General features: G+C 38.7%; 2 protein-coding genes, 1 non-coding gene and 2 pseudogenes across 5 annotated transcripts; 2 read left to right on the top strand and 3 right to left on the bottom strand.

The window, feature by feature from the left end:
• The first annotated feature begins 344 nt into the window (after window positions 1-344).
• LOC136840643 (uncharacterized) lies at window positions 345-4,884 on the top strand. Its single transcript, XM_067107343.1, has 3 exons — window positions 345-496; window positions 2,786-2,934; window positions 3,999-4,884. Exons 1-3 carry the CDS (start codon window positions 407-409, stop codon window positions 4,375-4,377), a joined length of 618 nt encoding a protein of 205 aa, XP_066963444.1. The 5' UTR covers window positions 345-406; the 3' UTR covers window positions 4,378-4,884.
• An 8,387-nt stretch (window positions 4,885-13,271) lies between these two features.
• Window positions 13,272-41,575, top strand: LOC136840641 (solute carrier family 22 member 3-like). 3 transcript variants are annotated; one of them, XM_067107340.1, is made up of 13 exons: window positions 13,338-13,515; window positions 13,668-13,784; window positions 17,080-17,317; window positions 17,850-17,985; window positions 18,694-18,895; window positions 20,323-20,426; window positions 27,253-27,407; window positions 27,717-27,885; window positions 31,298-31,451; window positions 34,275-34,462; window positions 34,805-34,974; window positions 37,689-37,873; window positions 40,708-41,575. In XM_067107340.1, exons 2-13 carry the CDS (start codon window positions 13,740-13,742, stop codon window positions 40,879-40,881), a joined length of 1,920 nt encoding a protein of 639 aa, XP_066963441.1. In that variant the 5' UTR covers window positions 13,338-13,515; window positions 13,668-13,739; the 3' UTR covers window positions 40,882-41,575. The 3 variants fall into 3 exon arrangements, with proteins under 3 accessions (XP_066963443.1, XP_066963441.1, XP_066963442.1); XM_067107342.1 differs by lacking the exon at window positions 13,668-13,784 and having other exon boundaries at window positions 13,272-13,509; XM_067107341.1 differs by lacking the exon at window positions 13,338-13,515 and having other exon boundaries at window positions 13,621-13,784.
• A 6,171-nt stretch (window positions 41,576-47,746) lies between these two features.
• Window positions 47,747-71,007, bottom strand: LOC136841095 (mRNA cap guanine-N7 methyltransferase-like; annotated as a pseudogene).
• Window positions 55,520-55,638, bottom strand: LOC136841318 (5S ribosomal RNA; annotated as a pseudogene).
• Window positions 57,145-57,249, bottom strand: LOC136841332 (U6 spliceosomal RNA). The gene has a single exon (XR_010853886.1). It is a non-coding gene; the product is annotated as a U6 spliceosomal RNA (small nuclear RNA).
• Window positions 71,008-72,089: the final 1,082 nt, after the last annotated feature.

Here is a 72,089-nt window from a genome sequence, read left to right as displayed (position 1 = left end):
CTATCACAGTAGTCTAGTTCAGCAAGGTTGAACTTAAACCTGTTTCATGCTCGAATACCCTACAGTTTGAACATAATCACCTTCTTCCTCCATTCCATCCCCACCGAGATTCTATCACAGTAGTCTAGTTCAGCAAGGTTGAACTTAAACCCGTTCCATGCTCGAATATCCTACAGTTTGAACATAATCACCTTCTTCCTCCATTCCATCCCCACCGAGATTCTATCACAGTAGTCTAGTTCAACAAGGTTGAACTTAAACCTGTTCCATGCTCGAATACCCTACAATTTGAACATAATCACCTTCTCCTTCTTCTTCTTCTCGCAGGATTTTAACGGACGTCATCAACGCCCTGCAAGGCTTCACCATCTTCCTGGTCTTCGTGTGCAAGAAGAGCACGCGACAAATGGTGGGTCCAAGGACTGATGTTTTCCGCATTGGTCCTTCTCTTTCTTCACGTAGTCAAATGTCAAATCTGTCGAATTCCTTAGCTCAGGTATTACAGTCACAGTTCTTTCAGTGTAATTTGTGTTTGTAATCAAAGTGTAGCCATTTTCCGTAGCGGGAAGTGGCTACAGAGAAAGAGCAAGACAAAGGTTATTATTATTATTATTATTCAGAAGATGAAGAGCCGTATTCATATTGAACAAGTCCACCCCAGGGGCAACTGATTTTAAATTCAAGCTTGCAAAGGATATTAATGGTGTTCATTTTCAAGAAGCAGCAGAAGGTAATGGGAGATACAGAAAGAAGAGACCAGTTATTAGAATAGATAAAAAAATAAGTTAAATTGATAAATGAAGAGATAGAATTGTAAGTGAATCAATAAAATACAAGGATAATTGCTTTAGGGTAGCAATGCACTGCATCTTCGCTTGAACCTTCGAGGTCCTTTTTGTACATCTTGAAGGGAGACATAAATACTTTGTAAGTATGTGGAGAAAGGTATCACATTATCAGCTGCTTCGAACACCCACATAAAAAGGCTCATCAGCAGTGCGTCTAATTCCTTTACTACCCGTTGTGCCATGGTGTTCTGTTACACATGCGGTGTTGTGTTCCCTTGATGATGAAACCCTCCCCATTTTTAGTTTTCTGTAAAAGAAAACTATTGTGCCGGGTTTGTCCGTCCTCATTTTATTCTGTCCGCATTTTTTCTGTCCACCTTCAGATCTTAAAAACTACTGAGGCTAGAAGGCTGCATATTGGCATGTTGATCATCCACCCTCCCATCATCAAACATACCAAATTGCAGCCCTCTAGCCTCAGTAGTTTTTATTTCATTTAAAGTTAAAGTTAGTCATAATCGAGCTTCTGGCAACGATATAGGATAGGCCACCACCGTAGCGTGGTTAAAGTTTCATGTGCATTATACCGAGACTTCCGAAAGATAGATCTATTTTCGGTGGCCTTGAGTATACTGTACACTGTAGCAGCTGTACAGAAACTTCGATGCATTTTTAACTTGTTTATATTTCACTCTATTTTCCAGCGCTTCATAGGCCTTTCTCTACTCCTTCCTCATAAAAATTCCGATTTTCACTTTTTCACACCCTTATCCCTAATCATCCTCCATTTTCCCCACATGACTGCACCATCTCCAAACAATTTCACCCCTTCTTTCGCCTACATTGAATTTTTATTTTGTCGTATCTGAGTAACTTCACATTCCTCATCCTTTCAGTTCTTCTTACACCATGTTTATTTTGCAAAAGAACCATCTTAAATTCCCCACACATCATTCCCATAAAGGAGAGTTGGCTCAGTAGTCTTAGCAAAAGTGGAGAATCATAAAGAGGCCCATTTTTGTTGTTTACTTTCTTATTTTCTCTGTTTAATAATAATAATAATAATAATAATAATAATAATAATAATAATAATTTGGAGTGCTTGAATCTGTTCAAATGCTGTCAGGATGTCATATAATAAACTAAACAATACAATTTAAGAATGACATAGTTCCAGTTAATGGTCGCCCTTTTTATGTATTAAGTAAATTTAATAATAATAATAATAATATAATAATAATAATAATAATAATAATAATAATAATAATAATAATAATAATAATAATAATAATAAAAATAATAATAATAATAATGGCTGTCCAAAGTTCATTTATTCCTTGACGTTTCGATAGTATTCTCTACTGTTTAGCAAAAGGTGAATGGAGCTATTTTGATAATTGGCAGAGAGAACTACCGAAACGTCAAGGAAGAAATGAACTTTGGACCGAAATAAGTGAACTTTGTTGGACGTCTGTTGTAGAATTTACCTGCTGTTACAAAGAAACTCATTCGAGAAACTGAGACACTGCAATATGCAATATAAAACTCAATGGCGTCCAGAGGGTCATTCTGTTTAATGAACTGAGTTTGAAAGAGAGTCTTCGCTCGAAATAATAATAATAATACGAGTTACTTAAGGTTCTTTGTAGCCTCCCTTCGACCCCCAGCTGCAACCCCTTTCATTCCTTTTGCTGTACCTCCGTTCATATTACCTTTCTTCCACCTTAAGTTCCACCCTCTCCTAACAAATGTTTCACAGTGCAACTGCGAAAGGTTTTCCACCCGTTGCACCTTTCGAGCCTCGTCTTCTCTCAATTTCCCCATCAGCGCTGAATGACCTAATGGTAGGTCCCAGCGCTTGGCCTTAGGCCTAATTTCTATATTCCATTCCATTCCTGTACTGGTTGGGGGGAGTTCCACGTGTATTTTTTTCCTTATTATTATTATTATTACTTCTGAAACGTCTCCACCAATTTTAATTTTCCCTCCGTTCGTAGGTCACGAGGAGAGTTTCAAAGATGAAGAGCAATTTCTCCACTTCCTCCACGAAGTCTAAGAGATCATCCACCTTCTTCACGTCCCTGAGCCAGTCGGGAACTCAGAACACCAACTCCAGTCTCATCTCTCACTCAGGCGAGTCCCACAGGTAAGAACCGGCTGAAGGGTGGCGCACTCTTAATCTGAATTCGGCCATTTGCCAAGCCTACTCGATAGGCAATTTTTTTTTAGTAAGTCAGCAGGTAGTCGCACTTTAGTCTGTCCGCACTTTTTCTCTCCGCCTTCAGGTCTTAAAAACCACTGAGGCTAGAGGGCTGCAAATTGGTATGTTGATCATCCACCCTCCAATCATCAAACGTACCAAATTGCAGCCCTCTAGCCTCAGTAATTTTTATTTTATTTAAGGTTAGAGTTAGCCATAATCGTGCTTCTGTTAACGATATAGGATAGGCCACCACCGGGCCGCTGTTAAAGTTTGATGGGTCGCGGCTCATACAGCATCATACCGAGACCACCGAAAGACAGATCTATTTTCGGTGGCCTTGATTATACGCTGTACAGATAACTCGATTGTGCCGAAGAAACTGCGGCGCATTTTGTACTTGTTTTTGTAAAACGCGGATTAAAGATCTGGTGTGCTGGATTAAAATAGACATTTGACAAGGATATCATTAATTACCTTTGATTTTTTTAATTAATTAGCATTTATTCCTGTCCTTAGGAAACACGTCTTTTATCATAAAATATCGGTATGTCATTTTCATGGCAAGATATCAATTTTGATCGTAATTTTAAGACTTTCGTGGTCTGTTACATTGGTCAGTTAAAATTTAAGCCTTGCGTTTCATAATATAATCTTAAAATACGTCTGTGAGCAGACGTGCACGAAAGGACGGGAAGACTAAGAAAATTATTTTAGCGTTTTGTTGGAGACGATATAACCCTAGGTCTATGTGAAAATGTGCAAATATTATTATCCTTTATCTCCGTTCTCTGGTATCGTTATTGGAACTCGTTAGTGACTCCTGGTTTATGTAAACTCACTCTTGATAATTATTCGGTCGATTAGATAAAGAAACAAATATATTTTGATATAATTATAGACGCAAGCAAGATGTTTAGTGATTGCGCGCTTGTTACCGTCAAGATTCATGTAAAATAAGGTGATTAATTTTGCTGCCAGACTAGAATAATCTTCTTTATAATCTGCAGTGTGACAGGAGCGTCAGCCGAGGCCCAGAGACATCCTAACAGCCCTATGACTGTCATACGAGAGACTGACAGTCCATCTCCTGACGGCGACTCGAGGATCCCACCGGAAGCAGACGAAGACTGCCCTTCTATTCCCGAAGAACACAGCGATCAGGAGCTCTACGGCATGACACCGCAAGGAGACTCAAGTGAATCACCAGCCACGGTCGCTTTGGGCAACATCGAAACCAAACATGAGTCTAGGTGTGAATCTGCTGATTCAGAAAAGGACGAACTCATTACAGCGAGGGAGGAACCAGACTTGGCATCGGAAAGTCAGAAAACAGTGCAGCCAGAGGAACACTCGCCCTTGTTAACCAGAAATAAGGACACCTTATAAGACTTGCTCACACAAATGATAAATCGGTGTTTTAGTGTTACGATAACCGGTTCCCTAACGGAAGGGAGTAGGATTGAGAAAGTTCGTGTCATCAGCGACCGAGTAACGAACTAGACACATTGCATAGAGCGACTTCGGAGGTGTTGATAAGAACATTTTAAATGATATTCGTTGTAGGGTATATATATATATATCCCTTAGTATTACTTTGTGCCTTTTGCCCTCTTGCATAATTTACAATGTAAATATATTCAACTATTCAGGGATGCTGAGACGGCTAGGGAGGTTCGTACTACGTACACGCTGAATTATAGATTAGTTTTTACCTGCATGGTAGCTTAGACTACTTATGATATATATATATATATATATATATATATATATATATATATATATATATATATATATATATATATAAACTCACGAGACAGACAGGAATTCGCAAGACAATTTATCTGTACTAGACTTAAACATACGAGAATAAGACGTAAGTAAATTTGATTTTAACCCACTGCTCTTCACTTCAACCCTACTTATAAATATTTATCATGCATTTGCATATAACAAGCTGTTGAAATTAGCTGATTGAGCTGAACAATTAAACTTGGCGTGGCAGATTTACTCATCAATGCTGAAGTGACCCTGAAAATGAGTGCATGTTCGTAGTTTCTTTGGCATCAATATAATGTTCTTTGCCATTGTTCCGAAGCACCTGATTTATTTCTGTCCGGCAAGTTTACTGGCGCATAAAAAAATAGGATTAAATGGAACTCACAGTTTCTAGGTATGCTCCTGAATTTCGTAGTGCAGACTAAAGCGACCACTAAGTTACGAGAGCGAGAGAGAGAGAGAGAAGTTTCAATTCTAATATGCCTGGCTGCGAGTATGACAAAACTTCGTGTCCTTGCTTGCAATAGGACCTATTATGCACCCATTCAGAGGAGCATATGAAGGTCGAAATACTACAGAAGGTTAACCCAATAAGCCTAACTTTACAATCTAAGAACTATATTAAAGCAAACAGTTTCCTCCCTGAAGAATTCTGCTAAACTGTAGATCACGTACTTAGCTTAGGCCTAGAACCACAATGAACTTCTTGATAATTAATCAAGCAATCAAAGGAAAAGAACATCATCATCATCTTGCCGAGCATTGATGAGTTCGACATCACACTGACTCGCAGTAGTCTCATTTTAATATCCAATCCGTCCGAAAGAGGATAAACTAATTTAACAATAATATTCTCTCAAGGGCATATATAAATATATACGATTAATACGGGAATAACCAACTTGCAGCGCTGCCAGACGCTCTGGGAAACCGGTTTTGTTACGGACACAAATGTCGCTTATTTCGACGTCTAGGCCTATTTTATGCCTGACTTTACGATATTGTCGAATTGAAACTCCCATGCCAGAGTTTTGTAGCATCTATCAGTATGAAAATAACTAATGTTCTCAGCCATGGAGATGTGGTACTGTAAGAGAATTGTCACTTCCGGCAACCGTCCCGGCCAAGGAGCCCCGCTAGGGCGTAGTCTGTCATTGTTGTCAGTCTGTAACTGGTCTCTCGAAGACGGGTTCTCTCGGAGACGAAGGCATAAAGGTAGGATGATTGTCCAAAATATTAACTCTGTACTAAAACAGTTTTGTAATGATACAGGAAAGCTCAGCGGGGCGCCGTGTTTAGTACCAGCCCCTCGGGGTTGAACATATTAACGGACAAAAGGCGGCAATTAACATATACACCCTTTTGTATGTTTTTAGTAAAAAAAAAATATATATAAACGATATCTCTGCACGGAGCTCTTCTGTAAAATTATTATTTGTAAGAAAGTTTCTGTTGCCGACATGTTTTTGGTTTGATATATTGGTTTAACAAGAACGGTTACCGAGAATGGTTGATAAGTATCTGATAGTTCAGATGCCCATATGGTCTCATAGTTAATACTAAACATTTATCATATATTTTGCATATGACGAGCGAGCTGTTCAAGTGAGCTGATCGTATTGACAGTTAAACTAACGAGCTCTTATTTTTTTTTATCTTTTATTAGAAAAATACATTAATGCAGTTTTACAGTTGTTTCACAGTATTTACATAATTTTACAATGATAACTTTTCTACTTACACGAATATAATATGTTTACATACATTTATTTTATTTTACTATTTCCCAAATTTAGGATTCTTTTTCTACGAGCTCTTATCAGTTTTGACGTTATAGTAGCTCATAGCATTTCAACATCACCGATGGATAAACTGCTGTATTTTTGTAACTAGCATTTCAACATTAACAGGCATTTATAGATCATTGGATACAATTTTCGTGTGGATGTGAAACAACGAAAAGATTTTCCTCGAGCGTGAGATTCTTTTATGTTGAAAAAAGCACAATGAATGACCCATACTGCGCACAAATGTTTACCCAGTGAGCTTGCGCGTGGGAAATCTGTACACACTGCCAAGGGAATGTATGCAATGTGAAATATTCCGATTGAAATTCTCGTTTCCAACTAGACAAAGTAAACCAGAACATGCTGTTCACGTGACTGGATGACCCCCATGAAATACGGACAACACATGGGTACAGATGTCAGTTACGCAGAGGTCCCCGTCGTCATCTTTGCACATGAAGTCATTTGGTACCCATGCGCTATGGTAGCAAGGCGGTATCTTTGGTCATTGTTTATTACTGATTTTTTTTTTTTTGGGACCATGCCAAGATTACCGAACCCACTCGCAGCAGGGTTCGGTATTTACAAGATTATTGGGTTCGTTATTCTTTACGTGGAAATGCTGTAATCGGGTTCGCTGTTCTGGACATGAACACTTCTGTACCGCACATTTGATCCCCCAGGGCTAGTACTAAACAAGGCGAAATACATTCGACCCCCCAGGGGCTAGTACTAAACAAGGCGAAATACATTTGACCCCCCAGGGGCTAGTACTAAACAAGGCAAAATACATTTGATCCCTAGGGTCTAGTACTAAAGGCGAAATACATTTGATCCCCAAGGGGCTAGTACTAAACAAGGCGAAATGCATATGACCCCCAGGGGCTAGTACTAAAGGCGAAATACATTTGACCACCCAGGGGCTAGTACTAAAGGCGAAATACATTTGACCCCCAGGGGCTAGTACTAAAGGCGAAATACATTTGACCCCCAGGGGCTAGTACTAAACACGGCGAAACAGTAGATGAATCACTGTTTGGCCGTGTTTAGTACTAGCCCTCATGTGGAATTGGAGTTTGGACCGGAAAGGGTTGGCCACTTTTCACATGGGGATCATTGGGTTCGCTGTTCTTGACCCGGAGGTGTTGGGTTCGCTAATCTTGACATGATCCTTTTCTTATGAATATAAAATAAGGGGGGGGTTGGTTATATGGTGCAGAGTATGTGAGATAACTTGAAAAGTTGGCCGAAATGATGTGAGAAATGAACCGTCTTTTGTTTGTATTCTTACGCTGAAAAGGTCCGCTGGGTGCCATGTTGGTACAGCTAACCCCTCGGGGATTAACGTAAAAACAAATAAAAGCTCATTATTTCGGTCAGTTGATCAAATTATCATCTCTACTGCATCATATACACCTTTTCTTATACTGTTCATTCAAAAAATGTCATTAATGAACACTATCTCCATACGGAGTTCTTCCTTAGAATTGTCGTATCAGAAAACTGTCGTGCCGGCTTTGTCTGTCCGTCCTCAGACCTTAAAAACTGCTAAGGCTAGAAGGCTGCAAATTGGTATGTTGATCATCCACCCTCCAGTCATCGAACATACCAAATTGCAGCCCTCTAGCCTGGGTAGTTTTGATTTTATTTAAGGTTAAAGTTAGCTATAACCGTGCTTCTGGAAACGATAAAGGATAGACGACCACCGGCCCGTAGTTAAAGTTTAATGGGCCGCGGCTCTACAGCATTATACCGAGACCACCAAACGATAGATCTATTTCCGTGTACAGAAAACACTTGTTTCAGTCTTGCAAATACAAGTGTTGTTTTCATGGCTCTTATTACGTGACCATCAGAGCGATATGCGTTATTTATGGTTGCTCAAATTCTCGAAATAGCAGTGGTGAAAAGATTAGCGTCTGCCTTTTTGCCAAGAGTGTTTGTAAGAAGTGAATGAACATACGTTGTAGGACTACATTGTCAGCCTCAAAATTGCAAGTGTAATTAAACAATGCAAGAAAACTTATGCAGCTTGTTAAGATTCGAAGTAGGCCTATGTGTTAGTTATGATTGCAAAGAGGAAAATGCTATAGTTAATATATGAGGGAAAGACAGGGAGCACAATTTTACACCGATTTTCTTTTGTGTGAAGTAGGCCTGCTATTTGTGGATGGTGATTAAGGAAGGCGAAGATGATATTCAACTTAGAGGAATATTTTCTAACGGGTTCTTCATGTAACTGAGAGAGGAGGAATTGTACCAGAAAGTTTTCCGTGTGAATGAGTAGTCTGCATTTCTGTTCGCGTGCAAGGTTCTTGGCTTTTGGAGTTTAAGTCATCTGTTCCATATGCTTTCATTCTCCTTTCTTTCCAATTTGAATACGGAAAGTGGCTCTTGACTTGTGTCAGGTACCTCAGATTCACTGGTGGCAGGCACGATGATTTGGCTAGTAGGCCTGTGTCAGTAAAATTCATTTAGCTGTTTGCCTTGAATACCGACTTGTAGACCTATGTCAGTAAAGTCACCTTAGCTGATTGCCTGGAATATCGATAGTAGGCCTATGTCAAAGTCGCTTTAGTTGATTGCCTGGAATATCGATAGTAGGCCTATGTCAATAAAGTCGCTTTAGCTGATTGCCTGGAAAATCGTTAGTAGGCCTATATCAGTGAAGTATCTTAATTTAGAAAGTGACCAATGGATTTGTTTTGAGCCAGCTGACCAGATCGTATATATGAAGCTTAAATTTTACACCTCACAGGTGTCTGCAAGTTCAGTTTTACTTTCCAGTCTTGAGGCTATTGGTATAATTGTATTCGGTAAGCATTCTGTTACCGGTGACAAAAAGGCATTAACTAATAACTACCAGTTCTGCAGGGGAACATTCAGGCGGGAATACGAGTTTCAAGGGATGCGTGAACTAAACCAAGGACCATTGCAGACAAAAGTTGATGTATGGAACTTGGGCATATTATGTTATAAAGATCTTGAACAAAACATGACAAGTACAGTGTCACGTCAAGTCACACGCTCTACCAGTTGTGTGTGTGAGAGGGAGAGAGTGAAAGGTGCCTTTTAGTTTTCTGTAAAAGAATACCATTGTGCCGGCTTTGTCTGTCCATCCGCACTTTCTGTTCACACTTTTGCTGTCCGCCCAAAGATCTTAAAAACCACTGAGGCTAGAGAGCTGCAAATTTGTATGTTGATCATCCACCCTCCAATCATCAAATATACCAAATTGCAGCCCTCTAGCCTCAGCAGTTTTTATTTTCTTTAAGCTTAAAGTTAGCCATGATCTGCCTCTGGCAACGATATAGGTTAGGCCACCACCGGGCCGTGGTTAAAGTTTCACGGGCCGCGGCTCACACAGCATTTTAACGAGACCACCGAAAGATAGATCTATTTTCAGTGGCCTTGATTATACGCTGTAGCGGCTGTACAGAAAACTCGATTGCCCCGAAGGAACTTTGGCGTATGTTATACTTGTTTTTTTTTCCCATTTGCGCAACAGTTTCCAAATTATCGTGTATCTGCGCAGAATTATTGTAAGTTTTTGCAATAGCACACACCGTGTTATTGAACAAACGGTCAAATTATCGTAACTGAACAATAATCATCGCGTGCTTGGTATCGATAAGTTGTTGAACCAGTAGTACCATGCACGTGATAATGGTAGCGAAGGTTGATAGCATGTTTATATTAGATTATATTAAATTCTATGTAACACGTACCTATCTCCATACTTTAAATTAACAGGTTTTGTTTTAGTCAGCTTTTGTTAGACCTTATTGTTACAAAAATATATAGGACTCTTAGGCCTATTCTCCATCGTCTTCTTCTACGTTCATGAGACTGCATCTTAGGCCTATTAAAGATGTTCTAACATTAATAATGTCAAATACAGATAATATAGTACAGTAATACATTATGCAAACTTAGTTTTCCGTCGTATACAGCGGCCACAGGTTCTTAGATATATTAAGAGATAAAAACATCAGAAAACTATTGTTTCATTACAAGCGTTATATTTGATTTCAGAGTAAGAAAATCTTTTTGGACACCTTTGCATTTAAACTTAAATATTACAAGAATAGAGAAAAATAAAACGTTTTACGTTCACTGTGCTTATTACATATTAAGATACCTCTCTCTCTCTCTCTCTCTGTAAGCTAACGAACTTTCTAAGGAATTATTATCGTATTATCGTAGCAACAACATAAAACACATCTGCCTGAGTTCAGGAGCACCAGCAAGAACTCGAGAGGTCTAATTTTACTTCGACTAATTTTTATTAATCATTCTGCGCCATTTCCTAGGCGGAGGGTAGGAAAAAAGTGAAAATTAAATCAGTGTCAGTGTACTAATCTATTGACAACTCGCCGACAATAGTTAAGCAAGTTTTCATTAGCTTTCGTTCATCGAATTTCCCTTCTTTTTTTTACCGAAAACACATTATCTCGCTAAATTTACTCTTTAATGTGAAACTACTGTGCAAATTATGTAAGTTAGATATGCAGAACAATAACGTAAAAGTTCTTTATCATGTATGTCCGAAGTAATTGGGATTTCCCAGATGGATTCGTTCACAGAGATCTAAAAGATAGGGGTGGGGGACTGCTCGTTGCGTTACTCCATCACGACGTCAATATTTACTCGTTTTCAGTTATGAACATGTCAGTTATTGCATTTATTTTATTTATTTTAGTTTCTACAAAATGTATGCATGTATTTCAAGATGTTGAAAGTTAACTGGCGTCAATGGAAGTTAAGCGTCGTAACGACTAAGGTAGGCTGAACCAAATCTAGTTAACTCCACGAGTGTTCTCTATGACGTGAGGACCCTTTTGGGTTCGATGGCTCTGACGTTGATAATCGAATGCCAACTGCTTACAAAGCTGCTGTCATAAAAAAGGGAAATCATTATCAAGGTTAATGAAGCCTGCCAACTCGAAGATTTTCTGGCTATGCCAAACTAAAAGATTTCCCAACAGATTAGCATTTTATTGCACGATGTAAAACTTTTATTGCCTGTGCAGTAGAATTCGTTCTAGTGATTTGTGGCAATGAATATTTTTTTAGTACACACAGGTTTTTTCGTGAATGTTTTGTCGATGAAAATCGATTTTCAAAAGTAGAGAGACTCACTCTCTCTCCACTTCTAAAAATACTTCGTTACAACAGGATTATCACTCAATCTCTCAAAGAAATTATAATGATTTAAGTATCTATAGATAGGTCTATGCTTACAGAAGCAGATTTTGCTCTCTATCTCTCTGTCTCCATAATATTGCATTCATTCCTGTATTGTTCCACATGCTTTTCCTTGAATGTTACCCAAATGTTAAAAAAATCTCATTAAGATCGTGTTTCCAGTTTCACACGAACATCTCTGAACTGTCGTTACAAAAACAACTTGAACGAATAATGTAGAGGTTGTTACCGCGTTCAAGTATCAGTGATTATTACAGAACTTCCATAGAATCTTTGTGGTTAAAAGTTTTAGCATATCTAGCGAGTAACAAACACGATGACTTTGAAGCCACGGGAACGAACTAGATTCTGCAAAATCCAACCTGTCTGAAAAGAGTTAGAACGTCTTTTGGCCAAAACTTTCAAATCAGGGCAGCGACTGGTACTAGTATTAAATTATTAAAATTAGAAGTTAAAGTCCTTCTGGGCCTCTGTAGGCTCATGTATTGTTTTTATTTACCACTGAACAACTGAAACGTCTGAAAAATAGCTTTCAAAATGTTCTATGCCTAAAGTTGCACAAAATGCAGCGCCATGCAAGAGCAGTAACCGTTAGCAACTTATTCAGCGGAGTTGTAAAAGGAAGATCAGTGCTTTCAAAAGCGTTAACTTAGGATATTGAGGAATTTATCAGACCATACTGCCTTTTCCAGTTGCTTTGGAAACAAATGCCCAGTTGTGAAAACATTCCGATATATTTCCAAAGTTATGGTAACAATAGTCCCTTTGTTAGCGAATAATTAGATTATTATAATTAAAAAGTTGATAATTGAAGTCATTACTTTGAGAGGGTGAAATAGCTAGATTAATATTCCTTATCCACGAGTGCTATATTAAAATGAGAGCTATAACAAGACTAGAGGCAACATATAGATTTTATACTTCAGAGATTAAAATTACCAGCACTGACTAGACTGAGTCTCGTGTTAAGATTCAGGGTGTAACACGATGCGTAGTTTGTAACATGAGTGAACTATGGTTGTACTGAAATATTTAATAGCTTGTGCTTTTGTATTTGCATGTATTAATATACAATTTCACCCGTATTATACTCTACCCATATCGGCCACTTAGAATATTGCATTCTAGCGCCATGATACCCAGAGGCTTACATTGCAGTTACATACTTTTCTTATGAATTCAACGCTGGGTAGACAGCAGTTAACGGTGATCAAATATTTTCCCTACATATGTCGGATACTGAGGATGAAATCTATAAATGTTGTCCTTTTACTGGTGTGGATCAAGCAGTCGGTCTATATAGTGTCATCACTGTTAGTTAACAGCCCTGTTACAAAGTCACGTGTACCGAATGTAGTCAAACACAAATCATCTTCTTGTTGCTTGGGTTAGGAATTTCCATCCTCATTTCCCAGACAAAATTGCAGCGAACCATTGTATACGGTCATGTTGCGTAGAACCTGATGAGTCAGATCGAACGCAGATTACGCTCTGAGACGCAGCGACTACGTTTGACTGGCAGAGGTCGTCCCAAGAGGCAGTTACAGATTTCACCTCCTTCCTGAAACCCTGACAACTCTGTGCTTTACTCAAGTCACAGAGCTTGCCAAACCCAGTTATCCCGTTTATTATTAGACATGGCCAACTTCTTTGTCAAGCAGTGACCTAAAGGGAATTCAAGGAATTCTGTCCTCCCAACAGCTTGATCGTTGTAGTACTAGGCAGTGTGTGACTTTCTTTCCCGCAGGTATCCGTTAGTACCATCTCTCTCTCTCTCTCTTTCTCTCTCTCTCTCTCTTTATCCAATAATACCTTTCTTTGACGTGGTTTTCATATGTGCTTTCTAAATGTATTAACTGTGGTGCTAGTGTTTGTTAAAAGTTTATCATAGCAGTTTTCCTGTAGGACTTAAAACAGTAATACACCGAGTGGTTCCGTTAAAATACTCGGAATGACAATTTGTGTATCTGCTGCTACATGACACGTATAAAGTGTCAAGTGCTAAGTGTTAATGCCTTAATGGTAAGTACACGCGCTAGTCTACTGGTCTGTGCAAACGGTGCTCTAGTATTTACACAAATAAATCATATATATATATATATATATATATATATATATAAATATATATATATATATATATATATATATATATATATATATATATATATATATATATATATATATATATATATATATATATATTGGTGCAGAAACTCTAATAAAGTTATAAACAAGTGGCAAGCAAATTTACGTCAGTGAAGTGGGTTGAATATATTTAGTTTAGCAGAAAAAATCTGAATAAACAATTAATAAAATGGCAGACAGTGACAAGCAAATTTATTCAGTGAAGTGGGTTGAATATCTTAGAATTTAGCATATGGCAAAAAATCGTTTGGTTAAAAACAATTTTATAAGATGGCAGTGTATTTATATATATATATATATATATATATATATATATATATATATATATATATATTGTGTGTTCATTTTTATATATTCAGAAATATTTAGGCACAGAAATCGTTTAATATCGAACTCAAAATACCTTGGGAATAATTTACTCCTAAGGAGATTTTAAAACTATAATTGATAAGTGCTTTTGCGCCGGCCACGATTCGAACCGCGTTCTGGTTTAAAAGCAGTGTTAGGTACTGGCTTTGATAGATGCATTTTTCAATTGCAATTCCCTTCTGTGTAATTTATTCCCAAGGTATGGTGAATTCGATATTAAACGATGTATATGGTTTGATATTTGTGAATATAGATAAGTAACGCCTGTATAAGTGACAAAATAAACTAGTAAAATATGCGCCGAAGTTTCTTCGGCGCAATCGAGTTTTCTGTACAGTCGCTACAGCGTATAATCAAGCCCATAGAAAATATATAGAGCTATCTTTCGGTGGGCTCGGTATAATGCTGTATAAACCGCGGCCCATGAAAATTTAACCACCGCCCGGTGGTGGCCTACCCTATAACGTTGCTAGAAGCACGATTATGGCTAACTTTAACCTTAAATAAAATAAAAACTATTGAGGCTAGAGGGCTGCAATTTGGTTGTTTGATGATTGGAGGGTGGATAATCAACATACCAATTTGCAGCCCCTCTAGCCTCAGTAGTTTTAAGATCTGAGGGCGGACAGAATAAAGTGCGAACGGACGGACAAAGCCGGGAAAATAGTTTTCTTTTCGAAAGAAATATAAGTTTGTATTAAATACGGGGAACTGAAAACGTTTGAGATAATGTCGACACGTAACTCTCGTGTTACGGGAATTAGGAATTAATGCCTGGAATCTCTCATCGGTTATCAGCATGGAAGCTGAAATCACAAATAGGTTCTCACCATTACGGTAACCACGAGAATCGCAGTTGGTGATTCAGGGAAAAGAAAACGGGCTCTGTCCTTGCGGTCAAGAGGCATAACTAAAAAAAGGCCATGAAATGTATATGTTTTTGCAGTGTACATTTGGAGTTACATCAGAGATGATAGTTGCAGAACTTGATTCCGTAGTTCTGTAAATGCTTTCAAAGTCACAACGGACCCACTGCAATTATTGCTAATGACCGTTACACAGTGGCCGTTACGTTAGACTAAGATATACTTAACTAGAGCGCATATGTCAACCTTTAGGAATGCACCAAGGTATTCGTACCTTCACATGGAGAAGGACGAGGTAAACAAGAAGATAAACGAGAAGACTTCAAAATATTCGAGATCGTGGATGCTTGAGACTAATGAAAGTGCATTTGTCAGTCGGGATGTGAGTGACTTGAAAGCGGAGAATGTTAAAGCTTGATTCGCCGAGTTGCACTGAAAGTTTTTTTTTTTTTTTTTTTTTTTTTTTAGACAACAAGGCTTTATTTAGGTATTAAATTGGATGAGGCCAGTTACATAAATCATGATACTACACACGAACACAAATACGTCTGCACCCGCAGTTATTATTCTGGAATGGAATATCGTGATAATTTAGACCTAAGGCTAATTTCTGGGGCCTCTGCTGAGGCTATTCGGCTTTGAAAGGGAAATTGAGAGTAAAAAGGTTTGAAAGGTGTGAGAGGAGGAAAACCAAGAACCTTACGTAATGCCAACAGTGCACCACGTCGTCTTTACTGACGACACTACCCACCTACGAGGAGTTATTATTCTGGGAAAGCAGAATAGACATAGGAGACAGTGAGCTTATCCGCTTGGTTATTCAGATACACTTAAATAATTCCCTTTGGGCGTAAGTTTTTCCCAAAGTGAATTCGATTTGAAGGGGTATTTGTGGTTTAATATAAAAAAGACAATAACTTCCGAGATATAGAGACAAAATGGCACATTTTTGTGTCAATATGATTGCTGCCTTTTAATTTTTTTCTGCGATTATTGATAATATTACTGCCAACGGTTTCCTGTTCGAGACTCCTGTTACGTGTTACGTATTTCAGTACTCATGACATTACAAAAATGCGGTGCACTGTAGGCATTACTTAAGGTTCTTTGCAGCGTTCCTTCGGCCTCTAGCTGCAACCTCTTTCATTCCTTTTGTACCTCCGTTCATATTCTCTTTTTAATATCTTTCTTTCTACCCACTCTTATCAATTGCTTCATAGTGCAACTGCAGGGTTTTCATCCTGTTACACCTTTCAAACCTTTCCACTCTCAATCTCCTTTCAGCGAGGAATGACTTCATAGGTCCGGCGCTTGGCTAAAATCTATCTTCCATTCCATTCCATGACATTGCGTAAAGTCTTAGGAACCAGCATTATAACTTATTATAACCGTTTTCACAGTTTTTATCACATTTGTAAAATTTTGCTTTTTGACCATCAGTGACGTCATTTCCTTTTGGTGACAATGTCTGTTGAGATTAAATTAACACATACATATACATTACGAAAATTATTAAACACTGCACCCAACATGGATTTAATTCTAGAGATATTTTTGTCATTACACATTTTAAGGAAACCTATTGTTTTGAGTTTTGATTGATAATAGAGAGTTATTAAGAGCAACAGACCATTTATGTATTGCAGTACTGTTTAGATCTATTATCTGCCATTGTTCACAAAAACGAGTAAAATGATGGAACGTTAAATGTTGCATGTCCAACGCCCTGCTGTATGGATGTTGAAGGGGCTTATTTTTGATGGGCCACCCTTCCAAAATTGACCAGACCCATCGTCGTTTAACTTGGCTGATATTTTGCCTCTCATTGTAAGCATGACCTCAAACCAATTTGATTTACAAACAGAGAACAAAAGACCAAGGTATAGGTACAGTACAAGTTAAATTTAACGACGTTTTGCCTGTCAATCTGATTTCAGATGAAGCAAATGAAACCGAGATCAGAGGATGGCCCAGAGGAAACCGGTGACGTAACAATCGGCAGCGTCAACGCGGGATTCGTGGGGAATGAAGAAAAACCAGTGGAAGAGATTCAATCGACGTGTTCGACCGTTGGCGACGGAGACGCCCACGAGAAGGTATCGTTCGAACACCTCTTGGACATCTCTGCAGTCGATGGACGCTGGATCTTTTACATGTTTCTCATGTGCTCCTTCAGTAAGGTTCTTCTCTGATGCTTCTGGTGTCATGTGACGCTCTTCAGTCAAATTCTTAACCGAGATGAAGGGACGTTTATGTATTTAACATTACCTTCTGTCACTTCTATCCCAATTGAACACCATAATATTCTTTGGAAGCTTGAATTTCAAGTCAGTGACCCCTGTGGGCTTGTTTCATATGAATAGGTTCATCTTGTGAAAGATGATAATAATGGTTCATCTCCTGAATAATAATAATAATAATAATAATAATAATAATAATAATAATAATAATAATAATAATAATAATAATAATAATATCTCCATTAATTGGTTTGAAAATTACGACGGTTATATTTTAAGTAGACGATAACCATATGTCCAGACTTAACTTACTTTATTCATCACATGTATTTACGTGTTTGCTGGTGAAACATATTGAACAGATCATACCTTTTGTTTTTATAGAATAAAATCCAATTTATCAGTATGAAATGCTTTAAACCCTCAGCTACTTATGTCAGCCCTCATACTTTTCTCTGATGTCACAGGTGGATTCAATTCTCCATTCCAAGTTTTGTCTTACCAATTCCTGGGAGCCACACCTGACCACTGGTGCCAAGTCGAGGAACTGTATGCCTCCAACTGGACGGATGAGCAAGTCCTTTCTCTGGCTATACCGTCCGAGTAAGTAGAACTGGCAACAATGCTCTCGCAAACTTAATTAATATTACTCTTTAATTACTATTCACTTCTCTGTCATTGCCACTACAGTGGTAGTGACCTCTGGATTTGTTTGCTGTCCATTGGCAACCCAGAAGTTGAGAACCGACCTAACGAGTAACTTTTAATTTTCTCCCTTGGAAGTATTGTTACCATACGCAGCCCTTTTTGTCAAAACACTTATCATTTGAGCTCTTTAATCAAGAAAAAAAGAACCATTTAATCCCAAGGCTTCAACTGTCGTGAAATTGAAAGTTTTCTGCACTTAGATGTGAATAATTTTTTGTTGGCAAAATGACTTAATTACTTGCATTATCAACAAAACCCTCCTTGCACCACAAGTCACCTTCTGCAAATGTTTTGTTGAAATGCATTGATTCATTTTTGACATAACTTTGAGAAACGAACAGACACTGAGAAGCATTGATTAAGTTTTGACATAATCGTGAGGAACGAACACACTGAGAAGATTAAAACAACAGAGGAAGAAGCTTGCCACTCCCAGGAACTAGAGCCTGTTATACTTAAATCTGGCCTAGACTTACATTCCTTTATGTTATTTTATATATAGCTTTATACCTTTTCTTTTGATATATATACATTACTACTACAATTCTTACGGCTAATTGTACAGTAGTTGTTTTTGTTACATCAGCTGCTTTACATTTTCAGATTCACAACTGGGAAATATGACCCTTGTCACGTGTACGACCTGAACTACACAGCAGCCGTTGCTCTCGGATATAAAACCTCTCTGACACGCAGGGCGAGCCTCTCGTTGCCGAAGGACCCCGGTGAGACAACCACGATTTCTCCTTGCTCACACGGTCGCAGATTCAACCTTACTCAGTACTCTTTGACCGTTGTGACGGAGGTGCGTAACGTAGCCTAGCCAGGAGAGTTTTTGGACATTTTCGCACCATGATTCGGATTAATGCATTGAGTTGACTGGTACCTCATATGTGCTTGCTCACTCTGGTACTTCATAATGTGCTTGTATGTTTTGACGTCAACGCTGTGTCTACGCATTTTGTGCGTGGTCCAGCTAGGCTAAGGCGTTGCTACTCATGCGTTCATTGTGCTGCTGCTGCTGCTGTGTGCAGCTCAGTAGCAATTTATAGGCAAACAACTCTCGTGGAATAAAAGTCTGGTAGGCTGCAAAAGTTGGTGACAAATGCACCCTATGTCTCACTGTTCATTTAGTGGGTGCAATGTGTTGAATTAGACCGTGTCATCGTTTCTTTTAATATGCTAAAAACAGGAACGGCAATCTCCTCTCATCTATCGTTAGTACATGTACTGCTAACTACAGAATTTTTTTTTATATAAAAATGAACACTGCAGCAACTGCCTGCTTTAGACACACGAGGATGTGTTCTTGTTTCTGATTAAGCTGGCGTTATGCCAGCATGGGCTCTTGCTCACAGGGCAGCCCGTAGCGCGCGTAGATGCTCTACATAACACGTATGGAAAGGTGCCCAACTTGATGTTATTTGTTTCTCATTAACTTAAATTGTTAAGAAATTATGAAGAGATGAGTTCGCAGGCATAGACAGCTCAGAGCATCCACATGCTTCTGCTCACAGAAGAATATGAATCCCATCTGTCATTATGTACAGCACAAGGTATGCTGTATGATGACAGACCTCCCTTTTTTTCTGTATATTCCATAAGAATCCTTTGTGGACAAAACAACATAGGTTCGTTTCTTCTTAATCTTCAGTTGAACAACTCAGTTACCAGTTCACATTTCTTGACTGCTTTTTCTGTGCTGTTGCTAGATCAGGAAGGCAAGCCAGAAAACGATGCATTATTACCTTCTGCCATTAAAAGAAGGAAATGGAATTATTTTGATGAACATAACTTTTTAGGTGATGCAATAAACTTCAGAGAATGTCCTCGGGAGAAGCTGAAAACAATAGGTTAAGAAAACTAAGCTTTCTCAATCTTTCTTAATCTTGGGTCAGTAATGCTGGAAAAGTTTGAAACTTAAGTGCGTAAATCATTTGATCCTTTTAAAAAACTTAGACAGCAGTTATGCTAGTGCTCTACTATGTTTTTCTGGTGGGCAGACATATGTTGATCTCCATGAAGTCAAATTAAGCCGTTCATTCTAAGCCAAATTGTGTGTAAGTTAACCTTGGGAGCACCTTTCCAGTGGGTTTAAAGCATTGACAGACAATTACTTTTATGCTCACATAAACGAAAATATTTTCAAAAAAATTTAATTTAATTGACCCAAGTAAATGTACAGTCCTTAAATAGCTTAGTTAAAATTCATTATCCCTTTTTGAATTTCAGTGGGACCTGGTCTGCGAGAGACGAGCGCTCTACTCAACAACCTTTGCTGCTGTGTCTGTAGGAAAGTTGATCGGTTACTTTTACTCAGGAGCCCTTCTAGACTTGTAAGTGCACCAACCACTGGTGACTGATGCTTGCATTCAAGCACACGTGCAGCGTTCAAGTAAATGGAACCTTTCTGTCGGTTTTATTTATTTATTTTTAATCTTGAATAACGTATTATTGTGAACGGTTCAGTTTGTCCGGGTTGGTTAATGCCTCCCAAGCATTCAAGACACGAAAGGGTCATTCTTTAAAAGTCACAGAATAGTTCTCATTTTTTTGTGCTTAAATGAAAGCTCACAGCTTTTATTCATTTCAGAAATTTAGGTTTAATCAACTGTCACTCTGATTTGATGCTGTAACATGTATTTTATTTGATATCACAAACATATTTTCCCAATTTCCTGGCTTGTCTCTTTATTGTTGCTTGACCCTGTGATTAAGTAACTAGCACATTCATCACGTACACAAACACACCCACAAAAATAGTCACGATTTCTGGTCAGGTGGACTCTCCAGGCTTGGTTTTAGACGATTTTGGCATTTCAGGAAGTAGGTCCAATTTGGCCCCTTATACGTCAGTTTTGAAACTGGGACCCATTTTAGGTCTTGCAAAAATAAGGTCGTTCAAAATAATTTAAATTCGTGCAAGAAAGTTATTAGATATGTCAGTACCACATGAAATGCATACAAAAATGCAGGAAGGACGTGGGCATGCCCCCTAGGATAACCAGTGTCCCAGGGCTCCACAGTTAAGCCCACAAAGAGGCCCACTTTATAAAACAGGTCCTCTGGGCTTCTCTGAGAGGCACCGGAGGGTCCCAGGGACCACTGAATCCCCCGATAGCCTCTGTTAATATAGTTCATTTCGATTTAGCTCCGGAAAAAGTCACAAAACACGTTTATGCTTTCTAAAGCTCCTTGAAAGGTGGGAATCCCTCTTCGGCTCCAGAGGCTAATAATGGATTCCATGTCTCCAAAGAGGTTTAGAAATCAAGAACTTGTGTGACTTTTTTCAGAGCTAAATCAAATCAATTTGATGAACAGAGGCTGCCCTCCAGGGATTCCGGAGGGACACTTTAGCCCCTGGTGTTGCCCGGGACCCTATGGTGCTTCCTAGGGGAGCTTAAAGGCCCTATTTTATAATGTTCCTGTCAGGGCTTAATTGCGGATCCCAGATACCTTGGTTATCCAAGGAGGCCTGCTCACGTCCTTCCTGTAGAAGCCTGGAAGAGGCACGGTACTATTTTTTGGACAATGTTCCCTCCACTCATGTCAAATGGGGTATACGAAGGAGAAACTTTTATTTTTGCGTGTTTGTCATTTGGTATTACCTTGTCTAATAACATTCTTGCATGTGTTGAAGGTATTGTTACAAGAAAAACGCATGTGCAACTTCATTATTGCTCCAATATGATGAAGAAAAATAAAGTATCGCCCAAAAAGGGAAAAGTTTGGCGGCAACATGCATTGAGATGACTGGAGACGTACTTGACTAAGGAAAACTTTTGTAGAGCAAGAGATTGACTTCACTAAAGGTTCTTTGTAGCGTCCTTTCGGCCCTTACCTGCAACCCCTTTAATTCCTTTTTACCGTACCTCCATTCATATTCTCTTTCTTCCATCTTACTTTCCTCAAACCTCTCCTATAACAAGATTCGTAGCGCAGTTGTGAGGTTTTCCTCCTGTTACACCTTTCAAACCTTTTATTGTCAATTTCTATTTCACGGCTGAATGACCTCATAGGTCCCAGTGACTGGCCTTTGGCCTAAATTCAGTACTCTGTTCTACATAAGCGGTTTCCCATTTGTGGCACTGTGGTTATCATTTCTGTATACATCTGCAGACATTTTGTAAACAAACTTAGGATTAAGTCATTATCCCACTTAGGGAAAACCTTCACATTTTTATTATAGGGTTAATGATCATCTTGCTTCCTTTCTTCTGACATTCAGAGGAATGACCTCTTTCTTTAGCTGACATGCAGAAGAATGACATCTTTCTTTAGCTGATTTCAGAGGAATGACCTCTTTCAGAAGAATGACCTCTTTTTTTTAGCTGGCATTCAGAGGAATGACCTCTTTCATTAGCTGACATACAGAAGAATTACCTCTTTCTTTAGCTGACATTCAGATATGACCTCTTTCTTTAGCTAACATTTGGAAGAATGACCCCTTTCTTTAGCTGACATTCAGAAGAATGACCTCTTTCTTCAGCTGACATTCAGAAGGATTACCTCTTTTGGCTGACATTCAGAAGAATGACCTCTTCCTTTAGCTGACATTCAGAAGAATGACCTTCCTTTAGCTGACATTCAGAAGAATGACCTTCCTTTAGCTGACATTCAGAAGAATGACCTTCCTTTAGCTGACATTTCGGAAGAATGACCTATTTCTTTAGCTGACATTCAGAAGAATGACCTCTTAAATTATCTTTTTCAGAAGAATGACCTCTTTTTTTAGCTGACATTAAGAGGAATGACCTCTTTCACTAGCTGACATCCAGAAGAATGACCTCTTTTTTAAGCTGACATTCAGAAGAATGACCTCTTCCTTTAGCTGACATTCAGAAATGACCTCTTTGTTTAGCTGACATTCGGAAGAATGACCCCTTTCTTTAGCTGACATGCAGAAGAATTACCTCTTTCTTTAGCTGACATTCAGAAGAATTACCTCTTTCTTTAGCTGACATTCAGAAGAATTACCTCTTTCTTTAGCTGACATTCAGAAGAATTACCTCTTTCTTTAGCTGACATTCAGAAGAATTACCTCTTTCTTTAGCTGACATTCAGAAGAATGACCTCTTTCTTTAGCTGACATTCAGAAGAATGACCTCTTTCTTTAGCTGACATTCAGAAGAATGACCTCTTTCTTTAGCTGACACTCAGAAGAATTACCTCTTTCTTTAGCTGACACTCAGAAGAATGACCTCTTTCTTTAGCTGACATTCAGAAGAATGACCTCTTTCTTTAGCTGACATTCAGAAGAATGACCTTTCTTTAGCTGACATTCAGCAGAATGAACTCTTTCTTTAGCTGACATTCAGAAGAATTACCTCTTTCTTTAGCTGACATCCAGAAGAATTACCTCTTTCTTTAGCTGACATTCAGAAGAATTACCTCTTTCTTTAGCTGACACTCAGAAGAATGACCTCTTTCTTTAGCTGACACTCAGAAGAATGACCTCTTTCTTTAGCTGACATTCAGAAGAATGACCTCTTTCTTTAGCTGACATTCAGAAAAATGACCTTTCTTTAGCTAACATTCAGAAGAATGACCTCTTTCTTTAGCTGACATTCAGAAGAATGACTTTTCTTTGCAAGAATGGTCTCTTTTTAGCTGACATTCAGAGGAATGACCTCTTTAATTAGCTGACATCCAGAAGAATGACCTCTTTCTTTAGCCGACATTCAAATGAATGACCTCTTTCTTAAGCTGACATTTGGAAGCATGACCTCTTTAGCTGATATTCAGAAGAATGACCTCTTTCTTTAGCTGACATTAAGAAGAATGACCTATTTATTCAGCTGACATTCAGAAGAATGACCTATCTCGACATTCAGACGAATGACCTGTTTCTTAAGCTGACATTCAGGAGAATGACCTCTTTAGCTGACATTCAGAAGAATGACCTCTTTCTTAAATTGACATTTGGAAGAATGACCTCTTTCTTTAGCTGACATTTAGGAGAATGACCTCTTTCCTTACTGACAGTCGGAAGAATGACCTCTTTCTTTAGCTGACATTTGGAAGAATGACCTCTTTCTTTAGCTGACATTTGGAAGAATGACATCTTTCTTTAGCTGACATTCGGAAGCATGACCTCTTTCTTTAGCTGATATTTGGAAGAATTACCTCTTTCTTTAGCTGACATTTGGAAGAATGACCTCTTTCTTTAGCTGACATTTGGAAGAATGACATCTTTCTTTAGCTGACATTCAGAAGAATGACCTCTTTCTTTAGCTGACACTCAGAAAAATTACCTCTTCCTTTAGCTGACATTCAGAAGAATGATATCTTTCTTTAGCTGACATTTGGAAGAATGTCCTCTTTCTTTAGCTGACATTCAGAAGAATGACCTCTTTTTTTAGCTGACATTCAGAAGAATGATATCTTTCTTTAGCTGACATTTAGAAGAATGATCTCTTTCTTTAGCTGACATTCGGAAGAATGACTGTTTCATTTGCTGACATTCAGATGAATGACCTCTTTCAGTAGCTGATATTCCGAAGAATGAATTTTTTCTTTAGCTGACATTCAGAAGAATGAATTCTTTCTTTAGCTGACATTCAGAAAAATGACCTCTTTCTTTAGCTGACGTTCACAAGAATGACCTCTTTCTGTAGCTGACATTCAGAAGTATGACCTCTTTCTTTAGCTGACATTCAAATGAATGGCCTCTTTCTTCAGCTGACATTCAGAAGAATGACCTCTTTCTTTAGCTGACGTTCACAAGAATGACCTCTTTCTGTAGCTGAAATTCAGAAGTATGACCTCTTTCTTTAGCTTACATTCAAAAGAATGGCCTCTTTCTTCAGCTGACATTCAGAAGAATGACCTCTTTCTTTAGCTGACATCCAGAATAATAACCTCTTTCTTCAGCTGACATTCAGAAGAATGATTCTTTCTCTAGCTGACATTCAGATGAATGACCTCTTTCGTTAGCTGACATCCAGAAGAATTACCTCTTAATTCAGCTGACATTCAGAAAAATGACCCCTTTCTTTAGCTGACATTCAGAAAATTACCTCTTTCTTTAGCTGACTTTCATAAGAAAGACCTCTTTCGTTAGCTAACATTAAGAAGAATGGCCTCTTTCTTTAGCTGACATTCAGAAGAATGACCTCTTTCTTCAGCTGACATCCAGAAGGATGGCCTCTTTCTTTAGCTGACATTCAGAAGAATAACCTCTTTTAGCTGACATTCAGAAGAATGACCTCTTTCTTTAGCTGACATTCAAAAGAATGACCTCTTTCTTTAGCTGACATTCAGAAGAATGACCTCTTTAGCTGACATTCAGAAGAATGACCTCTTTCTTTAGCTGACATTCAAAAGAATGACCTCTTTCTTTAGCTGACATTCAGAAGAATGAACTCTTTCTTTAGCTGACATTGAGAAGAATGAACTCTTTCTTTAGCTCACATTGAGAAGAATGAACTCTTTCTTTAGCTCACATTCAGAAGAATGAACTCTTTCTTTAGCTGACATTCAGAAGAATGAACTCTTTCTTTAGCTGACATGCAGAAGAATTACCTCTTTCTTTAGCTGACATTTAGAAAAATTACACCTTTCTCTAGCAGACGTTCACAAGAATTACCTCTTTCTTTAGCTGACATTTAGAAGAATAACTTTCTTTAGCTGTCATTCAGAAGAACGACCTCTTTCTTTAGCTGACACTGGGAAGAAAGACCTCTTTATTCAGCTGACATTCAGAAGAATGGCCTATTTCGTTAGCTGACATTCAGAAGAATTATCTCTTTCTTTAGCTGACATTTAGAAGAATGGCCTCTTTCATTAGCTGACATTCGGAAGAATGACCTCTTTCTTTAGCTAACATTCAGAATGACCTCTTTCTTTAGCTGACATTCAGAAGAATGACCTCATTTTAGCTGACATTCAGAAGAATCTCTTTCTTTAGCTGACATCGGAAGAATGATCTCTTTCTTTAGCTGACATTCAGAAGAATGACCTATTTTTAGCTGACTTTCAGAAGAATCTCTTTCTTTAGCTGACATTTGGAAGAATGACCTATTTCTTTAGCTCACATTCAGAAGATTGATATCTTTCTGTAAATGACGTTCAGGTGAATGACCTCTTTCTTTAGCTGACATTCGGAAGAATGACCACTTTATTTAGCTGACATTCAGAAGAAGGACCTATTTCATTAGCTGACCTTTTAGAAGAATGACCTCTTTCTTTAGCTGACATTCAGAAGAATGACTGCTCTCTTTAGCTGACATTCAGAAGAATGACCTCTTTCTTTAACTGACATTCAGAAAATGACCTCTTTCTTTAGCTAACATTCAGAAGAATGACCCCTTTCTTTAGCTAACATTCAGAAGAATGACCCCTTTCTTTAGCTGACACTCAGAAGAATGACTGCTTTCTTTAGCTGACATTCAGAAGTATGATCTCTTTCTTTAGCTGACGTTCAGAAGAATTGCCTCTTTTTTCTTTAGCTGACATTCAGGAGAATGACCTCTTTCTTTAGCTGACATTCAGAAGTATGATCTCTTTTTCTTTAGCTGGCATTCAGAAGAATGACCTTTTTCTTTAGGTGACATAAAGAAGAATGACCTCTTTCTTTAGCTGACATTCAGAAGAATGACCTTTTTCTTTAGCTGACATTCAGAAGTATGATCTCTTTTTCTTTAGCTGACATTCAAAAGAATGACCTTTTTCTTTAGGTGACATTAAGAAGAATGACCTCTTTCTTTAGCTGACATTCAGGAGAATGCCCTCTTTCTTTAGCTAACATTCAGAAGAATGACCTCTTTCTTTAGCTGACACTCAGAAGATTGACTGCTTTCTTTAGCTGACATTCAGAAGAACGACCTCTTTCTTTAGCTGACGTTCAGAAGAATGACCTCTTTTTTCTTTAGCTGACATTCAGGAGAATGACTTCTTTCTTTAGCTGACATTCAGAAGTATGATCTCTTTTTCTTTAGCTGACATTAAGAAGAATGACCTTTTTCTTGAGCTGACATTCAGAAGAATGACCTCTTTCTTTAGCTGACATTCAGAAGAATGACCTCTTGTTTATCTAATATGCAGGAGAATCTCATTCTTTAGCTGACATTCAGAAGAATGACCTCTTTCCTTAGCAGACATTTAGAACAATCTCTTTATTCAACTGACATTCAGAAGAATGACCCCATCTTTCGTCGGCAGCTTCGGCAGGAGGCCTGTGGTGCTCTTCTGCGTGACTTCTTGTATATTGTCCGGCCTCCTGTGCCCGCTGGCGCCCAGCATAGAGGTCTACATCGTTTTCAGAGTGATCATAAGCATGACGGGTGTCGGGGCCTATCTTGGTTGCTTTATTTTAAGTAAGTTTGCTTGAATGTGAATTTGTATCTTCAGTATTGTTGTTCTCATACTGTATAGGCCTAATGTTTCGCCTTAGATATAAATTCTCTTTTATCATAATCCAGAACTCCCTTGAACTCTGTTGCATTGGTTATGCCTGCCCAGCGAAACTTCCTAACGAATTCGTTACGTAAGTGTTTTCGTTTTTTTCATCTACATGCTTAAATAAAACCTCCAGTTGCCTTTCTCGATGCAGAAATCATTGGAAGTAATTCGCGGACCATTGAACGTATTCACCCAGGGGAGATCTGATTCTCATTTCATTGCAGTGATGGAGATCAGTCCGCTGAAACGGCGGTCGCAAGTAGGGGCTCTTTTCACTCTCCCGTGGGCCCTGGGCTACATGGTCACACCGGGCATAGCCTACTGCATCAGGAATTGGAGACTGCTGCAGGCGGCGCTGACTCTGCCAAGCCTTTGGACCCTGATTTACTTCAAGTAAGTGACGATGATGATGATGATCATCATCATCATCATCTTGATGGCGGTCTCGTGCCTTAGAACGAAAGTTGCTTGTTCGTTGCTCTAAGACGAATGATTTCCGATAAGCCCCAGACTGCGGAATTTTGGACTCTGAGTCTTAGTTATTTTAATTGCATCTGAGTCCTAGTTATTACAATTGCATCTGAGTCATTTCATTTATCTTTAACTCTTAGGCTCAGTCATTAATTATACTGGTGTTGGGGTGAAGGCAAACTTGGACAGCTCTGAAGAAAACACGACACTTTTACCACCCTAATTTATTTTATGCGGTAATAAGGAAGTTTGTTGGGCGTGAAAACATAGTTTTACCGATGACTGCATGAATTCCTTCCGTAGAGAAGTAAATTTGTGGGTATTCTTTTCCGTGTGTGTTGAATTTACAGACTTAACAGGAGAGAATGCTTTCTTGCCGTGAAACTCAAAGACATTTGAATTTTATGATCATCTTCGTTATGGTAACAGCTATATATGCTTTCACAGTTACATTTTCAACAAGGCTGGATGGAAAGGGCTAATTGGGATGCTAAAGTATAGCAGCAAGACTGGATGAGAAAGGTTGATTGGGTTGCTAAAGCATAATCACTTACCCAAAACGTCAGGCTCCTCAAACCTTAGACTATGCTTAAATTCGTTAACATCTTTTCTGACTCTGTCTCACTCGCTGAGGAGCTAATGTTATGGATTTTGCTTTGTATTCCAGCTAATGTTGTGGATATTGCTTTGTCTTCTAGCTGACGTTGTGGATATTGTTTTGTCTTCTAATATTGTGAATATTACTTTGTCTTCTACTTGATGTTGCAGATATTACTATGTCTTCTAGCTGATGTTGTGGATATTGCTTCGTCTTCTAGCAAATGTGGGTATTGCTTTGTCTTCGAGCTAATGTTGTGGATATTGCTTTGTCTTATGGCAAATGTGGTGGATATTGCTTTGTCTTCTAGCTAATGTTGAGGATATTGCTTTGTCTTCTACCTAATGTTGTGGATATTGCTTTGTCTTCTAGCTAATGTTGTGGATATTGCTTTGTCTTATAGCTAATGTTGTGGACATTGCTTTGTCTTCTAGCTAATGTTGAGGATATTGCTTTGTCTTCTAGCTAATGTTGTGGATATCGCTTTGTCTTCTAGCTAATGTGGATATTGCTTTGTCTTATAGCTAATGTTGTGGACATTGCTTTGTCTTCAAGCTAATGTTGAGGATATTGCTTTGTCTTCTAGCTAATGTTGATGATATTGCTTTGTCTTCTAGCTAATGCTGATGATATTGCTTTGTCTTCTAGCTAATGTTGATGATATTGCTTTGTCTTCTAGCTAATGTTGAGGATATTGCTTTGTCTTATAGCTAATGTTGTGGGTATTTCTTTGTCTTCTGGCTAATGTTGAGGATATTGCTTTGTCTTCAAGCTAATGTTGTGGATATTGCTTTGTCCTCTAGCTAATGTTGATGATATTGCTTTGTCTTCTAGCTAATGTTGAGGATATTGCTTTGTCTTCTAGCTAATGTTGTGGATATTGCTTTGTCTTCTACCTTATGTTGTGGATATTACTTTGTCTTGTAGCTAATGTTGAGGATATTGCTTTGTCTTCTAGCTAATGTTGAGGATATTGCTCTGTCTTCTAGTTAACATTGTAGGCAATGCTTTGTCCTCTAGCTAATGTTATAGACATTGCTTTGTATTCCAGCTAATGTTGTGGAAATTTTCTATTTTAGCTAATGTTGTGGACATTTTATATTCTAGATGATATTGTGGACATTTTGTATTCTAGCTAATGTTGTGGATATTGCTTTGTCTTCTAGCTAATCTTGTAGACATTGCTTTGTATTCTAGCTCATGATGTGGACATTGTTTGGTATTCTAGCTAGTGTTGAGGACATTTTGTATTTTAGTTAATGTTGTGGATATTGCTTTGTATTGTAGCTAATGTTGTGGATATCGCTTTGTCTACTAGCTGATGTTGTGGATATTGCTTTGTCTGCTAGCTAATGTTGTGGATATTACTTTGTATTGTAGTTAATGTTGTTGTGGATATTACTTTGTATTCTAGCTAATGTTGTGGATATTGCTTTGTACTGTAGCTAGTGTTGTGGATATCGCTTTGTCTACTAGCTGATGTTGTGGATATTGCTTTGTCTGCTAGCTAATGTTGTGGATATTACTTTGTATTGCTTTAGATGTGGATATTACTTTGTATTCTAGCTAATGTTGTGGATATTACTTTGTATTCTAGCTAATGTTGTGGATATTACTTTGTATTCTAGCTAATGTTGTGGATATTACTTTGTATTCTAGCTAATGTTGTGGATATTACTTTGTATTGTAGCTAATGTTGTGGATATTACTTTGTATTCTAGCTAATGTTGTGGATATTACTTTGTATTGTAGCTAACGATGTGGATATTACTTTGTATTCTAGCTAATGTTGTGGATATTACTTTGTATTCTAGCTAATGTTGTGGATATTACTTTGTATTGTAGCTAATGTTGTGGATATTACTTTGTATTGTAGCTAACGATGTGGATATTACTTTGTATTCTAGCTAATGTTGTGGATATTACTTTGTATTCTAGCTAATGTTGTGGATATTACTTTGTATTGTAGCTAATGTTGTGGATATTACTTTGTATTCTAGCTAATGTTGTGGATATTACTTTGTATTGTAGCTAACGATGTGGATATTACTTTGTATTCTAGCTAATGTTGTGGATATTACTTTGTATTCTAGCTAATGTTGTGGATATTACTTTGTATTGTAGCTAATGTTGTGGATATTACTTTGTATTGTAGCTAACGATGTGGATATTACTTTGTATTCTAGCTAATGTTGTGGATATTACTTTGTATTCTAGCTAATGTTGTGGATATTACTTTGTATTCTAGCTAATGTTGTGGATATTGCTTTGTATCGTAGCTAATGTTGTGGATATTGCTTTGTCTACTAGCTAACGTTATGGATAATACTTTGTATTGTAGCTAATGTTGTGGATATTAGTTTGTATTCTAGCTAATGTTGTGGATATTACTTTGTATTCTAGCTAATGTTGTGGATATTACTTTGTATTCCGGCTAATGTTGTGGATATTGTTTTGTATTGTAGCTAATGTTGTGGATATCGCTGTGCCTACTAGCTGATGTTGTGGATATTGCTTTGTCTACTAGCTAATGTTGTGGATACTACTTTGTATTGTAGCTAATGTTGTGGATACTACTTTGTATTCTAGCTAATGTTGTGGTTATTATTTTGTATTCTAGCTAATGTGGATATTTGTATTCTAGCTAATGTTGTGGATATTACTTTGTATTCCAGCTAATGTTGTGGATATTGTATCGTATTCTAACAATGTTACCGGTATTGCTTTTCATTGTAGGTACCTCCCCGAATCTCCCCGCTGGTTTATTCTGCACAGGCGCTTTGAAGAAGCCTACTCCGTTTTGAAATGGGGAGCTGAAGTTAATGGGAACACAATCAGAGCCAAAGACGAAATGATTCGGTATATGGAAAAGATACAAAAGAACGTCATGGTAATGTATGGGAGGTTACTCTCACTTTGTAGTCTAATTTGCGTTCTTAAATATTCCACATAGCTTCTAGTAGATAAGACATTAATTAAGACTTCTATGTTGTAAAAGTTATTTGTTATCTTTAAGATACCGTTTTTCATTTATTTTGTTACTTTGTAGAACCCTGCGTTTGAAGTCATGGGTGAGATAATAATTGATGAAATAACTGGCAGATTGCAAAGGAGAAAAGAAAGACTTGTAGAGAGTATTGGAGCCAATTCCGAATTGAGTAGACTTGAAAGAAAGGCGTTTGAAGGGAAGTTCTTACAAGATTTATCCAAGGAGAGCACACTTGTGATTTTTTACATTAAATAAGAAAGTTGAGAACTTCCAGTGGGTTCAGTTGTGTCACTCTTGTCATCTATATATTTAGGCTATTTATTTATTTCTTAATTTATTTTTTCATTAATAATAACTTAACTCTTTTTTCTGTATCTCCTATTTCCTTCTGTTACTTCTTTTTAATGAACACCATGTGCTTTGGAAGCTTGAATTTCAAGTTAATGACTCCTGTGGGATTGCTCCGTATGAACAGTTCCTCGTTGGACGGGTCGGTATGGTTCTCGGCTGGCACTCTGCTGGGCCCGCATTCGAGACTCCAGCCAATTGAAGAATTAGAGGGGTTTATTTCTGGTGATAGAAATTCATTTCTCGGTATAATGTGGTTCGGATCCCACAATAAGCTGTAGGTCCCGTTGCTAGGTAACCAATTGGTTCTTAGCCATGTAAAATAAGTCTAATCCTTCGGGCTAGCCCTAGGAGAGCTGTTAATCAGCTCAGTGGTCTGGTTAAACTAAAGTATACTTAACTTAACTTAGCTCCCGTATGAAAAGGGTTCATCTTCTGAGTAATAATGAAAGTATGCAGAAAATGACACTTGTGGATCAGGCTTAATTCTGATAAAACCAAATTTCCATGGAGAAGTCGATTTCACATGAACCCACCCGATGATCCTATGTTTGTTGGTAACACTGCGCTAAATATCTATTTCTGTCAGGTATCTATATTGTCCACAATTTTATACCTGTATTGGTGGTAATAATACAATCAAATGTATTGTTGTTAAAAAGTTAAGTATATATCAGTTTAACCAGACCACTGAGCTGATTAACAGCTCTCCTAGGGCTGTAATGATGTACAGTTGTATACCTGTATCGACAGTATTATCACGTGCCTCCCGGTAATGGGGTAGTGTCGTCAGTACACCTCACACGGTGCACTGTAGGCATTACTTGAGGTTCTTTACAGCACCCTTCTGCCCTATCTGCAGCTCCTTTCATTCCTTTTACTGTATCTCAGTTCATATTCTCTTTCTTCCATCTTTCCTTCCTCCACCCTCTCCTAACAGTTGTTTCACAGTGCAACAGAGCGGTTTTCCTCCTGTTACACCTTTTTTTAATATTTTTCAACCCGTTTCACTTTCGGCGCTGAATGAATTCGTCATAGGTCCCAGTGGCATTGGGCTTAAATTTTATATTCCATACTATTCCAGTCCTGTTTTCTTGAAGTATAATTCTGAGTCAGTGTAGATTACACGGTTTAATTATAATTCCATGCATACATGCCTGTCTTGAAAACTCTGAAACACTTACTAGCAAATCCTTAAAAGACCAGTACCAGATTATGGGTTTAGAATTATCTTGGCAACCCAAGTCTGAATACTGTATAGTGAAATAAAAGTGACACCACCAGAGAAGTTTGCAGTTGAAATCATGAGTAGCATACTTTGCATTCAAGTTATTTTCAGTTTATTGAATAAACATAACGATCAAAGGAAAATAATGTAAATGCACTACTTGAGTAAATCTTCACTATTTGTGTCCATGTGATTCCTTGAAGAAAATGGCTGCCGTAACTCAATTTTTTCTTTCCTCTGCGTTTAGACAATTTGGTTCTCCCACATAGGAGGGTACGTCAGTGCACCTCATGCGGTGCAATGTAGGCATTGCTTAAGGGTCTTTGCAGCGTCCCTTCGGCCCCCAGCTACAACTGCTTTCATTCCTTTTACTGTACCTCCGTTCATATTCTCTCTTCCATCTTACTTTCCACCCTCTCCTAACACTTGATTAATAGTGTAACTGCAAGGTTTTCCTCTTGTTACACCTTTCAAACCTTTCTACTCTCAACTTCCGTTTCAGCGCTGAATGGCCTGAGTTGCCCCAGTGCTTGGCATGTATGCCTAAAATCTATAAATCAGTCAATCAATCTCCCACGTAGCTAAGAGTCTATTTTATGATATGCTCATTTAAAATGGTCGACCAAGAAGGAAAAATTAATACGTAGTCTAAGGAGGAAACTCAAGAGAAATTCTCGACTATAAATTAGTGGCGGTCTCATTTTCCGAGCCAAACGGGCACGTAGTACGCAGCATGGAAAGATATGTCAGTGAAAGGTAGACATTTTCATTTAAGAATAAACAAAAGCCTTTGTATTAAAAGAATTGCAACAATAAATGAACTTTTAGGTCCAAACTGAAGAACTACTATACTCTACCAACGTTGTTCTGTGTAATTGTCTTATTTCGAACGTATGTCAAATCTTAATCAATCTAACTGAAATAATTGTTGTGATTATTTAAATTAGCGCACTGTTAACATTGTGGTTTTAATATTAGTGATGACATAGGTGCAGTTATTCAAATTTTTATGATAAAGTTGAGTTACTCTGTCACATTAATATATCACTTGAAGTTTAGTCTGTGGCTGTTGATACAGATTGCCTCTGTATTCTAGAGATTTACGAAGCAGAGTTAGTGAATTTCTTCGCGTACTTTTAACGACACAGGCATGTGACGATCAAGAGGAGAAGCGCGCCGAAGGAAATGTCTTTTCTCGAGCAGCTCTTTCGCTGAGGGAAATTGGAGCGCTCTACATCATTCCCGAGACCAGGAAACATATTCTGGTGATGCTCTTCTGCTGGTTTTCTGTGTCCATGGTGTACTTTGGCATTGCGCTTAATGCCACAAACCTGAGGTGAGTTGTCGCATAAGACATTTTCCATTTAGGACGCATGCTTTGTGGTAAAGACAGACATTTCAGGGCAGAAGCTATAAACTTATTGTATCAGATCTACTACTCCATTTTACATTTAGATTGTCAATGGAGGTTAGTACATTCAATGGCATTTTCCCATTAACATTAAAGAAACTGCACGCCTTAAATTCTCGCCATATGCCCCGATGAATGCGGTATTACCTCTGTTCACCTTTTTGTGCAGAAAAGAGAATTTCTCCTAGCAGAGATCAAAGCAATCTCTTCTTCATTAAAATGGACAGATGACTTACTGCACCTCATTTGTTTTACCCCGATTGACAGCACGGACCCGTACCTGTTCATCTTTCTCGGTGGGGTGCTGAACTCCCCTCCTACCTGTCGCTCTGGTGGGCAGTTGCAGTTATCGGCAGGAGGAGAACCTTCAGGACTCTACCTCGTCGGATCAGTTTGCATTTTGCTCATAACGACCTTGTTGCTCGTGGGCACAAACGGTGAGTTGGTGCTTAAGTATACCTGTGCGGCTTCAAGGCACAAATTCCCTTTCCTTGGCTGGATCTGGATTTGTGTGTTCTGTGGCTTGTCGGTTCTGTAGCTGGTTCTTTGTGCTTGCTGTACCTGTGGCTGCATCTTTGCACTTGCAATAACCCCCTAGCTGTGTTCTTTACACTCACAATACTTGTAGCTTTTTTTTTTGCACTTACAATACTTGTAGCTGGTTTTTTTTTTTTGCACTTACAATACTTGTAGCTGTTTTTTTTTGCACTTACAATACTTGTAGCTGTTTTTTTTGCACTTACAATACTTGTAGCTGTTTTTTTTGCACTTACAATACTTGTAGCTGGTTTTTTTTGCACCTACAATACTTGTAGCTGGGTTTTTTTTGCACTGGGTTTTTGCACTCACAATACCTGTAGCTGGTTCTTTGGATCTACAGTACCTGTAGCTGGTTCTTGGTGTTTCCGTATCTGTGGCTGCATCTTTGCACTTGCAATGCTTCTAGCTGGTTCTTTACACTTACAGTACTTGTGGCTGTTTCTTTTGCACTTACAATACCTGCAGCTGGTTCTTTGCAACTACAATACCTGTTCTTGTGGCTGTGTCTTTTATGCTTACAATACCTGTAGCTGGTTCTTTGAAACTACAATACCTGTTGCTGGTTCTTTGTTCTTACTGTACCTGTGGCTGCATCTTTGCACTTGCAATGCTTCTAGCTGGTTCTTTACACTTACAATACCAGTTGCTAGTTCTTTGTGCTTACTGTACCTGTGGCTGCATCTTTGCATTTACAATACCTTTAGCTGGTTCTTTGCATTTACAATACCTGTAGCTGATTCTTCGTGCTTGCAATACCTGTAGCTGGTTCTTTTTGCCCTTACAGTACCTGTAACTGGTTCTTTGCACATACAATACATGTAGCTAATTCTTTGCACTTGCAATACCTGTAGCTGGTTCTTTGCACCTACAATACCTATAGCCAGTTCTTTGCACCTACAATACCTGTAGCTGGTTCTTTGTGCTTACAACACTTGTAGCTGGTTCTTTGCACTAACAATACCTGTAGCTGGTTCTTAGCACTTGCAATAACTATAGCCATTTTTTTTGCACCTACAATACCTGCGTATAGCTGGTTCTTTGTGCTTACAACACCTATAGCTGGTTCTTTGTGTTTACAACACTTGTAGCTGGTTCTTTGTGCTTAAACACATGTAGCCATTCTTTGCACTTACAATACCTGTAGCTGGTCTTAGCATTTGCAATACCTATTGCTGGTTATTTTCACTTAAAATACCTATGGCTGGTTATTTTCACTTAAAATACCTATGGCTATTCTTTTTGCACCTACAATACCTGTAGCTGGTTCTTTGTACTTACAATACCTGTAGCTGGTTCTTTGCACTTACAACACCTGTAGCTGGTTCTTTGCACTTACAATTACCTGTAGCTGGTTCTTTGCACATACAACACCTGTAGCTGGTTCTCTGTGCTTACTATACCTGCAGCTACTTCTTTGTGCTTGCAACACCTGTAGCTGGTTCTTTGTACTTACCATACCTATTGCTGGCTCTTTGTACATACAATACTATAGCTGGCTCTTTGTGCTTGCAATACCTGTAGCTGGTTCTTTGTACTTAAAACACCTACAGCTGGTTCTCTGGGCTTACAACACCTGTAGCTGGTTCTTTGAGCTTACAACACTTGTAGCTGGTTCTTTGTACTTGCAATACTTATAGCTGGTTCTTTGCAGTTACGATACCTGTAGCTGATTTTTGTGTTAGTAGCCCTCACCAGATTCGTTTGCTTCTGGTGTGGAAATCAAAACTTCATAATTTTTAGGATAAATTGCAGTTTTACACTTCTGTTCTAAGCCAACCCAATAAAGTACAGTATTTTGAAATTCTAGCTCAGCATTGGTTTGTTTTTTTGTGTAGGTTGCCTAAGAGTGATACGAGGGTTGACTTTGTATTCAATATTCCACAATATATTTTTGGGAATATGTAAAACAATGCTTGGGGTTAGGAACATTAAAGAATAAATATTGTTTTTGAAATTATTTGCTTTCAGTTATATCTTGCATATTAATGGAAAAGTTTAAAGTTGCGTCATTTAAGTATACAGTCTATTTTTAAATAGTAACCCTGGACTTGGCAAAAAAAAAAAATTACATGGTGGGACCCATTAAACCTAATTTCAAGAAATTTTCAAAACTGCCACTGGCCATGTCTGTGCATACAGTCAGAGTTGCCATTGGCCATATATATATATATATATATATATATATATATATATATATATATATATATATATATATATATATATATATATATGTAATATAACAAACTTGACATATCAGATGCGATGTAATTGCATTAATTCTTAAATATTTAGACTAATATTTGAATAGTGAAAGAATATAGGTAAAAATATAAAAAAATAATTATTCTAGTGTGGACTCCTGTTTATTTTCCTCTTTCATTTTATGTTCTGATTTATCGTTGTGATCAAATCTTTAAGCCCTGACAGAAGTTGATTACTTTGCATTTATCATTAGGGATTACTGTGATGAATGCTGTACTCATGCTAACCAAGATAATGGCGCATTTAAAAACACAGAACCCTTCACTCAGGCACACAGTATATTTTAATTTTTCATTTGCTCTCATCCATTTTCACTTGACGAATGATCAGTCTCTCCTGATCCCTACAGGAGTCACATGGCCCACAGTAGCCTTGGCACATGCTGGGAAATTCATGGTCACTGCTGCCTTTCACTTGGCTTTCGTGTACACGGCAGAGCTGTTTCCCACCAAGTATCGTCCCCTTGCTGTGTCACAGTCAAGTGTCTGCGCCAGGATTGGCAGTATTTTCTCGCCTTACATTAATGACATTCTGGTAAGTTTCAGTATTTGCATGTGCCATTACACGTGGTCATTTTGGGGTCAACTGAAACCTTGGAATTGTTTTGGAGGCGAGTGAACTTATGAATGTGGATGCATGTAGAATGTAGTCTGACGTAGCACAATTACAGAGGTTCACAGTGGTGGCATCTTCAGGCTTATACAGTTGGTAGTTCATACTTGTTGGTTCTGAATTGCAAAATTAATTCTGCTTGATTTTTCTCAATTTTACACGTTTAACATGTGAAGAAATTGGTGCTGCTTCAAAGGTTTTAAAAATGATTCTTGTTGAAAACTGTAATCATTCTTCTTACCTACTCATCCTTATTACCATCAGGTGTATACCCCCAGTTGTCTTAGTAGGTAGGTCATCCAATCTGGAATAAACAGGGTACTTACTGGATGAAGGAATGTAGGACCAGTCAAGAGTGACTGGTTAGTCATTTTCGCCTGTTTGAGTGGCTTTGCCTCTTGCACAAGGTTAGTGGTGTTCGTAACTGGCCTTGTCACACCATTTGCCGGCAGTAGTGGAAGTGATTGTGAACCTCACCCCAGCTTTGATCTCGCCATTCCTTGTCACGTTCGTGTTGACCGAGATAATTAAAAGTGTCATGCTGGCAGAAATTGACAATAGGAACAATTGGTTTGCCAATTTCAAAGGAGTGAAGATGTTGAAGGAAGTTTGCAAGTCCAGTCAGAAGGCAGTTCTCTACTGCAGTTGTCTCCTAACCTACTAAATATTTGGCTAAGCAAGGCAAAGCTTTGTCCTTTTGTGAACACATAATCCAGTTTATTTTGTAAACACAAAACCAGAACTGCCGTCCGGGCTTCATTTTCTCAGATGTGAAGGTGAGATATGTGAGGTCTTACCCCTAAGGTAGTAAGATTTTCTATTTAATAAATATGTGATCACCTTCTTCAAACCAAACGAGATGGTTGTATTTACAATTAAAAGCAGTTTAAAAATTATTTGAAAACGATGAAAGATTTTGATACAATTCCCTGTAAAGTGCCATGTGCTATCTGGGTTAATGTCTTTCAGTTTTGACACAGGCACAGCGCAAAACTTTTGTAGGTGAACCATACGCTAGTAAACTTCTAGACTGATACCCGCAAATTCATCCCGCAGTTACCAAAAGTTAATAGCCCTTTGTTGGCCGAGTCGGTTGAGCTTCAGACTGTCATTCGATGGGCCGGAGTTCAATTCCCGCCGCCGGCTGATGAAGAGTTAGAGGAATTTATTTCTGGTGATAGAAATTCATTTCTCGCTATAATGTGGTTCGGATTCCACAGTAAGCTGTAGGTCCCGTTGCTAAGTAACCAATTGGTTCTTAGCAACGTAAAATAAGTCTAATCCTTCAGGCCAGCCCTAGGAGAGCTGTTAATCAGCTCAGTGGTCTGGTAAAACTAAGGTATACTTTTAATTTAACCAAAAGTTAAACCGCAGTTTCACAATGAAACTTTCAACAGTTCCATTACTTTGTCTCTCGTTGCTACAGTGGCATCGCTATGGGGGTGCCAAAGGGGGCCCGGGCCCCCACAGTTGAAATTCCCTTTGTAGCTAAACTTTAACCCTATGGGATAAGTTGAAATTTTAAAGAGATTTTGGAAGGTCATAAGTCTTTTTTGTTATTGATGATATGCACTATTTTAACACATTTATATGAAAAGGATATTATACTATAGTTGAAAATTAAAACTTGATAACAGAAGTTGGGCTAACGTTGAATATAAGGTTGTGAGGACATTTACATTACAGTATTTGATACATTTGCATATAGTAAGAGTTGAAAATTAATTGAAAATTGAGCTCTATAATATCAAATACAGGTTTGCTAATTACTAATACTATTATTTTCCTTCATTCACATGGTTATACACATTCAAGAATAGTGCATTTTACTAATTACAGAATTGGTACTTTAGTTTTGTGTTATTTTCTTTGGCACCCCCAAAAAATATCTTGGCCCCACCTAGGCACCCCCATTGATGGAATGCCAGCTATGCCACTGCCTTGCCACCACTGTTTTGTTTTGAAGTATCCTTCATCTTGAATTTTTGTAAGAGATATCAGATCACAAAGTATTATGAAGTTGTATGTGGTTATTGATCAAAGTACTCCCCATAAGGGGTACTGCTTTCAATATGCCTTGATTCATACATTACTGATTTTTCAAAGAGTGCTTGTTCCTCGTTGGGCGAGTGGGTTCCGTTCTCAACTAGTGCTCTGCTGGCCGCGAGTTCAAATCTCCGACCGACCAATGAAGAATAAGAGGAATTTATTTCTGGTGATAGAACCTCATTTCTTGGTATAAAGTGGTTCGGATTCCACAATAAGCTGTAGGTCCCGTTGCTAGGTAACCAATTGGTTCTTAGCCACGTAAAATAAATCTAATCCTTCGGGCCAGCCCTAGGAGAGCTGTTAATCAGCTCAGTGGTCTGGTTAAGCTAAGGTATACTTAACTTTTTAGCTTGGTAGAGCATGTTTTAAGTTATATGCTGGAAAAATGTGTTTTGTTTCAACAATGAGAGAGAGAGAGAGAGAGAGAGAGAGAGAGAGAGAGAGAGAGAGAGAGAGAGAGAGAGAGAGAGAGAGAGAGAGAGAGAGAACTGCTCAACTATTTTCCGTGATGAACTGTCGTCTGGGCAAAAGTTAAATTACAGTAGAAGTATCTTCTGCGTGTGTGAATGCTGTGCTCGAGCTATCACCTACAGTTTGCATATTATACCTTTCAGAAGCATTTTACCAAATGTAAAACCATAACTCTGTCTTGCTGCCTTTTCATTTAACAAGCTTCAGTATTTTAACAAGCATTCTTTCGATGACAGGGCACAGTCGCTGTCTGGGCACCTTCTGCTCTTTTTGGAGGCATATCACTGATAGCTGCTATACTGGCCACTAATTTACCCGAAACAAGGGACCAAGACCTTCCGGAGACCAGCATCTTCTACAAGAAAAAGTCGGCAGAAACCAAACGCACAGAAGGAATCACTTACCCCTAAGTCAGAAGATTTGAAAAAGTGCTGGGGGTCACTATCTAGGAAAGATCCAAAAAGTTGACTTGTCTCCTCTCAAAAGTATTCTTGTAGCGCAAATAATTTGGTGGAAAAGCCATCAATTTCAGTTTGTTTATTCAGAAGTCTAATTTATTATTTATAATTCATTTTATTTGACATTATTCAAAGCTTTAGTAAGTGGGGCAAAATTTTTACCGAGGGCTCATGTCTCTCTTGGTATTGTGGCGTATGTATCAATTTACCTTTTATACTTACACACATATAAGTATCCCGTCACTGTAATTCAGCTTAGTCAATAATTCAACATTGCAAATGATCTCTGTTATTACTGAAGCTTTGTGTAGACTGTCTACTTAAATACCACTCTGCAGTTCAGTATATATTAGGAAAAAGCTAAAATACTCTTACAGCAAACCTATATTGTGAGTAACGGAAAAAATCAAATAAATGCTTTACCAGCCAAATATATTGAATTAAAAGAGAGGAATGTGAAAGTATGTTTTAAAGATGCAAGATACGCAATAACGAGGAATTAAGGGAGAGTTAGGCCTAAAAATACTGATAGAAAGACCAAAGAAGACCAGAATAAAATAAGTAACTTGAAACAAAATTATTATAGAAATAAAATTATTCCAAATGTAAATAGTTACCACTGGGGAATTAACAAAAAGCACACAAATATTTAGAGAGAGAGAGAAAAAAAAACTGCTGCGTAGCATGGCAGTAATACTGTATTTAGTGACTGGCATGGGAGATACGTAACGCCTGGTTTCTTTTTGAAGAACCAGAAGATGCATAAAAGGTTTTGAGTTTAGCACTATTGCATTTTACAGTTGTAGGCGGCATTGTACGACAGTGGTCTGTCATTGTTATTTATCTAATACTAACTGGTTATGTTTTTGTTGCTCTACATTGTTTTTGGATATTTTTTGTATTGTGTTTTTTTAGTTTTCGGGACCTTATAATTACATTTACATATCGCATTCAACGTGATACTTTTTACTGTAATAGATATATTTCTTGAAAAGTTGTCATATATATATATATATATATATAATATAAAATGTACTGTATATATAGAGTACACACACATGTATGTATATATATATAATTACATACTGTATATAAAACAGGACTTCATTTGAACTGGGTGGTATCTAGCTGAGATATTTATTCAGGAAAAGTTACAAGTTTTCCAGGACCAACTGTCCTCATTGGTAGCCGTAGAATATACAGCTACCAGACAATGAGGACAGCTAGATACCATCCAGTTTAAATGAGATCCTGTTATTAACTGTATTAATGCACAAAACAGTTGTGTAAGTGATAAAGTGTATATATATATATAATAATAATAATAATAATAATAATAATAATTTCTTACTGTGTTAGCCAGCTGTGTTGTATTTCCAGTGTCTTATATGATTCAGTAAGATAATTTTATATTATATAGATAATTTTATATTACATCTCCAAGTTTCACTGTATATATTTAGCTGTTATTCTGTTTTGAATATATACTATATTGTGGCTTTACCTACTGCAATATGACACAGAGATTTCATCTTCCTTCTTCTGTTTAGTTTAACATGTATCTTCTTATAGAGTTCGTACAGCCTTGCTCAGTTGTGATGCAACAAGATTCTTTTTCATCTCCCAAAATCTCAGACTCAGCACAATGGTTGCCAAATAGTGTTAAACTTTTATTTTTAATTTCCAATGTCATACATGTCAATAAGTTTGCAAATTCAGAGTTAACACTGTTTTCCTTATGGGTATATAAATATGATCTCTTGTGAACTGACGTGATTTGTAATCTGTGTGAGAAGACTTGATCTTTATTTACATTGATTAGCTCAAAGCACGGCGTAATAAGTTCAGCAGTGCCATCAGCACCTGTGCGCTCGGCTTGCTACTCGAAGTGGCATGTAATTACCTCGGCAACATATAACAGTAGACCTAATAAGCTTAACAGTCATAACGAAATTGTCAAATAGTAATATAAATGTCAAAAATGTTTTATTTGATTTTTCCAAGTTTTAGGGTAATTTCAAACTGCATGTAGGTTGTGAAATGATTTATGGGCCCAACAAAAATAATCTGTCTTCAGAGATGTAATCTCTTTTACTAAAGGATTTATTTTTAGAGATTACCTGTTCTTTGAGAAATAAAAGATGATTTAAATTTTGAGATGATAGCTTTTAATCTAAATATTTATTTAGATTAAATATTGGTAGGTTTCATCTGTTTCATCCCAACCACCCCATCAATCAAACTAGTACTCCTGCATTTACACTCGTGGTGTGAATGTTCCCGGAATCGCCGTTATTTTGTCTAACAGACAGGCCCCTTAGAGGGGTAGCGCTGTCAATGCACCTCATGTGGTGCACTGTAGGCTTTACTTAATGTTCTTTGCGGCGTCCCTTCGGCCCATAGCTGCAACCCCTTTCATTCATTTTACTGTATCTCTGTTCATATTCTCTTTTCCATTTAACTCTCCTCCCTTTCCTAACAATTGATTCATAGTGCTAATGTGAGGTTTTCCTCCTGTTACACCTTCAAACCTTTTTACTGCCAATTTCTGTTTCAGCACTGAATGATCTCATAGGTCCTAGAACTTGGCCTTTGGCCTAAATTATATGTTCTATTCTATTCTCTGGTTAATTTTGATAACCGCCTCCATCACAAAACTGGAAATTGTCTCTACCCCAAGGATACTGATTGGCATTTGATACTAATTTACTGATATGCAAAACTGTGGCAGTTTTGCATATTGCATATCTAGCTTAACTGGCATCCTTTGACATCCCACCCTTAGGGAAATGGTGCTGTCAGTGTACCTCATGCAGTGTACTGTAGGCATTACTTAAGGTTCTTTACAGCACCCCTTTGGGCCCTAGCTGTAACCCTTCATTCCTTTTACTATACCCTCGTTCTTATTCTTGTTCTTACGCCATGCTTTCCTCAGCCCTCTCCTAATAATTGTTTCATAGTGCAACTGCTTTGAGGTTTTCCTCCTGTTGCACTTTTTAAGGCCTTTTTAATCTCAAATTCCCTTTCAATGATGAATGGCCTCATAGGTCGCAACACTTGGCCTTTGGCCTAAATTTTGTACTCCATTCCATTGACATTTCCCTTCATTCCAAAATAGGATGGTGAGATGAGGTTGCAGCCTATAAATATAAATTCAGACTGTATATTGATGCAGCTAGATCTACGTAAGGTAATATGAATTTACAGTGGCCAATGTGGCTCAACAGGTACAGTCCCTTCCTAGCATTCTGAGGAGAATAACAATATTGCAGGCTCTGACAACTACGTATCATGTACAATTGGCTGCATGAAAGGTGGTGAGAGTATTGGCTTCCTCATGGTTACCCTGGAGAGAGAGTGCTGGAGGTTTGGCTGTCGTCTTGAGGCTAAGGTCATTCCAGAGAAGTATAGTTGCAACAGTGGGGGATGATGCACATCTTGAATGGGACTGGTCCATACTTGTCTTCTTGCCTTTCTTTTGAGAACAAACATTGCCAACTGTTATTTGGAAATTATATTCTGTAATGATAATAGCCTCAGACATCTGTGTCTGGATGCTCAGTTTGGACTAGTAATGATTAATATAATAGATCACATAGTTTTGTCACACTCTTCTTCAAGGTTTGATAAGTATCACTGAGTGAACTGTATTCCTTTAGCTAGGTGATCTTTGGCAAGGTCTCCATGTGATTAGATCTAAATGAGAGATACGAAGTGGATCAAGAGTCCACCATCAATTAAAGTCACGTTGATCATCATTAGAAGTGTATAAGTGAAACTATCCTGTAGCTCAAGTAGTTGACTGAACAGCTTGCTTTTGTATGTCTTGATATCAGGTCCATCTGAGTGTTGACACAGTGGGTAATCAGCTCTGGGTTTGGTCATGACACGTCTGATGTAAAATGATGACATGTATGTACCTGAAAACATCTTACAGATTCGTCTGTAAATTTTTCCTTAGTAATGGGTTGCCTCCTCTTCTAACTTTCCTGTTCAAAGTGGGACTAACTTCCTCTTTTGATAGGCTTTAGGGATCTCTGCTCAAAACTTCCAGTCAGATGGGCTGCTTCCTTGCCAGTAGCCTTGTTCAGGAAACAAGATTGGTGGTGAAAAGAAAGGGTCACAGGCTGCTCTTTTGTCTTCAGTCCTCCCTTATTCAGCTCCTTTATGGACGTACCCGACCAAGTTCAAGTGATGAGCTATCATTTTACATTGCAGGAACCCTACAGTGCTCTTTTTCTTAAGCTGTTTGAAGTACAGTAAAACTCCACTTTCCCAATGAAGCTGTCATCTGATCACCTCATGATGAATACAATAGGCTCATCATTGACAAATTTGTGTTAATTGCATCAAGCATATTCTGATATCAGATCCCCAGTGTAGCATGCAAGGTGTCTTTTTCAATTAATGATATACATATAGATGTCAGTTATCCATTGCAAGCACCATACCTAGATTACGACTCATTTTCCATACCATCATTGGCATCTTGGTCGTTTTCTTCAACCAAATATGCAAGTTCAGTCTCTAATGCTTGGTTGCATCATAACTGTGGAGTGGCACCAAGTTCAGTTAGATTTAAGTAGGAGCTATAGTAATAGACAGCCTTCTATATGTAAACAGCACACACAGAAAAATGCTTCTGGGATGTTAGCACTAGGGTCAGCACGCTTTCTCCTCCTTATAATTGATGTTAGATGTTAAGATGTCGGTGATTATAATGCAGAAAATAACAAACATTCACAGTGCTTTTCCAGTTTCCAAATACCAAATACCCTATGCATGAGGTTTCAATATTTACTCCAGGTAAATATTGAAAGGTTATGAACATAAGAACCAAATTGGAGGGACAAAAAGTACATCTTGTGCTATGGACAATTTGTCTCCACTGGCTATTTTGTACTCTTTTGGGATAGTTCTGTTAATTTGTAATTAGTTTCATGTGGAACCTCCAACTTTTGATATGGAGCAGGCCATTCTATACTCTTGTGGCATGGCTGCTTAATTTAAACTGGCCTGGGGGGCGGGGTACCTCGAAAGTTTGATTACATGCACTCTTGGGCTTCTCTCTGAGGTTCCTCAGTTGGGAGGGAGCAGCATGAGGGAGTCCCAAGAAGATATTCAAGTGAGTAATTGCTATGTTCTCTCTAAATCTGTTGCTACAGTACTATTATGATCAAAAGGCTCTGGGGTACCGTACTACCAAATAATGTTCGAACTTGGGCAATATAATCTTATTCACATTAATCAGTTTCAGTGGTGATGTTGGTTGGTTTGCACTTTGGGCTAAAACAAAGGTTAAATTTAGGTTTACATTTCTGTGGACGGCCTTTGCAGCTGCCCACCTGTAAATTTGGTAATGTCTTCCTAGCACTTTTGACGAACTTTATCCCAAGGTAAGCTATTTCTTGTATTTCTTTTAACTGACCTTTTATTTGCATTTCTGTATTGTTAATTTGTGTATCAATTATCAGTAATTATCCATGATCATATATGATTTTAAACCTTCAAAGTCCAATACTAATATTTTTTTCAGTAATTGTGATTTCTGATGATTTCTGGCAAGTTTTGGTACTAAAACCTTTAATACTCTTAGTTGTTCAGTACTGTGTCTTGCTAGCGCTTTAAGGAATAATATATTCAAATTGTTACAGGAATTTAGTTTTTTGTTCTAATTGGTGTGTATTTGTGGACTTCCTGAGGGTTTTGTTCTTTCACCTTTTAATTTCATTAATGACCGTTCTCTTTTCCAATTCATGCTTTTCAAGATTATACAACAATCCATATATTTTGTCATTCACCCTCTGACCAGCCTCCGTTAGTTGAGTAAGGGAATGAGAATCCCATAATTTTATTACATTCAATGCTTCATACACAGTTTCCTCTTTATCCCATTCTTTTTATTTTTTATCAAACTCTAATTGAGACTCTCACAATTCAGTACATTGGGTGTCCTGATTGCCTTTAACATGTCCAAGAGAAATCAGATTGTTCCAATACTTACTTCCACCCCCCAAAAAATTTGGTGCAATGTGTAATGCCATAAATTCTTTTCTCCACCTTGGTGGTTAAAGTTTGATTTTTGGCTTGCTCATCTCTGAAGTAGTGGTCTTATATTTGAAGTGCTTCTACTTTAGTTTTCTTCCTTACTAGGATTGAATTTATTGCAATTTAGTTGATCAGTGATTCCACTCTCATTTATCTCTTTGTTTCTACAATCTCATTTACTTTTCATTTGAACTCAATAGGAGACTTCCTCCTCTTCAGATTGCCTTGTAAGGCACTCAGGCATCCCTTTACTCTGTGGATTTTGGTCACTAAGGTTTAAGGTTTAAAATGACTTCTTCCACTGCTACTTCAGAGCTTTGGAAGTCTCTTGCTCGTTTTTTCTGATTCCAGTTTTATGACACCCCTTTCTGTTTCTTCCAATTATGGGACTAGAATATGGCTTCAATTGCTGTTCCATTGGTCTTGTGTAAGTGTCATTACTGCTATTCGGTGGTAAGCTTTCTATCAAATACTGTACTGTTGCTTCCCATCATATCCTCAAAGTCAACTCTTACTGTTCCAAAATTCCCACTTAGTCCTTTGGTAATCATGGCATCTGAAAACCATTCCTAATACTATTCTTATTTTTTTTTCTTTTACCTATTTTTAGTGCACTATCGACTTTTGTTACTCATGTGACTTTTATACTCATAAATATTAAGTCCCAAACCCCGCTTAATATTGAATACATTGTACATGTACCTTTCGGTATATCTTTTTGTGAGCATCATTCTCATAACTATTTGAAAACTTGGTGAATAAACATACATACAAAAGAAATGTTTACTTCCAAAATGAAACAAATGTTTGATTAGTGTAATATACCTATTATCCTGGTGAGTATGCAGATACGAATGTATTTACGTAAATTAATCTTACCACTAGACGGGCTTACAGTCTGAAGTTTTCCTAAACACGCAAGCTTGATAGAGACCTGAAAGAAAAAACAAAGGAATAAATAAAATTGCTGAATGTCATTATTTAATAGTTTTATCATACAGAGCTAAATGAAATTATAAATTTGTTTTGCAATAATATCTCTACAAAACTTACGTAAATACTGGTGTCTGAAGCTGCAAAAAAAGAAAAAAACTGAGGGTGCTCTCACTAGCCCCACTAATTATACATTCCAGCATTTATAATTCATTGCCATAAATCAGAGAGCACAATTTATTGAATAGTATTGTAACTACCGTACTTAAAAATCTTAGTTGATTATGTTTATATAATAAAATTATCCATTATGAAATGCCAAATTTAAAAGTAATTATATTTTTCTTAAGTATACAAATCACTGATGTACTAGTTGCCTACTGACTAAACAAGCATGGTATCCATGTGGAGATGAGGGAGAGGGAATGCCCATTCTCATCCACTGCTGCCCTTATTACCTGTTGGACCGAGAAGCTCTTCCAGAAGGCAAGAGAGGACCGAGAAGCTCTTCCAGGAGGCAAGAGAGGACCCAGTGCCCCTTAAGCTGTGAGCTGGTTGGCAGGTCCTTCACTACTGGGGAACACATAGGCTTTGGAGATAACGTACTGTAGTCAGCAGGTTGCTAACAAAGACAATTTATGTCTAAGCCATGAACTGTGGGATAAAAAGAGGACGAGAGAGACCACAACCCTTCTGAGAGCCTGATAAGGTATGACAACTTGTATAACTCATTCTCTCTCTTGGCCAAGGCATGGAATGGAAGGCAAAAGGATGACCATTTTCAGGGTAAGATCCCTGTCCAATGTTTGAGATGGGTTCTTACAGGGCTGTCCTGAGGCTTTGGAGGGGGCCTGACCTCTTAAGGCGAGCACAACTGTTCAAAGCTCTTCATGAACACTGGTATTTCCAGGGAAGTGGACAGGTCTATGCCTCATAGGTGGAACACTCAAGCAAGCACTGCCTGTTACCCTTTAATGGCCAAGAGAGACAGACCCTTGTTTCAAGGTAGGAAGACTAAGAAGTCTGCGACAAACTGGAGAGGTACTGACTAAAGAATAACCTATTCTCTGACACCAATCCCAGAAGATGGCCCACTTTCCCTCTCAGTTGCTGAGGTGTGGAGGGTACCAGACTTCTCTCGCTGTTACCCGAGAAAATCCTCTCTTGTAGAGGCGTTGCTGGTTAATCTCCACCCATGAAAATGTAGTGAGAGCACTGCCTGATGATAGCTTTCCTGGTTGTGAGGGAACTGGTTGATCCACAGATCAGCAAGTTCACCTCTGCCATAATGTCATGGGAAAGCTCTGACCAAGGTATCCTTACAGATGGTCTTGCTTTTTATAAAAGTCTAGTCATCTTTCAAATGTCCTTTATAGGCCACTTGGGCATGCAGACCATTGCCTAGTGCAATGGAGTTGGATGTTAAGACCATTCAGAGGGAGGAACCCCTTTTAGTTAATGCCTTACTGAATTTGAGAACTGAGCTAAACTTATATGTAAAAGTCAAATGAATGAAAAAAAAAAAAAAAAAGCTAAGACTTCAGGAACTGAGCTATACTTGAATACAATAGCTAAGTGGGGGAATGCACCAACTAGTTTTCTTAAGCTGCTAAGTATCTATGAAAAACATCTTTGATCATTCACTTTATGCATAAACCATTATCAAATAACACTTAATAGCTATAAAGACAAAAGTAAACTGCTTACATAGGTTAAGCATAAATCTGACTGGGTGAGCCATTACTGAGATTGATCTGAACTGCTGCACAACTGAACTAACATACCTTATTGGTACAAACCCAATTGCTTTTAGATTTGGCGAGATCTGGCAGTCAAGCCCAAACCCAGGAAGGGCAGTTGGAAGAGACTAAATATTTCAGCTCAAGAAGGGGCAATGGGAAAATCAACAAATACGCCAAGCAGCAAGAGAAAACTAATACAGGTAGTCGTCGACTTACGACCTATGCGATTCATTTAGGACTGACCGACTTTACGACGGCTACGACAATATAATAATATATAATATTTAATTTTATATATTTTGCTAAAAACCCGGAGTGCTACAGACGATATTTTTTTCCCGCTACCGCAGCGCTCATATCCAAGAGATGCTTAGCTTTTAGCATTGTGTGTTTGTGTCGTCCTGAAAATGGTAAAAGATTCATATTTTTGTAATGTATTTTGTATTTCTATTTTTTGCAAATAAATGTAATAACAAATTACCGTATTTGATGGCTTATAATACGCATGTCTGCATAGGACGCACCCCAATTTCAGCAGGACACTGAGGGAAAAAAAATAAGGTTTCCTAGCCTATGCTCATATGATTTTGGTAAGTAAAAACTGTAGTATTAGGTTATCATATGCATATTGTTTCTTACCAACATCATCAACAAAAACATTAATAAAGAAGTTATTTACCATATTTATATTTATCAAAATATGTATTATACAATCAGCCATTTACTACGATCGAATGTTTCGTCTGCTGCTGAAAGCTACCTCATAGGTTTACCAATAGATCGCAACACATTCATTTGTAAACATTGTTTCTTACACAGAATCAACAAAACATTAATAAAGATGTTACCTACAGTAATATATGTTATATATATCCATTATATATTATAAAAGTATGCAATCAAGGGGTAAAATTCAATAAATAAAAATGTTTCATGTAACGGCAGTCTCGTGAGCAATTGAACAAAGCCATGTTATTATTCTTAAAAGAGAATGCTAGCACGAAAGTTACGGCATCAACTCAACGTAAGCCTTGTTATTATGCCTAAAGAGAATGGTAGCAGGAATTGTCAACCACCAATTGATCGGGCCATGTTGTTATGCGAAAGAGAATGTTAGCAGGAATTGCCAACTACCAACTGAACGAAGCCTTGTTATTCGTAAAGCTCTCGAGATAATCACCAATAGGTGGCAGCACACGCACTGTTTATATCTATAAATGTGGAATGCGGCGATCCGCTGTAGACATTTATAATGATATTAACATTTTAATGAAAATATCGATAATAACAACGTAGATATTGATTATAATACTAGCAGTAGTAATTGCGGTGATGGTAAGTGTGATAATGATAAATAATTATAATAAACTTTGTTTTTTAATAGGTTATTAGGATAACACCAAATTTTACACTAGGCTACAACATCTACGTGACGTTTCATTCAATTATAATTTTGGCCAAAATTTTAAATTTTGAGCCTACATTATGTACACAGGAAGCAGGGGGATTTTTTAGGCCATTTTTTTGTTAAAAGTGCATCTTATACGCCACAAATACGGTATGTATTTAATTCAAACCTATAAATAAACAAAAGTAAATAATATAGCCATAGGTAGAAACATTGGCAATGCAAATGGCGGATAAGAAAATGTAAACAGACCAGACAGATGGTTTGAATGCCTACAATAAAAATGTTAAATACAGTAATAAAAGTAAGTATTAATCAAAGGAGTTCAAGCATGATAAGATTTCATATGCTAAACGTAAAAATAGGTACTATACATGCACATTTTTTGGATAATATAAAATGTATATGTAGGCTAGTCATACTTAGAAGATATGATGGATAATATACGGTAGGTACAGAATACATGTACATATGTGGTTGGTCGACTTAATGACTTTCAAGATCGACTTCGACCGCTCTGTCAGAACCTAATGCCGTGTGAATTATACGACTACCTGTACTTGTTCTGAACCGAGACCAACTACCTTACTATCTTGGAGGATGATCCTAATACTGTACTGTGTTTCAGGACCAATTACCAACCATTCTAAAAAACTTTGAATTTAAATGTTTTCACATTTAAATAGTTAGCCAATTGTAAACTGTATTCAGAGTAAAGAGAATATATTCCACAAACTTTCACAAATTTTTATTTTCTGTCTAGGAAGGCAAATTAAAGAGAGATCTCTTATTCTTTACTTCCATACCTTGTTGCCACCCTCATCTAATACCATGGGTTACAGGTGACAAACCATTTTCTTATCGATATAAAATTCAATCCTTTTACTCAGTGTTCAACAGTATGAATCTCGGTGTGTTTAAACAACACAGCTAACTGCTGTATCAGCAATAAAAATAACTAAAGTCTCAAAAAATGTGCAAGAAACACTACATTTTACTTACAAATCGCCTCCCATTCTGACTTGGAGAGTGTTCTAATTGAGGGAGCTCCACTACTGTTGTTAAGATACTGCTGTGCATGGCTGTATTCTCCATCTGTGTCAGTTGCCTGTTCTCTTGTGGGATATACCTGTAAACATTTTGGCAAATAAAATGTTAATTTAATTAAGCTGCTAACTTAAAAGTTTGCCTCAAAGTTAAAATTTAATTTTTTAAAAAATGAAACTCTGTGTATGACAATAAATCTAGATACAACACTTTCATGATTTTTTCACCTATCGAGGGTCATTCATCATTGAAAATTGAAATATCCTAAGATATGAACTATGGGTATTTGATAATTCAACCAGGATCAATTTGGCTAGAAATAAAACCATCCTTTTAACCTCATTAATCCAAATACAGTACACCTTTAAGCTAATAAGATATTGTAACATAAATATGATATTTTAATGATAAAATAAAGTTTGTTCATACTTACCTGGCAGATATATATATAGCTGTATTCTCCGAAGGTCCGACAGAATTTCAAATTTCACGGCACACGCAGTGGCCGGTCAGGTGGTTAGTACCCATTCCCGCCGCTGGGAGGCGGGTATCAGGAACCATTCCCATTTTCTATTCAGATTTTCTAACGCCACTGTCTCCTGAGGGGAGGAGGGAGGGCAATATGAATATATATATCTGCCAGGTAAGTATGAACAAACTTTATTTTATCATTAAAATATCATTTTGTTCATGAGACTTACCTGCCAGATATATATATAGCTGAATACCACCTTTGGAGGGGGTAGAGACAGCCAAGAATTAGGAAAACCAATTATTGGTAAAATTATTTTGGTTCCTTATCTGATAGCGTAGCTGACTGAGTGGTTACTGTCACTCTAGTCTGCTTCTGCTTTACTAGAGACCCCAGCGAGGTAGTGACCTATATAGCTGGCGACTTCTAGATGATCTGTCAACGGGGCGTGACCACAATGTGACTAGATCATAGACCATACAAAGAGGACAAAAGAGCATTACTAACCACCTAACCAACACCTAAAGCGTTAGTTTGCAAAGGATTGGGAAGACTGCCTCCAGTAGTCGACCCAACAACCACAAAAACACAATTAAAAAGGGGATAGGATCAGAGTTACCCCTGTTCCCAAGGTTGCTGAAGCAGCAATGTATGGTCCCAGCGAAAAGCAATTTTCGGTATGCTACCTAAACATCTTGCCAAGAGTGTGAGGCAAACACCGAATTGACTTCACAAAATGTGGCACTAAGAATGTCACTGAGTACCATATTTTTTTGAACGCCATGGAGGTAGCAACTGCCCTCACCTCGTGAGCATTAACTCTCAACAACTTGAAGTTGGAGTCGTCACAACTAGAGTGTGCGTCCTTAATGACGTCCCCTAATGAAGAATGCCAGTGCATTCTTCGACATAGGTTTAACTGGTTGCCTCACAGAACACCATAAAACATCCAAGGGACCACGAGTGTCCTGTGTTCTTTTAAGGTAGTACTTGAGAGCTCTAACTGGACATAGAACTCCCTCAGGTTCCTGTCCAATAAGGTCTGCTAAACCTTTAATTTCAAAGTGTCTAGGCCAAGGGTTAGAAGACCTATCATTCTTAGCCAAGAACTTAGGGCTTAAAGAATAGACAGCATTGTGTTCCTTGAAGCCCACATGATGGCCTCGAACTTAGCTCACTCTCTTCGCCGCCAGAGCCGCGAGGAATGCCATTTTCGAGTAACATCCTTAAGAGATGCAGAGTGGAGAGGCTCAAAAGGACTAAACATCAAAAACTTGAGCATTACGTCCAAGTTCCAAGCAGGGGGAATTAGCTGAGGAACCTTGGACGTCTTGAAAGAGCTCATAAGATCGTGGAGGTCCTTATTGTCAGACAAAGCTAATCCTCTGTGTCTGAATACAATCGAAAGCATGCTCCGATAACACTTGATAGTCAGAACTGCTATATCGAGTTTTTCTCTTAAGTAAAGGAGAAAATCCGCAACCTGGCTCACAGTGATAGAGGAAGAGGAAAGCCCTTCTTTCTACACCAACCTTTGAAGGTTGCTCACTTCGCTAGATATATCCTTTAGATGAAGAACTTCTGGCTCTAGCGATGGCCCGTGCCACCTGGCCAGAAAAACCCCTTCGCTCTGACCAAGTTTCGATAGTCTGAAAGCAGTCAGGTTCAGAGCGGGAGATTCAAAGATATCTCGTGAAGTGGGTTTGTATGAGCAGGTCTGCTCTCAGGAAGGGTCCTCGAACGCCTACCAACCAGAAGAGAAACTTCGAGAACCAGTGGTTCAAGGCCAAAACGTGGGGATGAGAGTCATCCTCGTCCCTTGTGAGGCCGCGAACTTGCGTATGACTTCTCCCAGAATTTAGAACGGGAAAAAAGGCGTAAACATCTATTCCGTCCAATCCCAGGAAGAGCAACTATCGCAACTGCCCCAGGGTCGAGTACAGATGAGCTTTATAGAGGAGCCTCGCTGTTCTTGAGATCGTGAAAATATCCACAAGATGGCGACCCCAAAATTTCCAAAATCTTGGCAAACCTCCTGATGAAGGGTCCATTCTTCGGCAGGAGTTGATGGCGCCAACAGAGCAGGTCTGCTCGAACATTTTCGACCCCTGCAATCAAAACTTGTGAGAATCGAAATGTTGCGAGCATAGGCTCAAAGAATAATCTCTCTTGCAAGGCTGAACAGGAACAAGTAGTATTGTCCGAGTTTGCTAGAACTACACGATTGCAAACTCGACCTCGAAGAATTGGCGAGCTAAAAGATAGCCGCCAAATCTTTGAAGTCGATGTGCCAGGACACCTGTTCCTCTCTCCGGGTTCCTAACACTTCTTCTCCCTCTAGTGTTGCCCCCCAACCTGTTGACGACCCGTCGGAAAAACAACACTAGGTTGGGGTTCAGAAGCTTGAGGGAGATCCCTTTCTGCAATTTCGTTGGATCGAGCCACCACCACAGATCCTCTTTATATAAGGAAGAATTCTCAATTCCTCTTTCAAGTCTTCCTTGCTTTGCCAGTTCTCCAACAAAAAGAACTGAAGAGGCCTGAGATGCAGACTCCCAGAAAACAAACTTCTCCAGCGAGGAAATGGTCCCCAGCAGACTCATTCCTTCCTTCACCTAGCATGTTTCCTTTTCCAAGAAGGCCGAGACTTTTCGCACGTAGAAGTTGCCGTTCTTGCGATGGAGACGCTATAAAAGCCGCTGAATAGATCTGAATTCCCAGACACAATGGACAGTGAGGGGATCAGCTGCGACTTCTCCACAGACCAGAAGTCCCAGGGACTTCACGAGTTGCAGAGTCAACTGAAGGTCCTCCAGATACCTTCGCTCGACGGCGCCGAATCAACCAGTCGTCCAAGTAGAGTGAGATCCTGACGTGCGACAGATGCAACTGCATCGCAACGTTTTCATGAGACGTAAACACCCTCGGAGCAAAATGTGACGCCAACAGCATCTGGTGTTCCCAGGCAGTCAACCATCCAAGTACTGACCAGACCTAACGTTGCTTAACTTCGCTGATCGGACGAGAAGCGGTGTTTTCAACGTGGTATGGCCGTTGTGCAGAGTCCAAAGCAGAGAGCCCTGAACTTGTACGTCTAGTCCCCAAGACAACCTGAGATACTTCATCGAACGTGGATGAATTGGGGCGTGAAGATAAGTATCTTGGAGATCCAAAGATACCATCCAATCCCCGGGATGAAGGGCTCCTAGTATTGACTGCGAGGTCTCCATCTTGAACTTTTCCTTCCGGACCAAGTTGTTCGACCTGTTGACGCCCAAGACGGGTCTCCAGCCTACTGAAAGTTTTGGGACTAGAAACAATCTGTAGTAAAATCCCGGGAACACCGAGTCCAAGACCTGTTCCACTGCTCTCCGCTCGAACATCTGTTCGAAAGCAGGTCAAACAATTTCCTGTTTGACAGGAAGGCAGTTGGGAAACATAAAACAAAAGAGGAGGAGACAGGAAGGGAATCAAGTAACCTCTCTCTAACAGTAGGAGGGACCAAACGTCTGCCCCTCACTCTTTCCAGGCTTGAGCAAAATGAAGCCTGGTTGCAAAGGGAGTCTGGAGATGAAAGGAGTCACTTGCTACCTCTCTTGGAAGTGACATTCCTTCGGGAAAAAACTCTCTCTCGTGGTGCGGGTCTCGTGTTGCTTCCCATGGAAGCCCCTTTGTTAGGCAAACATTTAGCTTTCTTTTTTTTTTGTATCATTGAGATCGGTGCAAGCGTTATGAAGGAGATGCAGTTTGAATGTCGATAACTTTAGTTTTGAGAAAAACGATATTTTTTGCTTCTCTGTGTATAATTTGCTTGCCGTTACACAGTTTGATGTTTTATGACATAATGAAAAGCCAAAAATAGACCTGCAAAGTAATATAACTTCGCTAAATGAAGCTAAAATGAAGCGAGTGTCAAACACGGCTGAGGTTGGCCAGCGCGACGTCTTACTTAGTCAAGCTCTGAGCTGCTACTGACTGACTGCCACTGACTGCCCTCATCAGGCATTCCTGTCTTTTCGCTGATGCGCACTATGTCCACAGGGTTGCCATAGATCGCATTAGATATTATTTCATAGCTAAAAGGAAATTACCACCGATATACTGACAATATCATTACATTATATGAAAAATGTAATTTGACTATGATAGGTTACTGTTTTGTTTATAACTCCTAACTGTGGCGAACTTTTAAATAAAACTTTCTGAGAAGATAGTCAGGATATGTATTTTCGACCCCTGATGCCATATATAAAATATCCCAGAAAATTTGATTTCGATTTTTTCGTCAAACGCTCCCTAAGACAAAGACAACTGCGAAGGTGGAGAGAGAGGAGCCAAGGTTGAAAAGTCTCAGAAACAGATCCTTAAGAAAAAGCCAGAGTCTGATAATCAGAGGAAGAAGAAGACGAAAGAAGTTTCTCTTCATACAAAGGCTGTGACGAAAGAGGATGTTCTTCCGCAGCTGGCGGGTCTTGAGTGAGTGGTGAAAGTAGTTCCGATTCGCCGATACGTGCCGAACTCCCGCGAACGAAGAAGTCGTCAACTAGAGTACGATAGTAAACATAAAAAATGTGGAACGCTTCACGATTAGCGTGTCATCCTTGCGCAAGAGCCATGCTAATCTTCTCTGTATCGTTCCAATTTAGTATATGTACTGCCGAAGCAAGTACTGGCTAAATTAAGAAGGACATCAGATGTTGAAGCGGTAGTTGTGCGACATGATGAACAACTGGAGCGGTGTCAACACAAGACTTGAAGCTATACGGCGGCGAAGCGCGGAGCGCCATGGCGAAGACGCCGCGAGAGGCTCCGTGGCAAGTACTAGAAGAGAGTCACAGCGCGTGGCGCGCTGGCGTCATGGCTGGCGTGCGCGCCGAAAGGCCCAGGTGAGGCGCCACGTGAAGCGTGAGAAGCGCACGAAGAGCAAGACGCGCTCCTGGCGCGAGACAAGAGAAAAGGCCAACACCTCAACTCGGGAAGACGAATCCACTAAACACTCTCTCTAGACGACAGACGCTCTGTATCGTTCTCCCAAGCAGGAGACGAAGGTGAAAGTCTGTACCTCTTAACAGGCAGATTCGAATCTTGAAAGGTTCATGAGAGCATCCAGCTGTTGTTGCAAACCCAACAAAATCTTACGCGTTGGAGAAGCAACTCTCTCGGGAGAAGGGCTGAACCTGAGAGAAGGAAAGGGGCGAGAGACGATACCTCCTTCCACAGGGGAAGAAGCTCTAGCCCTTGCCTTAGCGCGACAGGGGTCGAGAAGCGTCCATCATTCGAAAACACTTTATTCTCTTCTGCAGAGGAATATCCACGCAACTTTCGGGAAGAGTACAAACGTCTGAGAGGAAGAGGACGTGAAGCGCCCTCTCCTCTAAGCTTCTCTTAAGAGGGCGAGAGTCCAACCGAGCTCCAACCCCTAGGCGGGGAGGACGTGTCGGAGGACGAGAAGCAATCCTTCAGGATGCGTGCCTGAGCACGATCCCTGGCAGCCTGGGTAGCGTCATCAGGACCTGCCGAAGGGACGCCAGATCGGTGGGAAGCCCCTGCAACCCTCATGCGGCTTTCGACATGCCCCTCCCTGGTCCTGGGAGTTCGACAGAGGTCCAGGCCTAGAGGCATTATAGGGCCGATCTGACGCCCCCTCCACAACACTAGGGCACTAGCACTAACACTATGCGTTTGAATTGCATTCACTTAAGTTTCAAGAGCACGCATTGACTCCACACGAGCCAGGGAATTACCTTCTGCAGCAACAAACTACAGGGTTAGTACTAAAATTTACTACAGGGTTACTAGTAGGAAAAAACCCTGACTGTCCATCTAAGGATGCACTCTAGGAGGAAGATTTCTTCAGCCTATCACGCTCCAATTTAAGCATATAGGCTTCATATTTCTTCCACTCACCCTCAGACAATCCCACACATTCATTACTGATTATCATAGAGCATTGAACACCCTTACATATCATACATAAAGAGTGAGGAACTATCAAAGTCTTCGATAGCCTCACCTTACATTCACCCAAGCTACAGCTCAATAGCTAGAGGTAAGACATCTTAATTATTAGAAAAGTCAAAAGCAAAATCAAAAACGGTCCACAAAGAGCGTATGCCAAGTCACAGATCCAGTCGAATACCAAAAAACAACCAAAATACTTAAGTGACAACAAATTTCGAAATCCAAATGGCGGAAGAACTGACAACAGGTGTTGACAGTCCGGCGACAGAGAAAATCTGAATAGAAATTGGGAATGGTTCCTGATACCCGCCTCCCAGCGGCGGGAATGGGTACTAACCACCTGACCGGCCACTGCGTGTGCCGCGAAATTTGAAATTCTGTCGGACCTTCGGAGAATACAGCTATATATATATCTGGCAGGTAAGTCTCATGAACAAAACTATATTTGCCAGTACAGTACACGTAGGACACTGACAAATTAAGGTGACAAAATTTAGGGGCATAACCTGGAAAAAAAAAAAAAATTTTTTCCTATGATTTTACAGAGTTCCCCACTTCTCAAATTGGAAGTTTCCTACCTACTGGTATTCAAATGAGGTGACAGCAAAACCTGCAAATATTAACATGTTGAGGGTTAAACCATCCAAAATTATAAATTCTTTAAAACTGAGCAATGACAAAGGATCTGCAAAAATTCAAAGCCAGCAAAGGTTAGCTTGATAATTTCAAGAGGAGGTCGTTTACACTTTGTTTTCTGAGCAGAGAACTGTTAAGGTTATGGAAAGTGACCACTAAAAAGAAAATGTAATGAAGACGTGGAAACTTGATACAAGTGCTAATGCCATAAATAAACAAAAAGTCATGAAAGTTACCAAGTCAATGACTTTCACTGCATAGAGCCTATCAAAGAAACAATGAAAGAAACTATGGTAAAAAATGTGGGTTGGAAAGGAATTCAAGGTATGTATCTTGGGGAAACTCAAGATTTAATTTTTATCAATTCAACCAAGTTAACAGGTGACATGATGGCGTTAACACAAACGGATGCTATATGAGATGAAGATGAAGAAAAAGAGAACAAGTTTACGTTACATTATATTGTTGAGGATCGAAGGAGTTCACTGCTCTAGCATACTATTTTAATACTGACCTGTTGATAAATGCCTTAAAAGTGAAGGAAATGTCAGGGCAGAAGTAATTTTGCCATATAAATTAATTTCTAACAAAATGAGACGGCAAAAAGGTCAAATGGAAATCAAGATGTATTTCACTTGGTCATAATCCTGGCCTCTCCTTCCACACCCTCCACCTCTTCCATCCCTGCCATCACAGAGGTTCCAAGATCAGCCACTCTTTCTCCTACACCTAATGCAACGTACCGATTAAGTGGGTGAAGATCCTGATGACCCACCTCCACTTATGGAATACATGAATACATGATAGTGGGTGAAGATCCCTGATGACCCACCTCTGCTTATGGAATACATGATAGTGGGTGAAGATCTTCATGACCTACCTCCATTTACGGAATACATGATAACAATGCTGCACAGATTTAAATATTTGCTTGTTGTGAGTGTGTATCTCCATTAGTAAGTGTAATAAATGGACAGCAAAACAGCAATAGTATGCTTGTGCTGCTCCATCATTTTCATCATCGTTGTTCAATATCACTGAGTCAGTGAGAAAACAATATAGGTGGAATAGCATATTTTTTTACATGAAGCAAGTTTTTTTTAAATTATAATGTTTTATAACTGGCATTGTTTTATAAATTTAATAACATATATCGGGACTCGATAGGAGATCTATGAAAGTCTCAGTGAGCGGTTGTGTTTTTGTTGTGAATATTATTATAATACAGTTGGTTTGTATTATTCTGTAGTTTCAGTATTTTCTTTGTTGATAGTGTTTTTGTTGTTGGTTTAGGATGTTGTCGTCTTTGTTTGTTGATTTAGTGACAAAAGACGTTTTGGGATGAAAGAACGCACCCACTTGGGGGCGCATGCGTCATTTTCCTTGGTTGAAAAAAAGCCGGGGCAGAAGAGAGGGATTCAGCTAAGGAGGAGCGCCGTTCTTAGTCCTGGCCGTCAAATTGTGATATATCATACATATATCTCAAGAAGTATTCCTTTTAAAAGTGTTTTATTACAATTCAGCTAAGTATCAATTGGTTGTTATATCTTGTGTTATTTTGTGGTATGCATACTGTCGAGGTGACATAATTTGTATTAATTGGTTGATAACTTGGATAGTTTGCACTGGCAAACTGTGAACAGTTGGTTGTTAGTAAAGTTACGGTAAGCCTATGATTACTGTCGATTGTTTTTGAATATTTTAATGAAGTAGCATAGAGAAAGAGTCCATTTGTCTCTTAATAACGAGCCTGGGGGCGTGAAATAGAAATTTAATATAGTTTAACATCAATTATTTCACGCTTATTGAAATGTTTGTTTAGTTATTTATTTGGCTCTTATAAGTAACTAAATTTGGTGCCGTGACCAGGATTTGATATGGTTCCGAATTAAACGGAATTGTCGTCGACTAGCGAGCCAACGCAGACTTATCGTTAGCGTTTTTTGTTTTGTTTCTGGAATTAGTCAACAACAGTAGTTGAGTCAGCAGAAAAATTACCTACGCCATCTCTACGGTATTCATCCATTTGCTTGGTAAACTGAATTGTGTTTATGATATTTTCCTATGGTGTGTCTTCGTTTATTGTATTGTGAAGTTTATTTGATTTCGCGTGCCGACGTTAAGGAATATTCTTATGTTGATTGAAATTTGATGAGTTGCACTGGTAACCATTATCGTTAACGCTCGGACGATCACCTTGTTTGTTGGAACGGAGGACCTATGGGAAATTGATCGATTTTTGTATTGTTTGATAATGAATTCAATGCATTGAATAATAAAGCGGTAGTTCATTTCTTCAAATGATGAAGCTTGGCTTCATAGTCTCCTTTGCTTTCGTTATTTACTGGATTTCTTAGCAACTATGGCAATGTCAAGAACACATAAAGTGGTAGTGATAGGACACTCACAGGTGGGATATATGAAAGATTACTTCCGAAGAATAAATGACTTGGAGCAAACTAAATCTAATGTTCCATTGGAGTTTATAGTACACTCGAATCCCGGTGCCGCTTGTGACGATATATCATTGGATGATATTGCAGATTATGACCCTGAAGTAGTAGTGTTATTTATCGGAAGTAATGATATAGATAATGAAGATCCTTGTTCGATAAATGACATCAGGAATAATATTACGGGTCTCATAGATGATTTTAATGAACTTGACACAGTTCAAATGTCATACATAGTCACAATAGAACCACGAACATCGACAAGATATTTGGACCCTGATGAATACCGCAAGGGTAGGAATAAATTGAACAAAAAGTTAAGGCAAACTAATTATGACATAATAGGCAATGGCCTCACAGAAGCTGATTTGGCCAACGACGGAGTCCATTTGAATTATGAAGCCAGTAAAGAGTTAGCAAAGAAAATCTACAGGAGAATTAGAGATGATGCTGTACCACAAGGATGGTGGTAGCATAAAACAAAGAAAGGATCGGCACTGGTCGACCTATCCAATGTAATATACGTTTATGGGGTCAAGTGGGGTGGGGATTTGAAACTACTCATAATAAAATTCAATTATTTGAAATTTCTTCTTGATATATTTATGATTGGCGATAATTGTTGTAGGGAATAAATTTTGAACTTCTGAATTTGGTGTTTGAGTAAATTTGAAATTTTGTGAATTTTGTGAATTTTATTGGTCTTGATTGTTTGATAATTCTTGAGCAAGATGTCTGAGTTGGAAACTTTAGTGAAGAAGCGTGGAGGTCACAAATCTGTGATCTCTAATTGGTTAAAAAGATGGAAGCTATCATTGCTGATGGTGACGCCAATACAATTTACTCCTGGGAGACCTTATAAGTAAACAATGGAAAATTGTACAAGAGTTGGATGAAAAAAATATTAGCTTTGACTAATGAAGATGGTCATGGATGAAATGATAAAACAATCCGACTATGAAATGAATATTGGTGTTCACATACGTAGAATGAGTACCGCTGTTACTAACATACAAGGTAGAAATCCATCTCAACCAACGTTGCCTGTTACAACCGGTATAAGACTGCCAAAATTAGATCTTCCACATTATAAAGGGGATGTGTTGGAATGGAGTACATTCTGGGAATTGTTCAATGTGTCAGTACATCAGCGTTCTGATCTAGAACCAATTCAAAAGTTTTCGTACTTAAGGAGTATACTTGAAGGTGAAGCTCTGACATTGATATCAGGTTTCAAGCTCGAGAGTGATAAGTATCATCAGGCTGTAAAACTACTTCAGTCTACGTATGGCAAAAGGACGAGATTAAACTCTGTCTAGTGAAGAGACTTTTGAAACAGAGTCTCCTAATGCCGATGCTGAATCGCTCCAAAACTTCAGAGCTAACTTTGAGTGCTCTATTAGATCGCTTGAAAGTGAAAATTTAGATCTAAACGAGCTTTACACAATTCTTCTCTACACCAAGCTGCCTAGAAATATCAGTGAGGTGGTAAAACGCAGAAGTGGAGACGACTGGTTGAAGTTCGACACTTTTAAGAAGTACTTAGAAGAAGAAATTCATAATTTGAAAGTTTTTAATCCAATGGAAACACGTGAACCTGGAACATTGTCTTCTGTATCTACTTTTTACCATCAATCAAGCTCAGTCGGTGAGGCCAAAGACAAAGAACTTGAAGATAAATGTGAATAAGTCAGGTTCAAACTAACCCAGGGAATGTGCTTTATGTGAAGGCGAGCATTGGTGGACGCAGTGCAAGACCTATGCTAACAGAGAAAAGAAGTTGAATCGTCTCGGTCTTTGCGATTGTGTTACGTGTGTGCGTCAAGCAAACATTTCAGTGTGGATTGTGAGAGGCGAAGTTGTGGTAACGGGTTGTAAACTGAAACATCATCGTGTTCTTTGTGATAAAAATTCAAACCAGTGGACCAACTAAAACCAACACTAAAAGTGGAGTACAGGTAGGAAACACTTTCTGTAAAGGAACAAGGCCAAAACCAGTAAAGATCTATACTCCCAACAGCCACAATCGCGTTGAAGGGTAAAAGAAGACAAATAGTGCGTCTTTGAGGCCTATTGGATACCTGTGCTGAAAGATCCTTTTATCAAAAGGTCAGCACTTACAGAACTACAATACAAATCTAAAGGCATTGAAAAGATAGCCTTAAGGGGTTATTTAACAAGCAAACCTGTAGATGAATACGAAACAGTAAGTGTGTCTGTACCTCATAAAGGTAGATTGATCATAATGGATTGTATTGTGGTGGATGAGCTGCCAGAATATACAAAAAGGTTTAATGTCAAAGGGAATTTGAGAACTTTGTATAAAATTAAGATCAATTTGGCCGATAAGGATTTTGATTTACCAGTTGAAAGTCAGGCACCTATTGAGTTACTGATAGGTGTAGACAATGTGTATAATATACTACATCCAGGATTCAGAAAGTTCAGACAACTAGTGTTGTTACCAACTATATTTGGCTATGTGGTAACAGGATCATGTAGTGCTCCCCCTGTGAAGGAAACTCATGTAACAATTTTAAAGCTAGCAGTGAATGAAGAAGTTATTGGGGCTACTAATGAATATGAACCTAATGTGAAAAATGATTTGGATACCTTATGGAATTTGGATAAAATGGGTATTGATTGCAGCGAACTGAAGGAACAAGATCAGAAAGTTCTGAAGGATTTTGAAAGCACAATAACCTTTTCTGAGACTGATAAACAATATGTTGTGGCCTTGCCATGGAAGACTAATAAATTAAGGCTTCCATCCACCTTATGGTATAGCACTGAGCCGGGTAAAACAACAATGTGTTAAGTTTCAGAAAAATAATGAATACCTGGACCACTATCAAAAAATCCTGAAGGATCAGGAAGATAGAGGGTTTATAGAAAGGGTAGAAGAAAATAACACGGTTGTGAATTGTCATTACTTGACACATCATGGCGTACGCAAGGACAGTGTCACAACCCCAATAAGAATAGTATTTGACTGTTCCTTAAGACAAGGCAAGACAGGATTGAGCCTTAACGACTGTTTGTGGACTGGACCACACATAACCACAGATTTACTCAAAGTCCTACTGCAATTCAGAACGGACACCTTTGCTTGCATCAGTGACATCGAGAAGGCGTTTCTCATGGTACAACTGCGAGAAGAAGACCGAAATTACACAAGGTTTCTATGGTTAGAGAATCCAACAGACCCAAATAGTAAATTAATAACATTCAGATTCAGAGTTGTATTGTTTGGTGCCACTTGTTCGCCTTTTTCTCTAAACGCCACCATCAAATCACATTTAGCTTATACAAGGAGTGGCACTGGTCACCCTGAAATGGCAAATATAAAGTGTGGCACTGGTCACTTTGATTTGATAGATACCATAAGGAGAGGCTTATATGTGGATAACCTGCAATTCACCTCTGACAGTGAAGATGAACTAGTCGACCTATTCTTCAACGCAAACAAGATCTTTGCTCAGGCACATCTATACCTGAAAGAGTGGATTAGCAATAGTGACTCACTAACCACTGTGGCTCAAGCCTACCGTATTGCGTCTGAAAAAAAAATAACACACAAAGTGTTGGGTTTGAAATGGAACATACAGGAAGATATACTAACCGTAACTCCTGAACATCTTAAGTCCGGTTGGACTAAACGCGAAATATTAAGTGCAGTTGCGCAAATCTATGACCCATTAGGAATGCTTATCCCTGTCACGATAAGAGCAAGGATATTCCTACAGAGTATGTGGAAACAACAACTAAATTGGGATGAACAACTTACCGTTCCTTTGGAAGAACAATGGAAAGTTTTATCCAAAGATCTGGATGACAGTCTAACAATTTCTTTTCCTAGAAACACTAGTCTGGGGAAAGCAGACTCCCTTCACATATTCTGTGATGCTAGCAAAACATCGTGACGGTTGCGTGGCATACAGGACAAATGGCAGATCCTCTCATATAATAATAGCAAAAGGTAGAGTAGCGCCCATGAAGGAATTAACCATTCCAAAATTGGAATTGATGGCATTATTGTTGGGTTCGAGGCTGTGTAAGTTTATAATCGAATCCTTTAAGGAAAATGAATTTAAAAGGATAATTGTCTGGTCAGACAGCAAAGTCGCCCTAGGTTGGCTAGTGTCAAAGAATACTTTGCCTGTGTTCGTAAAAATAGAGTGAGTGAAATAAACTCTCTAATTCCGGGCAATCTTATCCTATGTACCCTCTAGTGAAAACCCCAGTGATTGGATAACACGGGAAAAGAGGGCTGAAGAGATCACCAACAACTCTTTTTGGTGGGAGGGACCCTCCTGGTTAAAAAAATCACACCTGGCCAATTGATAGGACATGGGTGGCAGATGCACAAACGCAGGTTGAAAGTGTTCTGGTCCATACTATAGGGGCAATGAAGAAACTCACCTGCTGAATTGGGAAAGGTTCAGCAGGGTAGGTAAATTTTATAGAACTGTCGCATGGATAATGCGTTTTTAACAAATTGTAAATTAATTAATAATAGGAAATTAGGAATTTATCCTTGGAGGAGCTACAGAAAGCTAAATCCAAGACGATTGTCCTCTTACAAAAGGAATATTTCTCTGAAGAATATGAAAGTTTAAGAAGGGGGATAAAACCCAAAGTCAACTCTCATAAAGCAGTTAAATCTCTATTTGGACAGAGATATAATAAAATGCAGAGGTAGGCTGGAACATGCACAGCTAACAGAGGAAGCGAAGTTTCAGTTTTACTGCCAAAAGGTTGTTTTTTTACAAAACTAATAATAAGGAACATCATGATATGCAAGCTCATATGGGAGTGAACGCAACTGTGGCTAGCGTGAGACAAGAATTTTGGATCCCACAGCTTAGACAGTTGACCAAGAGCGTAATCCATCATTGTGTCGCTTGCAAAAGGACACAGGGCAAACCCTATAGATCAAATGTTGTTCCACCCTTACCAGAATTTAGGGTGCAACGAAAAACAACCGTTTACCATCACAGGCGTGGATTACACCAGAGCATTGTGGACGAAAGGGAAAAATCAAAATCCAGAAAAGGCATATGTTATCTTATTTACATGCCCAGTGACTAGAGGCATCCATGTGGAGCTAGTGAAAAATCAGTCCTGCGACTCGTTCCTCATGGCCTTTAGGAACTTTTGCAGCCAAGAGGATTCCCTTCATTAATGTTGAGTGATAATGCCACCACGTTTGTTGCGGCCTCGGAATATCTTAAGGTGATGGCAGAAAACATCCTAGTACAAGAACATCTGAATAAAGTGGAGTGTCAATGGAAGTTCATCCCGGCAAGAGCACCATGGTTCGGAGCCATCTGGGAGAGATTGATTGGGCTTTTAAAGGCATGCCTGAAAAAGGTGGTGGGTCGAGCTCTGCTCAGGTATGATGAATTATCTTGCTTAATGATAGAGCTCGAATCCATTATCAATGATAGACCATTGAGTTATACTCAGGGGACTTGGATCAATTGGAAATCTTGACCCCAACCATTTGATCCTAGGAAGGAAACTGAGATCCTTCCCTAGAGAAGTAGTGAATTGGGAGGAAGTCTCTAAAGACCCTCTGTATAATGACAACAGGGGTACAGGAAAAAGATTTTTATACATCACCAAGTTATGTGATGATCTGTGGAAAAGATGGGAGAGGGAGTATCTGACTTCTCTCCGTGAATCTCATCGTACAGGAAACAAACATAGTTCCTGGCCTAAAGTGGGTGATGTGGTACTTATCCATGACGAAGGGCCAAGGAATAGGTGGAAAATGGGTCAGGTTATTCAGCTGCATGTGGGACCGACAATATATTACGAGTGGTTACACTCGGACCACACATGGTCAAATCATGCGACCTGTCGTCAAGTTGTACCCCTGAACTGTGGCAGGAGTTGGAAGACACTGCTCCTGCTGAAATGGAACTAAAAGGCACACCGTCCAATTAGGAAAACCGCTCAAAAGGCTGCTGAGGTCAGAAAGGCCCTCATTAATGCAGGACTACTGTAAATATCTTTTTTGCTTGTTGGGAGTGTATCGGGACTCGATAGGAGATCTATGAAAGTCTCAGTGAGCGGTTGTGTTTTTTGTTGTGAATATTATTATAATACAGTTGGTTTGTATTATTCTGTAGTTTCGTATTTTCTTTTGTTGATAGTGTTTTTGTTGTTGGTTTAGGATGTTGTCGTCTTTGTTTGTTGATTTAGTGACAAAAGACGTTTTGGGATGAAAGAACGCACCCACTTGGGGGCGCATGCGCCATTTTCCTTGGTTGAAAAAAAGCCGGGCAGAAGAGAGGGATTCAGCTAAGGAGGAGCGCCGTTCTTAGTCCTGGTCACAAATTGTGATATATCATACATATATCTCAAGAAGTATTCCTTTAAAAGTGTTTTATTACAATTCAGCTAAGTATCAATTGGTTGTTATATCTTGTGTTATTTTGTGGTATGCATACTGTCGAGGTGACATAATTTGTATTAATTGGTTGATAACTTGGATAGTTTGCACTGGCAAACTGTGAACAGTTGGCTGTTAGTAAAGTTACGGTAAGCCTATGATTACTGTCGATTGTTTTTGAATATTTTAATGAAGTAGCATAGAGAAAGAGTCCATTTGTCTCTTAATAACGAGCCTGGGGGCGTGAAATAGAAATTTAATATAGTTTAACATCAATTATTTCACGCTTATTGAAATGTTTGTTTAGTTATTTATTTGGCTCTTATAAGTAACTAAAACATACATGGTTAATAAAAAAATAAACTACAGTGCTTTAAGTATGCTTTAGAAACATCGTACCATATAGGTAGGGCACATATATTTTTCTCTCTCTATATTAATGCTGTACTGTACACTAGGAATTGGAATATAAATTTTAGGCCATGCACTGGGACCTTTGAGGTCATTCAATGCTGGAAGGGAAATTGAGAGTAAAAGAGGTTTTAAAAGTGTAACAGGAGGACAACCTCACAGTTGCACTATGAAACAATTGTTAGGAGAGGGTGGAAATTAAGATGGAAGAAAGATAATAAGAACAGAGGTACAGTAAAAGGAATGAAAGAGGCTGCAGCTAGGGGGCTGAAGGGACGCTGCGAAGAACCTTAAGTGATACCTAAAGTGCATGGCATAAGGTGCACTGACCCCCTACTGAGGCAGGAGAAAATTTATGTAGGTGGGGTGTTGAAGTTCAGCTTGCTAGGACTAAATCCCATCCTTAAACCCAGAGAGTGGGTTGTAGCATGTAGGCTAACCTTGACACTGACTTCTACCATACAAAGTGCAGGGTGACAAGCCCATGTGCTACTGTATCAAATGTACACTAAGAACCTGTAATATTTTACTGTACATTTACCATTCTCAAATATTCTTCAGAAGAATGCATTTTGGCGATTGGTTTTCTGACAGAAACTGGTTTTACCAATATGTTCAAGAACTCTCCGATGCACTGCAGATTCAATGAATTTGGAAAAATGACAATTTTACATTAAGCTTTTTCACTCTTAAGTTGGTTTCAAACTAACCATTTCATCATCAATGAGCAAAGATTTTTCTAGACACGTTCATTATTTTTGGTACTGCAAAACATTTTGCAAATATTCTTTCCAGTCTCAGTGTATACCACTGGAAGTGTGTTCAAGGAGAAACGCATGTTATCCACAATTTTACTTTAATAATGTTGGTACTGTGTACTTGAAGCTTTGATAGATTTATGGTATCTCCTGGAGGGTGTACTCGTGATCCCAGTTGTAAAATATTACAACTCTGGTTTAAAGAGGTTTTCTTATCCTTCTGGAGGGGGACTTGAATGTTGGAGCTGAGGGGAAGAAGGTTGGCAAACCTTTACCTATCTGTAACCACTAATCTAAAACTATGGTTTAAGTGCTATTATGTCAATACTAGAGTTTATACAACCATATATGAAAAGGAAAAAGCAACCATTTTGTTAAAGAGGGGGGGGGGAATTGAAGTCCTCAATACAATAAAGTATGAAACATAAGAACATTTTCAGCACAGATGATCTGCCTACCTCAAGTGCATGCATTACTGAGAGCAACCTCTGTGCTTCACTGTCTTTAAGGGCATCATTATAAACAGTTGCAAAACTTCTTTTCCATACTAACTGGAGGCCCCACTTGTTGGCAAGTCTGAAAAATCAATAAAATATTACTATTTATTTTTCATTTCTAAAAACACATCAACTACTGGTTTCAGTTCAATAAAGACAAACGACAAAGAAATTTCACAGCATAAATTTGGGGGGAAATTTTGAAACTGATGTTTTTCAACAATTTCCAAGTATTTCAGTAGTGGCTTGGTTTTACAAAATATACTTACTTTTCAAAAGTTCCAGGGTGAACCAAGAACTCAGGACAGTCCACAACCCCTTCTAGGAAAAAAATTATATCTATCACCAAATAATGGTGGAGTCTCAGGTCTGTCATCTGGGAAGACAATTGGTATACTTCATTTCAAAACTTTGGCCATCACTTTTCTTCAGCCTTGACCTGTTAATAATTTTTTCATAAGTCCACGATGTTATGACTTACACACAATCACCTATGAATATATTAAAGAAAAAGACTATGTTGCCATTCTCATAAGAATAGAATAACTGATTCTACTTCTGGCCAGAGAAGCTGTATTAGAAGTTCGTAAGTCTGATGTTGTAATTTTGAAAATTTCAGTACAGCTACTAACAAAACTGCTAAAACACCAATATACATCCCATGTGGAAAAAGAACTGATTGGAAAATGGATAAAATGATGTACTAAGGATGAAACATGAAAGTCTGAGAAAGACTGTGAGCTGCCAAGAAGTCAATGCACAATCAGGTAACTGAGCAAGTAGGACTTAAAGCATTGGTACACATAAGGGTTTGTGTTTAACAGGAACATAAACTAATAACTAGGAAAGAAGCAGCGAATGCCATACTCACATTATTTCATAGGCATTTGGAAGAGTTGCACAGAAGTATCCTCCTCTCTTCAAATTCTCAGAGATATTCCGTATCATTGTTTCAGCTTGCTGAAGACTTTCAAAGCAATAGTGAAATGCAAACTGACATGACACAAGATCAATCTTTCTCTCTGGATTCTTCATCAAATTTTTTATCCTGGTCTAAAATGAAAGAGAGAATACACAATAATTACAGTGAACAAACAGAATTCTCATTTACATTAGAAACCTTGTTTTCCCTCATAATGTACAACTGGGATTTTTTAGAAATGAAGTTTTTACAACATAAAGCTAATGTTTTCATATGAATCTATCAATCACAACTAGCCTTTGTTTGCCAAGTCAAATTCCCCAGGAAACAAACTTTCAAAACCTTGAAGACAGACGTGGATTTGCCATAAGCAACAGTTGATGCATGCATACCTCTGATCCACAATCAATGATTTTACATCAACTTTTCTCATTACGGGTTTTCTTCACCCTCTGAAGTCCTGAATTCTTTCTTTCTGAACCCTTATTATGTCTAGGTCTTCATCTATTCCATTTTTCCACAATTTCCTGGCTTTTCCTATGGGTCTTTTCCTGTTACTCTTCATATCTACTTTTCTGACCAACTATTCCTTATCGCTTCTCATCACATGTCCAAACCATCTCAATTATTTCCTAACCTTGGGAAAACTCATTTTTTTTTAGAAATTACTCATTAACCAGTGATCTGGTAAAGTTACCATCTCTCATTTTTTTGCAAGTGTGATGATATATGAAAGGCTCATTTTTTTGCAAGTGTGATGATATATGAAAGGCTATCTTTGGATATACCTGGCCACAGTGGAGACTTGACCTGAATTCACGGGTAAAAAAGGCAGGAAAAAATTCACAGGTAAAAAACAAGCTTCCATAAGTGTGGAGGGCTGTTTATCGTTAAGATATACCGCAAGGGCCCTGGCACACATTGGAAGAGGTCTTCTAGCATGGTCCGATTGAAGAGATCCTCAAACGTCGTGCAGGCCAAGGAGTCGAACCAGCGCGGCATCGGACTGGGTTTTGTGACATGCCCATTCCGTCCAAGACCAGCCGACTTCCTTGGCAAGACCTCGAACCGCTGTCTCCATTTTTCTGGGGTTATCTCGTAGGCCTTGGTAATGACTCTACGAACTTCCGCCATGTTGCCTCTCTGGCTCTTCTCCAGTGAGCAAGCGCTGCCTTAGCTTTTCCTCCATATGCTTGGCTAGCATTAAGGCTCTCTCCGTCTCCGTGGTGCTGTAGTTATCGAAAAGAGCCTCGATCTCCTCCAGCCATGCTTCTGGCTCGTCCTCAGTCCACTTGGGGACTAGAGAATTGATGCTTGAAATTGGAGCGGTTGATGCAGCAGGTGTAGGACTGGAGGCTTGATGGCTAGCCATAGCTTCGGCATTCTCCATTTTCGCTCTCTCAAGCTCGAGCTCCTTCTCCTTTAGGGCTAACTCAGTTTCCTTGCAGGCTAACTCATGCTGTCTCCTTCTT

The sequence above is a fragment of the Macrobrachium rosenbergii genome, chromosome 8, assembly GCF_040412425.1.
Source record: "Macrobrachium rosenbergii isolate ZJJX-2024 chromosome 8, ASM4041242v1, whole genome shotgun sequence".
NCBI classification, from domain to species: domain Eukaryota; kingdom Metazoa; phylum Arthropoda; class Malacostraca; order Decapoda; family Palaemonidae; genus Macrobrachium; species Macrobrachium rosenbergii.
Note: the sequence above shows the minus strand (reverse complement) of the source record. Positions and strands in the feature narration are given on the sequence as shown.

Bases quoted from the DNA above. Each gene is read 5' to 3' on its own strand.
- LOC136840641 (XM_067107340.1), top strand. From the start codon at position 13,740: ATGACACGTATAAAGTGTCAAGTGCTAAGTGTTAATGCCTTAATG. The intron at 17,986-18,693 runs GTAAGTAGAACT...TTACATTTTCAG, and splicing joins TCTCTGGCTATACCGTCCGA to ATTCACAACTGGGAAATATG. The intron at 27,408-27,716 runs GTAAGTTTGCTT...ATTTCATTGCAG, and splicing joins TCTTGGTTGCTTTATTTTAA to TGATGGAGATCAGTCCGCTG.
- LOC136840643 (XM_067107343.1), top strand. From the start codon at position 407: ATGGTGGGTCCAAGGACTGATGTTTTCCGCATTGGTCCTTCTCTTTCT. The intron at 497-2,785 runs GTATTACAGTCA...CTCCGTTCGTAG, and splicing joins TGTCGAATTCCTTAGCTCAG to GTCACGAGGAGAGTTTCAAA. The intron at 2,935-3,998 runs GTAAGAACCGGC...TATAATCTGCAG, and splicing joins CACTCAGGCGAGTCCCACAG to TGTGACAGGAGCGTCAGCCG.